This window comes from Coenobita brevimanus, chromosome 74 (assembly GCF_032717465.1).
Source record: "Coenobita brevimanus isolate Jiangsu-jjx chromosome 74, ASM3271746v2, whole genome shotgun sequence".
Taxonomy (NCBI): domain Eukaryota; kingdom Metazoa; phylum Arthropoda; class Malacostraca; order Decapoda; family Coenobitidae; genus Coenobita; species Coenobita brevimanus.
In genome coordinates, this window is record NC_137027.1 from 14,505,202 (window position 1) to 14,577,290 (window position 72,089).

Here is a 72,089-nt window from a genome sequence, read left to right on the forward strand (position 1 = left end):
GAATAATGAGCGTCCGGTTAGGCGCTGTTTATCGATGTTCCGTGGTTCGCTGATGGTCCTTCGGTAGTAGGCGGGATAGTTATTGTCCAGTATATTTTCAGTTTTATATGCCTATAGAATTCAGCCCATGAGTCAGAGGTTAGATACAGCCTTCATTGATCCCTTCCCCAATACGAGAAACCTTTGCAAAAATGAGTATAATTGTCTAGAGTTAGCAAGGATAGGCAAAAAAAATGTTACAAGATAAAATGTGTTAAAACACCTCACCGATGAAAATGGTAATTAGTTTAGACACTGATATTCAGTGCAGTCGTGCTATGTTTCACTAATCATCGTTACCAAAGTTATGAAAAGCATGATAAGCATTCGAAGTAAATAAAAATAATGAACATATGTCACTGATTTAACAGATGTCCTTTTGGCACAGGTGTTTCATGTATTTATTGCATTTACGTTTCTCTTAACTGATTATCAGTTCGTGAGAAGTAAAAGTAATTATCATCCACAGGTGTTAATTGATCAGACTTCTCACTAAGAAGAAAGGTAACTATGTAAGACTGTCAGATCTCCGCTCTGACACTACTGTTGTCTTAGCCATCATGTATTCCTGATTGGATTCACTGACCGTCCTTGCATAAGTGAAGAAATATGTGCACAAAGTATCAACATGAAATGAAACACTTTGCTGATGATGGAAATTCTCTTAAACCCATTCCGATCTCAATTCTAGCAATTCTCTGGTATTTAGTGCATTTGCATTATTGTAGATTGGACTAGTAACCAAGGAGACTCATTCCTATCTCATAACTAAGGCTCGCAGTTTCATGGAGCCACGACTTGATATTTGTGTTGGAGTGGCCCAGTTTCGTCAGATAAAAATTTGCCGACCACTGTATCAAGAATTGTGGAAAAATTAGCGCCTCATACAGGGTGATAGAAAATGCGGAATACAGAGACCATCCCTCGTTGCAGGAAGAAAATCGTTCACAGAAATAGCTTAACTTGGAGGAGAGGAGGGGGAGAGTGAATGAGGGTGATGAGGAGTATGAGGTGGACATTTCATCCTGTTATTCACCTGTGTCGTTTATCTTACCTTCTTTTACGGGCAAACCAGTCCACAGAATGCAAAATATCGATACTTTTTTTTTTTTTCGTTTTGTAGTCTAAGAAGAAAATCGTCCCCCAGAATGAGAAGGTAAAGAAGACAAAGAAGGTAGAAGTTGCAAGAATAGGGCAGGGAGTCAAAGACAGAGGAGGGTAACGAAGAAGAGTATGCAGAAATATGACCGAGCGAGAGGGAAGAGGAATGCAAGTTCTGTAGTTTGTATTCTTTTTATGTGCAGTTTCCCAGCCCTTACAAGTCCAAGGGTAAGTTACCCATGACATAGCACTCCACGAACAGAAAGAAAACCACTCGAGAACTTATTCTATCTTGGAGGCGTTCGTCTAGCAGTATGGATGAGAGGAAGCAAGAAGGAAAAGAAGTGCAAGATAAGATTTCTCATTTTCTTTTTCTAGCCTGTATATCTATTTGTGTCTCCCCTCCCCCCCTCCCCCCCAAAAAAAAAAAACAGCTTCGGAAATGTTAACCCCTAGTACCTTCCTCGATTGAAGTCAGAAACTCCTCTCAAAAATAGCCTGTCTTGGAAGTTAGACTGTTGTGCTAGTGAGAGGGAAAGAGAGCGAGAGAGAAGGAAAAGGAATGTAGGCTATGAATTTATTTTTCACTTAATGCAGTTCTTCTCAAAACAAACCCGTGAGTGAACCTGCTTAGAAAATATAGACTCTCGACACCCACTTCAGTTGCATTTTCAAAACTGGCCCGGCTTTGAAGACTGAACCATCTAATGAGGAAGAGAGATAGGGAAAAGGAGTAAGGAATGTGAGCTGTGAATTCGCCATCCTCCTGTTTATCAATTTTCCTCAACTCATAAAGTCTACGGATAAACCAACTTAGAAGCTGTAAATCATCAAAACCTTTCCCAGCTGTAGAAATAAGCCACGCAAAAAGTAGCCTGATGTGGAAAAGATATGCTCTTCTCATCATTACATCGCCCAAATTTTCATCTTTTTGCGGCAAATTTATCGTACTTCAGTGGCCAATAAAGAAAAAAAGAAAAACGACTGCAGCTCTATTCTCTTTGCACCTCTTCCTGACTGGCATCATACTCCAGTGCTAAACTTTTGACGCAACGCAGCGTTCAAGATAGAGAGATGGCAGGTTCAGGTCAGATTAGAGTAAAAAGAGTATAGTCAGGTGGTGAAGGAAAGTGAGAAAGAGGGAGAGCGAACTCCCGGGGAAAGGAATGCTAGCTACGAAGTTATTATCTATGTGTTTTATGCCTCTTTTCTCAACCCACACAGGTTCACGGCTAGACCGGCTTAGAAACTATGAAAAACGGACATTCTCCCTTGCTCCAGGAACAAACCAATCTCACAAACAGGTAGAAGTTGGTGAAAAAGATGCATGAATGTGCTTGGCTGGGTTGGTCGGAGCGAGGCTAGACCGAGCCACTCTCTCTCCCCCACACTGATGTTAACCAGAAGTAGGCCAGGCTGCATGACGTCACCCTGGCTGAGTCAGGGAGTGGCAGGGAAGAGAGGGAGGAGTGTCAGGGGAGTGTCATGGGGTTTGGGGATGTCTGGGAGTATCAGTGGATTTGAGGGTGTTAGTTGGTGTAAGGTTTGTCAAGGTACAGGTTTGGGAAAAGGGAATGGAAGTGGTATTAGGGAGTGTTAGAGGATGTTTAGGTGTGTCGGGGGTGTCAGGGATGTTAAGGAGTGTCAAGTCTGTTTGGGGAGAGGTGTAGGGGAATGGAAAGCTTGTGATGTTGAGGAGTGACAGGGATTGTTAGGGAGAATCAAGGTGTTCCAGAGAGTGTCTAAGGGGAGAGATGCCAGGGGAGATTGGGGTGTCAGAGGAGAGTCAGGTAGTGTCAAGGAGTGTCTGCGGTGTCATGGAGTGCAAGGGGTTGTCAGACGGGAGGGAGGAGAGTGGGAGGGGGAGGAAGTGGTGTGCTAGATTCTGGCTGTAACTGCGGCCGCGTTCGTGTTGGTCGGCTCTGTTGATGTGCACTCTGAATCTGAATACTCCAGAGGACGGCCGTGTTATGAATCTCTGCATAGTAACGAAAGATAAACTGTAAAGCATTTAAATTACTCCACAAGGATGGTCATTTCTTGTGGTTTAATTGGAAGAAATATACTCAGAGTTGGAGAATTGGGGGATCTGTTTCTTTGATTTCATGAAGCACCGTGATAGCAAGACACATAGTGGCTTAATTACTCTGGTATATAGATTACGTTAGAGACTCTGCAAGGTCACGAAAGAGACAACTTTCCGCAGTTCAAATCCGACTGTTGCAGATTTTTTATGAGTGACACCTGTTGTCTGGTATATGGATTTTTTTCTTTAGTTTTCCCTTCCTCTGTTTATCTTCTTTAAAAAAAAATTACGTACTCATTAAATTTTGTCTGGCAGAATTTACACGCAGCTGAATAAAACGTTTTTTTTTTTTTTTTTTTTTTTTTTTCCCGCAATAAATTAGCTAAGTGATCATTTCCTCCGTCAGGTGCTAAGCACAAGCACCCATTGGGCTTAAGATATTACCTTGCTTTAATCATAAAACTGTAGCAGCAACGTTATCTGTTTTACCCAAACTAACCGGTCTGGAGAAGGATGCCCTCACGTGGTGGCATAGATATAAATCGATGGATCCACTGCCTGGTTATACAAGACGTCCTTTAACTCTTTCCATGACCCCCAAAGGAGGATGGTGGGTCGCAGGAGAAGAGCAACTTCAGCCTGTAGTCCTCTGGTTCATGTTTCAGATGAACCTTGGGCCACAACATCAGCGTCGACGTAGTCATTACTGTACTGTGTAAAATCATTTGGAGGTGGCAAGCAAAAAATAAATAAGACTTCTACTACAGTAAGAAGATTAATGGAGGCTGATTTACCTCTTACTGCGCCGCCACACCAAGGCCGGAACCAGACTTATTATCGGATTGTGGACGCTGGGGGTAATGTAGGAATAAGAACACCTCGTTTCACTGGATCACATTCTGACCAATCTGTTTTTCACTGTTGGACATGATGCAGGTAACAGTGAGAAGCATTATGGTCAGAATGTAACCCAGTGAAACGAGGTGTTCTTATTCCAACATTACTCCTAACGTACATGTCGGACAATTCGCGTCTCCTGAGCGTTAGACAGTGCGCAGCAAAGAAAATCTCCAATTTAGGGACGTATTGGGGTTACTTCTCATCCCATCAGCTCGAGGATCTCCCATAAGATGAACTGTGCAAAGTCAGTGTGATGGTGTACATTAAAAAAAAAAAAAAAAAAAAAAAAAAAGCAAAGACGGGGGAAATTTAGTGTACAGATAAAGCAGGGGATCGAGGAAGGGTATGGGTAGGTAAACAAAATCCGAATGACTCAGTTGCACGAATGAAGTATCGACAAAGCAAGTAAATAACAAAATGCTCGAATATTAAGGCGGTAATATACAACATAAGAAAGTGTAAAATGTAAAATAAATCGCTGAAAAAAAGAGGTAATACGGAGTCTTCTGTGAAATTTGAATACGTCCCTCTGCACCGGCCAAGCCATCGTAGCACCGGATATGGCCTATCAGGTTGTGTGGGGGACCTTCAGATTCCACACACTGCTGCTAACCCGCCTTTCACTGCCACATATATCGTTGTTGTTGTGGCCTCAAGGTTCATGTAGACGTGAACCAAGTGGACTGCAGGCTGAAATTGCCCTCCTCATGCAGTCATCGTCCTCTGTTGTATAGGATAGGGAGCTGATGGGACGTGTACATATAGGGTAGCTGCCTAGTTATATTGGTGCCACCCCGTAAACATATCAGTCTACCTGGTTTGTAGAAGAAAGAAACAAAAGGGATGGATGTAAGGAACAGTAGTAGGTAGATAAACAGACATTCATAGAGAGGAGATTGAATAAATGCGAAGTGAAAAGATGAAAACGCAATATCAAGTGAGGATAGATAAATACGCAAACAGTGACAATAAATACACAAAAAATAGATTGAAAAAGCAACAGTAAATGGTAGATATTGATATTTATAAGAAGACTGAATAGTTACGAAGGGAATATATGGAAAAATCAGTAACAGATAGACGCAGAGATAAAGAGATGGAGGAATTCCCATGAGATGAATAGAATTGTCAGAAGGTAGCAGGAATTGAATTAAAAATAACGTTGGATGGATGATGGAAAGCATTCATAACTTCAGCATAAAAAAGAAATCCCAAAGCTGAGTATCATAGTTTGGTGGTAGCAATAAATAAATAATAGCTAGAATTATTGTAACGGATGTCTGTGTGTGTGAGAGAGAGAGAGAGAGAGAGAGAGAGAGAGAGAGAGAGGGGGGGGTGAATTGAAGGAAAGGAGGGCCAGGAGCGGGGGTGGGGGGGAGTGGGGGAGATAGGGTAAAAGAACGTATAAGAATGGAGAGGTTGAGGGAGAGAAAATGGGAGAACAATGTGGAAAGGTAATATAGGGGAGCGGAAGAGTGGGTGGAGTGGGTAGGAGGAGTGGGAGACCAAGAAGGTGAAGAGAACGAATAGTGAGCGTCAGGGGGTTGAGAGGATGAGGAGGAGTCTCAAGATCAAGATGGAGAGATGAAGTGGAGAGTGTATGAGTGAGATGATTATAAGGAGTAAGAGACCAGGATCAAGCTAGAGAGATTATGTAAGGCAGTGTATGATGGGTGGCTGGAAGAAGTGCGAGTGAGAAGCCAAGAACACGATGGAGAGATGAAGCAGGGTGTATGAAGTATGAGAGTTGGGTATTTGGAGGAGGAGGAGGAGAGGACGACCAAAAACAACTGAGGGATAAGTATATAGTGAGAATGAAGTGGTTGGAAGGAGAGGGAGATCAGTAACAGGGTGAGAAAGTACTGATATGGGAGTGTATTAGCGGGAAGGAGAAGGAGAGGAGAATCAAGACCAAGTGTGGGAGACTGTGAGGAGAAGGCCTCATCCTTCCATCCTGTTTTGTTCTTTTTTTACTTTCTTACTCTTTCCTTCAGTTGTTAAAAGTAAATGCAAGAGCGACAGCCTTTGTAGCACATAGTCTAGAGAGCACCATTAAGTCTGTTGCTGTTTGTTTTTTCTTTGTACTCCTTTTGTGCACCTGATCCATCAACTTTACATCTGTACATTTTGCTTTTCATTACCAAGTTTACCTTATTTCTCATACGTTTCTGTTGTGATCTTTTCTGGATAGTCGTCTTGTCCTTCCTCTCCTTACCCATCCACCTCCCATGGAAGAGTAGAGAAGAGAAGGGAGGCAAGGAGTGAGTTGGGCTAGCGGAGATGTCAGGGAAAAGGCCAACAGGACAGGTGTTAGTTGTAGCCACCCACACATATATGACGTCGAGACTAGGCTGGCGGTGGCGGTGGGAGGTGAGCGGAATATACCTGTGGGAAAATCAATGGCGCGTACCAGCTGTGCAAACTGGGCATAAAAGCAATGAGAGGTGGACGCAGTGTAATTTAGTCGCATGTTTGTGAAATTAATTGAAGTTTATTCTCCTGTAATTTAGTTGTGCATACCTTCAGTCATTTTCATTGTTAGTTATAGTCGTATTGTTTTCACATGACGGAACTGGGCCGCCTCCATATTTTGAATACCCAGTCGTCTTCCATGAAAGTCGATGAGGTTCAAGTGTGTAAAAGGAATGAGTCTACTTGGTTGCTAGTCAGATCGGCTCTCCAGTCTGACTATATTTTGCCATTAGCTGAGCCGGTAGGGGTTGCAGATGTTTGTCAGGTTCAAGCAAACACGCTTTATTTAATGTGCGTATCTCCAGTTGTTTGTTTTTATTATTCGCACTTAAATTTATTCGTGCATTAGAGATTCTCGTATCATTCCTGTCATTTGTATTGCTGGTTATCGATGCGCTTCCTTAGTCCCTGGTTTTATTGTATGTTCGTTTCCATATTCAACCGCCTTAATATTCGAGCATTTTGTTATTTGCTTGCTTTATAGATACTTCAGTTCGTGCAGTTGAGTCGTTTGGATTGTGTTTACTTATCCATACCCTTCCTGTGTCTCCTGTTTTATTTGTGCACTAAATTTCCCCAGTCTTTGCTTCTTCTTTTTTTTTTTTTTTTTTTTTCGTGTACTCCATCATCACACTGAATTTGCTCAGTTCATCTTATGGAAGATCCTCCGGCTAATGGGATGGGAATAACTCCAATAAGTCCATAAATTGGAGACTTTATCCGCTGTGCACCGTCTAACGCTCGGGAGACCCTCTTGGGCTGAGTGGGTTAGAATTGCTCGAAATTATACACATAAGCTTCGTGGAGTTTGGTTTGGTGGGTATTATTCTGAGTTACCCAGTAAAGTGTAAGTGAATTAGGAAGGTAAAGAGGCAAAATGATATTACAGTATATTGATTGCTTACTTTCAGGTCTTGCGTATAGAAGAGATAGGACTTTTGTTAATATAGACCACACACACACACACACACACACACACACACACACACACACACACACACACATTAACCTGTGCATATGCAGTGTTGTGTATGACCTACTGTAGGCGATAACCTTGGCCTGAATATACGCGTCATGTGAAGGCAGGTGTGTGGGGTGGGCGTCAAGGTAGTGAGTGAGTGAGTTGGGGTGTGTAGCAACGCGACTGACCTTGTATAGAAAACAGTAGTTACGGAGAGACGATGGTGTACTGTGGTAAAAGCTACTACAGAGGGACTTCTTCACCCTGTTTCCTGTTTTCCTTAACCCAAGACTCCCTACAGAAGTTATTGATAGATGGCCACCATCTACTCTTGGAGGTAATACCATGGGTTTGATGGGTGGAGGGGGAGCCTAACTCATTTTCTGTCATGTCTATAATTCATAGTACAGTGACGTTTGTTGTGACGTACCCTATAACAGACATTCTCCAAAGGACCAATAGGTCTGCTGCCGTTTGATTTCCTTTGTCCTCCCGTGTACCATGAGAATGGAGTGTGGCCACAAGCTTGGTAACTAACCACACAGTCACCACTCTTAGTCAGGAAACATTCAGCTACCAGTACACAGTCATAGTGAGACTCTCATATTGTTTCAGATATTATTACATATCTTAAATTTCATTTTTTTTTTTCCCCCAAAACTTACACCAACTGTTGGGAGGTAATCAGCGGGCTCTGGCACCTGGTTAAATTTCTATACAAAACATCAACTGTACCCTGGCCAACCCCAGTACGTGGATACCTTAAGAGCAGGCATGAAGTCATTATGTATGTATGTATGTGATGTATGTACCGTATGTCTGTAATGTTTGTATGTATGTATGTAAGACTTCTTGCAATCAGGACGTTTGTTTACACATTGAATCACTCCCTGATTAATAACATTATCTAACGTTATCTGGAATAAAATAGTAGGGTTGTTGCGATCAGGAGAGAGCTAATGCTGCCATTTATCGTTAATACTACCATTTATCTCGAGATCTGACTCACTGTCTCGAATACCATAGCCCTTGATTCCATGTTGTTCTTGATGTTATTCTTAGTGTTATTGCCCTGGATGATCTTGGATATTCTCACCTCCATTTGTGCTTTCGTCACCAGGACCATCATCATCATCATCATCATCATCATCATCATCATCATCATCATCATCATCATCCCTCCTCCTTTTTCCTGAGTCCAATAATGAACAGCTTCACTGACGGAAATTTCCATCACTCAGAATAAAGGTGTTGGACGGTAGCAAGGGGAAAAAAAAAATACGTAACTGTTGCGGTATCAAGCGCGCGCGCGCACACACACACGCACACACACACACACACACACACACACACACACACACACACACACACACACACACACACACACACACACACACACACACACACACACACAAATGAATGACCTAAATATTCCTTTTTTTTTTTTTTTAAATTATTTAACGCTTTGAATATGATTTTATCAGTCACCAGACAATAAAATTCAACTTCAGAGAAACTTTGCAAACTTGGGAAATTTCATATAATTTACATTTGTCATCTCAGTATACTTGGTCTCCCCAAAACTAAAGAAAATAGCCTCCACCCTCCCCAAGTCTTCCTTCTTTTCTCCTTAGCCCCTTTTCGCTTCCTCCCTCATCCATTTCTTTCCCTTCTCATATATATCAACATTTTTTTTTTCCTCTTCCACCTCTTCTTTCTAATTCACTCCATTCTCCACATTTCCCTCGTCTTTCACCTCTTTCTTCACCGCCTCTTCCTCTTTCCTCACTTCCTCTTTCCTCACTTGCTCCTCCTCTTTCCTCACTTCCTCCTCCGCTTGTAGTCTTGTTAAGTCCATCTCCTCTTCCATTCTCATTTCCTTTCCTCTTTCTTCTTCCTACACTTGCACTTTTCCATTTCTGTTCCTCTGCTTCATCTTCCTCCTCTTTCATCACTTCCTCCTCCATTCCTACTCTGCCTTACCCTTTCCCTCTTCCATTCTCATTCTTCTTCCCATCTTCTTCTCCCCCCTCTTAAATTCATCTACTCTGTTGTTTATTTGTTTCTTCTCGTTCCTCTTCCTCTTCTCTTGTTTCTTTCTCTCTGTCACTTCCATTTTCCTCCTCTTTCTTTTCTTCCTCCTCTGTTCTTCAAATACTTCTTCCATTTCAGCTGTCGATTTTTCCTCTTACATTTCAATTCTTCTTCCACTTTTTTGTCTTCTTCCTTATCTCATTTCTCAATCCTTTTCATCTACCTAATTTTTGTTCCACTTCTCTGCTTGTACTTTTTCATAATTCCTTGACTCTCTTGCTCCTCCTCTTCACCTTCTCCTTCGTCTTCCTCGTCCATTATTTTCCCTCCTCTTTTTCCTGCTCCTCCTCCTTCCTCTTTTATTTCTCCTTCCTCGTCTTACTCCTTCATATCCATTCCTCTTCCTTTTCCCGCACTTCTTCCCCCTTCTCTTCCTCCAATTCTGTTCTTCTGCCTCTTTCACTTCTTCCTCCTTTTCCCTCACTCCTATTCTTCCTGCACTTCCTTCACTTCTTTCTCTTCTTCCTTCTCCACCCCCATTCCATATCCACTATCAATTCTCACTCTTTCTCCTCCACCACTCCTGATCCTCTTCCACCTCCTTTTCTTTTTCGATTTCCTCCTTCACCTCCACTCCCATTTTTCCTCTACTTTGTTTTTTTCCTTTTTTCCACTCATTCCTCCTCCTCCTCCTCCTCCTCCTCTTTTTTATCCTACTAAGTTCGATATCCCTCATCCCATCCTACAATTGTACCAACGCGTTTTTATTCATCTTTGGAGAAGCTTTTCCATATGGAGATGTAAATTTAGCCCTCATTAATTCCTTCGCTACTAGATTGCTCTCGGAAAGGGGCCAGTATTACTTACAGTCAGCCTTTATTCCATATTTTGTAGTAACAGTAGAATTATCTCATTATTTTGTTTGTATTCGTTGTCTACACCAATCCTTTTGCGTACCACTACGGGATGCGGATTCACTATGCTCGTTTTTACTCTGAAGTGGCCTGAACTGCCATCTCTCCATCTTGAATGCTGAGTTGCAGTAATAGATAACACTAGAAGACGATGCTGGTCACGAATAAGTGCCATTGAGAGGATGTAGAGCTGTAGTATTGCCTTTTTTTCTTTTTTCTTTTTTACTGCAGGGGGACAAATCTGAACCAGGTTGAACTGAAAGAACTTTAGTAAATTTCATTCCTTGTCCTCAGTTCAGACTACATTGGAAGTTTTGTTTGTGAATCTTATACCTGGTGAGGGATTCTGGAACATAATTATTTGCCAACGATCCCCTCTTGTAATTTATTTGGGGGGTTGGAAAAAGAGCTAGGGACATGGGAAATTTTTTACTCTTATTTCTTTTCCCTTCCTGCTACAAATAAATCAGTCATACAACTAATCACTCAATAAATAAATAAATAAATAAATGGTTAAAATTTGCAGCGGATGGAGAGAGTGAGACTGACTAACGAAGTACATGAGAGAGTATTTCTGAAAGAGGGAGAAAAGTGCCAAAAATATTAGGTTACATGGACCGAATGTGGGGTGCAAAGCTTATGAGAGACTTTATGTGAATTAGAGTGTTGGAAGGAGAATAAAACCAAGAACAAGGTGGATGGGTAAAAGTGGAGAGTGTATGAGGGAGGATGTTGTGTCTTTTAGAGAATGGTCGTTTCTGAGTAAGGACATAAGTGCTTTGAGATCCTAGTATTCTTTCAAGACTGCAGCGTCGAACAACAGATAACCGAACTTCGCCCAACAAAAGAAAAGATGTAGCTCTTCATAGTGCTGCCTTGAGTGATCTGGGCCTCGCGAGTACGAAGACAGTATGAATATTAACTTGATTATTCGCTTACCCAGTGTTCTAGCGTCTCTGTGGACAATTCAATATTATCTCTGCAGCCAGTGTCGCTATGTGTTCGTATAAGGTGTGTGGTATAATACATATATGGGAAAACGTAAAAGCGATCGACTAAGAGCATAGTAAAAAAAGATAATTCATTCACTTACAATTCAAGCCATCGAAATCATCATCCTGAGCCGTGTACTTTCGTTTGGTCTTCAGTCCTCCTTCTCTCTGGCTTTAGTCTTTGGTGATCCTTTCTCCCTTCTGATGTTTCTATGTTGAGTCAGTAATATTTTTTTTTTACTTGTCCTGCCGTGGAGTACGTTATCTATACTTAAAAGCAGAAACAGTGAGCAGTTCAACAACATATTATTCCAAACGAGTGGGTGGGATTAAGAAATAGGAGAAGTACGAGAATTCAGAAATAGGAAAAGAAAGGAAAGAAAAAAGCAGTGGTATGGGGGATTTAAAACAGGAAAAGAGTAAAGGCCAGCGCACAAGTAAGGAATTTAGAAACAGGAAAATGAAAACACTGAAGTTCGAAGATTATAAAGCGGAAGAGGGAGGGGAGGAGGGGAGGTATGAGAAGTGTGCCATCCATTGATTGACTCACTGTTGAAGCCTTCGAAATGTGGGGTGCCATCCCGTAGGTTACATTACTGTTCACGCGTATGCTCTGTTCACTTTACCTATTGACTAAGCGTACAATTAGCATTCTCTCTCTCTCTCTCTCTCTCTCTCTCTCTCTCTCTCTCTCTCTCTCTCTCTCTCTCTCGAATACTGAGATATAACAAGAGATTAGCACTAGAATACGATGCTAGTCACGAAGAAGTGCTATGGAAAGGAAGCAGAACCATAATTTTGTCTTATTCCTCTGCCGAGCTACGGGAAATAGACTGCAAAATCTCCGCCAAATTAAGGTGAAAAAACTGTAGTACCCTTCTTCGTGCCAGTAACTGAGGCTTCGTAACACCTCCTCCATGGCGATTTATTTTGCACATTGCCTCTTAAGATCGTCTTATATGTTACTTACATGGTTTTAATTATCGATATAGTTTGCATCGGTGGAGAGAGAGAGAGAGAGAGAGAGAGAAGGGGGGAGGGACAAGAAAAAAAAAAAGATTGGCAAAGAAGTGAGTCGAGAGGCAATAAGAGAAAATGATTTCAGGAGGATAGCTGTGAGAAGAAAGAAGAGGAAGAGAAGAGAGAGGAAATGGAAGAATATGAGGAAAAGAAAGAAGAGAGGAAAAGGAAACTCAGGAGGAAGAGGAAATAATTGAAGAAGAAAGTGTAGGCGCAGGTGCACAAAAGAAAGGAAGGAAAGGAAGGGAGAAAACAGAGAGGAGAGGAATTAAGGAACATAGCTGTAATTATCAATAAGAGGAGACGGGAATGGAAAAAAGAAGGAAGGGAAGGCGGAAATGAGAGAAAAAATAAAAATGGAAGGAGGAGAAGGAGGAAAAGGTAAAGGAAGAATTACGAAGAACTAAAAAAATAGTACGAAGAAACTCAGGAGGCCAACGAAGGAATGAGGAGAATGGAAGGTTAAGAAAATATGATGAGGAAAGTATGTGGGGGTGATGGAATGAAGGAAGATGTGGAGGGTGAGAGAAAAAGGAAGAGTAAGAGGAAGGAGGGTAGGAGAATGAGGGAGGAGGAGGAGGATAGGAGAAAGAGGGGGACCAGTATGAGAGGACTATTTGAGAGTGAATTAAAGAAAGTAAGTAAAGAAAAAAATTAGAATGAAGTTCGGTAAGGAAGAACAGATGGGAAAGGGGGGGGGGAGGAATCTGAGGGAAAAAGAGGAAAGGAGGACCAAAAAAAATATGGAAAAATTGTGTCCAACATGAGGATCATCGTTATAATGGTCATCATCTGAACGCTTTCCCACTGAACCCCTTGAAACCGATAACTTTGTTTTACTTTTGCTTAGAAAAACCTCTATTAGCAAAAAGGGTCAGAGAAGGGCATATTTAACCCTTCCAGTACGAAAAGTCTATCCTGGGTTGAAGAAAAACGCCAGGAGATAGCAAGAATATAATAGAAATGGATCAACACAGTGAAGGGGAGAATACATGGGTAAGAAAGGTCCAGAAGGAGGAACGGGGCATAATGGAGGCTGAGGAACTATCAGAGTGCTCAGTAAAGTGGAACACACATCGAGTTACCCATTGTTCAAGCCCTCGAAGCTGTCTGCTCAACCTTCAAATTATAGTGGGATAAACGGCCGTATTCTAGGTGCTAGAGGAGACAGCACCTTTTCCTTAGCGATTTATTCATATAGTTCAACTCAGTATCCTTTTATGTTGTATACTGATGCCAGCTATGTCGGTATTCGAGCGACATACGAATAAAATGAAAGGTGGTGTTATTGTAATACGCCAAAAGAATTGCTAAGGGGGTACTACCAGGACTCCGGTGCCGCCTGCTTAATGCAATTAAACCCAAAGACCACTGGGTTGGCTGTAGAGCTTTGAGAGAGAGGATAACCTTTTTTATACATCTCCATACGTTTTTCATCCACTACATCGTGTCCTGTATCAGTAGCTTTTGCTGCCTAAGTTTTCATACCTTTCTTGTAAATAAGACGAGTTAAGGAACACTGAAGAGGAAATGTGTGAAGTAAGAGGTGAAGTAGGGGGAGGACTGTGAGGATACTGAAGGATGGACGAAGGAAGAAGGAAGTGGAAAACGAGGAAACTTGTGTGAAGGAAGACATGAAAGAGGGGAAGGAGTATGGGAACAAAAATGAAGAACGTAAAAAGGAAGAGAACAGTAAGGTCTGTATGCAGGCTGGGGAGGAATCTTAGTGCTAAACGAAGATGGAAGAACAAAATGAAGTGACCGTAAAGAGACGTTTTGAGGTGACACTGAGTCAAGTTCTCGTCGCCTTAGGAGTGTGTGTAGCAACAAAATAGATGGCTTAGGAAAGTAGATGAAAATTTCTGAAAGATTCTGAGTCATCACGAAAAATGGCATAAGTGTGTGTGTGTGTGTGTGTGTGTGTGTGTGTGTGTGTGTGTAAAGAGAAAAGTAAGGAGAGAACGAGATCTGAGGAGGTTGGAGGAACTACCTAGGGAAGGGGAAAAGGGGCTAGTTGTAAAGCAGCCTTGTGTGAAAGAAGGGTGGGGAGGAGATGGAATATGCCGAAGGAGGAAACTTACGGAGCCAAAAGGAAAGGAAGAGGAGCACGAAGAGGAACAGGAAAGTAAGGACGGAGTTGTAATGCTGCATTATTTAAAAGAAGAACGGTGGAGAGGAAAATGGAGTGTGCCAAAGCGGGAATATGAAGATAGATCAAAAGGAAGAAGGAAGAGGGAAAAAGAGGAGTTACAAAGATGCACTGTGTGAAAGAAGAAAGAGAGGAAAAAGAAATATGTCGAAAGCTATAAATGAAGAGGAAGCCGAAGGAAGATGGAAGACAAGAATGAAGAAGACGGAAAAAGAGGAGCAGGGAAATGGAAGAGGAAAAATTGAGAGGAAAGAGTATATGAGACGAAACTGTGTGGAGTGGCACGGAGGCAGCAGCAATCCCGAGGCACTGCGTTTGGTGCTGGTGTTAGCGGTGGTGGTGGTGTCAGGGTGGTGGAGGGTATCATGACCACACGGCGTTGTCACATGTCCTCTTGCCAACACCGCGCTCTCTCGCACTCAGTCTCTCATTCTGACAAACACAAACGCACCTCTTAAATCCCAAGCCCCCTTCAATATCGCTCACTTTTTTCCATTTAAGGAGCTTGGTTGACTAAATTGGTGATTGGTTGAGACGGATAAAGTATTTGACTTGAATGAGGTCACGCAACGTTGTCACATATCCTCGAACCACACCACTGCCTCCCTTTCTTAAACTTCCTTGGATCTGTCACTCTTTTGGTATCCAAGGGCCCTTGTTGCCTAGAATGGTGATTAATGGAAGCGGAGATGAAGTTTATGGATGAGGGTTGGAGGAGTCCATACAAAATTGTCACTTGTCCTTCGCGGTCTCCCCTTCCGTAAACCGCCTTGGATATCGACTACTTTTTTTATCACTTCAGAGTACTGAATGCCTAAAATGGTGAGCAGTTGATGTGGAGATGGCATTTAGGGGCGAGTGTTGAGGGAGACCACACAGCATGTCACCTGTCGTCCACGGTCCCCCATACCTACTCAATCAATATTTTTTTTTTTTTTTTTTTTTTCATTTTGGTAGCATGTAAGAGTTGGTTGCCCAAAATGGTGAGAAGCTGAAGCGGAGATGGCGTTTTAGGGGTGAGGGTTGAAGGAGACCACACAGCGTTGTCAAATGTACACTTGGCACCACCGCGCTCTCTCTTACACCCACCCACCTATTCCTCAGAACCCCTTGGATATTTTAGTTTCCCGATTAATTTGAAGGCTCCTGGCTACCCAGAATCATACAATTTCAAGCTCGGATTATACTTAGGGTGAGTGAGGGTGAGTGATGGAGGAGGAATGTGTTGGAGATAGAGCAACGTGTGTGTGATAATGCTCAGACTGCAAGAGGAGGTACACCCTAACTGTCATCCCCGTGTCCTTCAATGGCTGACGATTTCTTCCTCTCAAATGGCCCTTCTTGGTTTTAGTTTGCCGTCAGGGTATAGTCCACTCGGATTCGATTGCGAGACGTGGAGGATTATTGGGGAGGAGGAATGGTGGTGTAGTGGAGGCCGAGGAATGTTCTGACACGCACACCACCACCACCTAGCCAGCGAGCGAGCCAGCCAGCCATGCGACCCGCCAGCCAAGCCAACCAACCTACCGACTCTCTCTCTCTCTCTCTCTCTCTCTGCTAGTTTCTTCTTCTATCCCTCCAAGGTTTCGCTGTCCCTCGTTCATTTTCCTAGCTCTCCTGTTTCAAAGGCCCTGGTATTTCTAACCCTTCTTCTTTTTTCACTTCTCTTACACTCTTTCGCGTTGCTTTCTCTTTTCCATCTTTGGTCTAGCAGCCCCTCCTATCTCTCCTTAGTCATTCAGTATTCACCATTCGTTTCTTTCACCATCACAGTCCACAGGCCCTCATCTTCTCTAATTACTCATGTCCTGTGCCTCTTCTCACCCGCTCTGCATGCTGTCTCTTAAGTGCGGGTGCAGTCAGTTACACTCACTTGCAAGGTCCTTCATGCTATGTCATACGCCGTTTCAGCTACCTAAGGATTTACACTTGCAAGGTTCTTCACTAACAAAGCCCCATATAACTACCTTTCTGTCTACTGCTTCTGTAGCCTACTTACTCTTTCCGTCTTGTTTTCATTAACTTGCATATGATTCCTCCCCAGTCTAGCAATCCACCATTTGTTCTAGGCATCAGACTCCAAAGAGCGATAACGTTTACTGTTACTTCTCTCCTGCGATGCCTTCTCTGCGTCATTTAACAACTAGCCTCCAGCCCCATCCTTCCCCAGTCTGTCTGTCCACCATTCCTTCTCCTAACCATCACACTTCAAGGACCTAGACAATTGCAATCTGTCGTTCTATCCCTCCTTAGTGGCTGTTCTCTCACAACATCGCTCTGCTTTCCATTCCCATCTGAACATATTTACTAGTTTTTCGTTTTAGCCCTCTTTACAGCGTTTCACTATCCTCCATTCACTCTCCCGTCTACCACAAACCAGATTTCTTTAAATTAACTAAACCCTGCTCTGTATCCCTCATCATCTAGCCTACCAACCATAATGTAGAAAGACTAGGAGGCACCTCTTAGCAATTTATTTTGCATATTACACGTCAGCACACTCCTTTACATTAAACTCCCCCTCTCATCACATTTACCTCTTCTTTAAACTCCCCCTCTCATCACATTTACCGCTTCTTTAAACTCCCCCTCTCATCACATTTACCTCTTCTGAGAGATAGTTTGTCCATGCGGAGAGGATGAAGAATGAGACTGACAAGGAGGGTATGAGTGAGGTGGAGAGAGAGCAGCGGGAGACCGAGGATGAGATGGAAGGATGGAAGGGGAGGTATATGAGAGGGTGGTGTGAATTGAGATAGGGCAGCTAGATGGCAAAGGACAGGGAGACATGGAGGCGATACGTTTGTGGTCACCCCTTACATGATTAAGGTCCCTTTCATTGTATCCCCCCTCTGTCATTCTCCATCCACATGAAAAGAATGGACTAACATTTACATCAGGAGGTAATCCTAGATTCGTTCTGACTGTTCATTTGCATTCTTCCATCAAGGCTGAAGTCGGAAATTAGTATCTTTGGCGCTCTACAAAAAATTTCAAGGATAATGCATGTGTGGAAGTCTGCTGATGTCTTGCGGGAGTTAGGGAACTGAGGGGAGATATCCAGGGGAGATGAGGTAGAGGGAAAGGGAGGGAAAAAGGAGGGGAGAGGGAACGGAGGAGAGACAGATAGAGAGGAAGAGAAGGAGAAACTAACGAAAATAAGGGAGATGGTTTGGAAAGAGAAAGTGGGAGCAGGGAAAGAAGGCGAACTACAAGGAGGAGGAGGAAAGGGGGGAAAGAAGAGTTTGAGAGACAAAGAAAAAGCGGGAAGGAGAGAACGAAAAGTGGTAATGACGATGGGGACGGAAGGTGACAGATGGAGGGGAGAGAAAGAGAGGGAAAAAGAAAAAATGGAGGGAAGAAAAAAAAAAAAAGATAAAGGCGGAGAACTGTAGTAGGAAAGAAGAGAAGAAAAGGGGGGCAAAATGAGAGAGAGAGAGAGAGCGCGGGTTGCAGCGAGACAGGGTGGAGCAGTCGTGGCGCACACAACCCACACGTACACACACAGAGGCACGCACATACACATTTACACAACCCTGTACTAGTGGACTTAAGGATCTCACAACTAGTTTTGTAGTTGTATTCCACCCCGGGACACTTAACTGCGTTACCAATAATCCTTTTAGTAACGAAATAAATTGGGTAGAGAGTGTGGGAGAGGGTTTTAGCGCGTCATATGCAGAAATAAAATGGGTGGGGGAAGTGGCTGGGAGACTCGTAAGGCCGATGGAGTACGATCCGCAGCTCGCTAGTTAGTTCATGCTCTCTCTCTCTCTCTCTCTCTCTCTCTCTCTCTCTCTCTCTCTCTCTCTCTCTCGATCCTTTTTCTTTATTAGGTTCTTTGATTCCATCTGCGTTTTTTTTTTTTCTAATCCCTCTTGTCTTCTTATCGTTCTGAACTGTATCCATTTCAAACTCTTCTGTTGCTTCTTTGTTCCTACGTGTTCCTCATTTTTTCCAAGATTTTCTACAGCTTCTTTGGCTTTTCTAATGCTCGGTTGCTTCCAACCACTGTGCCTCTTCAAGTGCGTTTTCGGTCTTGCTGTTTCTTTTCTTTGCCTTCTGTCATTTGTCTCCTCCGTTTATCTCTTTGTAAATCCAAAATCTTCTTTTTCTCACCTAGTTCATTAGTGACTCAATTAATTCTTCTTTGACACCCATTTCTCTTGTACTGTAACTCACTCGATTCTTCTGTAACACCAAATTTGACTCAGTTTTTCTGTAACTCACCCAATTCTTCTGAAACGCTTAGCGCTTCTGTGACTTTTGTTTCTTTGCTCAGTTCTTCTGGCTCTGTGGCTCAGGAGGATGACGGCTATTCGATCGTATTCTAGTTGCCACTACACGATTTCATTCTGTCCTGGGGAGACTTCTTGTAAAGTCTGCAGTTCCGAAAAGTCTGTCCTGAGCGCCATAATATCGTCTGATGGTTGCAGAAGTAAAATAGTTGTGGGCTTCACGCTCTCAGGCTCCTTTTGCTAACTTTTAGCTGAATAAAATAATCCGGCATGAGCTGGATTAGAATACTACAGTTATTTCGATCATGATAATGATGAGAGTACTAACACTTTAAGAATCCTTAGACTTGCTGACACACAAGCTTCTATGAGTCACTCAGCTTGTTAAAATAATTTGTCCTTAGCAGGAATAAAGCACTGGAATTACCCTGATCATCAGAGAGCTTTGCTGGAATAAAGCACAGGAATCACCCTGATCATCAGAGAGTTAAGTCCTCAGCCTCCAGTCTTTGAGTGGTTCTTGTAATCCTACCGTGGATTTTTATAAGGCAAAGCTTTTGTGTGAAGAGGGTAGGATTATATTTAGATAGGATTTTGGCTTTGTTTGAAGACGATTCTCTTATCAGCAAATTATTTTTAAGTTATTTGGTTTTATTGTATTTCTGTTCATTAATAGATACTATTATTCACTGTAGTTTGGTTCTGAGGTGTGTGTGGAAGCTTTACTGAGTTGAGATAAAAGATGAAATCATACATCTTCCCTGGTGTGTGGAGAGTCCCTGAGCCATTTTGGCACCCTCTCTTACTAAGCAGGAAAGCAGGCTAAGCAGGTGACGTAGAGCGGGTCAAATTAGCCACTGACACTGCTCTGCAGGACGAGCCCTAAGTGGCACTGGAGATTTCGTAACAGCTCTCTCTTAACTATTCATTCTGTGCATTACACCTTATTATCCTCTTGCCACCATGTGAAGGCGTTGAGATTCATACTTTTTTGATCTTATACTGGGGAGTTAGGCAAAATCCCATGAAGTTCTTGCAGTTCCAGAGCGTGTAAAAAGACTAAGAATGGGTGTACAGAGACTATTGGCTGCGAGTGTACAATTTTGAGGTGGTGGTGGTGGGGGTATTGCGTTGACCTTGACCAGACCAGAGCCAGTCAGTATGAGCGAAACCCACTCCCACCGCCATTATCGGCAGCCACAGTAACCCCCTACCCCCTGATACTACTTTGGCATTGTAGTTTTGGCTCCCCGGTCACTCGTGTCTGGAGCCACTGTGGGCCTGAGTCAAGAGGGACCATTGCGCCATCGCCAGAGGGAGAGCAGGGGAAGAGGGAGTTGCGCCATTGAGGTTATTTTACTCCCGAGTTGATAGTCCGCCGTCACTTCCCCCTCCCACTACCACCACCACAACCCTCCAGCAACTCCCTCCCGCACACTCTCTTCCACTCTTCCACAGTTACCACGTCCGAATTCACAGATGTTCGCCAGACTTGCTTTCAGAAATTGCTAGAATGTCGCAAAAGCCATCCAGGAACTCGCTACAGTTGCTTAAATCTCGAGGACTGTGCTACAACTTGGCAAAAAATGTTGCTAAACACAAAATCACTCGGGGCGGTCGCTGTAGAAACAGTAATAAAAATTTCCCCAGGTATTAACCAGATTTTGCAAGATTTCTTGTGGGTAAATGATAGAACTTGACGCTGAAAAGGAGTGAACATCTACATCCAGCAGAATAAACGCTAAATTGGCAACTATACTAGCTCTCTTCCTCTCCCACCTTTCTCGTCCCCCTTCCCCCCGCACTCTCGCGCCACCTCGCATTTTCCTCTTCCATATTACCTTTTCCTTGGTATCTTCGGAGTAGGAGGAAGCTTTTGGCGTTATTTAGGATCTATTAAGGTTGTTTCTGATAGTTTTATGTCTCCAGGAACGTAATGTTGGAGGTAAACATGGGTGTGAAGCTCAGTTTCTAAGCCTGCAGAGAGGAACGAGTCTACTGCAGGGCTGACGGGCGGGGCTGTGTGTGTCAAGGAGAGACAGAACTGGCGCTCTCAACCTCTCTCTTATTTGGCTCTTGCTGCTCATTTTTGCGCGCCTACTTAGTCTCTTTTTTCTCCCTACTCTTATTGCCATTTTACCCACCCCCTCCCCCTTTTTTCTCATGCCTCTCTTTACTCTTGCTACTCTTTTTGCCCCCTTCCAAAACCCTCCCTTTTCTCTTTTGTTTCCCAGAACCCTCTTTTCTCTCGTTATTTTTGGATACCCTTCTTTCTTCTTGCTACTCTGTACCCTCATTATGGCCTCACTTCATCGCTTGCTGCTCTTTACCTTCTTTTGCCGCTTTGGATTAACATCTTTTTCGTTTCTGGCTCATTCCCTCTTACATCCTCTTTCACTGGCTGCTCTTACTTAACCTTCAGTTTGCTGATTAGTTTTGAAGTTAAGAATAGACAGCAGTATGTGCGTAATACACTTTTGTGCTGTGTGTGTGTGTGTGTGTGTGTGTGTGTGTGTGTGTGTGTGTGTGTGTGTGTGTGTGTGTGTGTGTGTGTATGTGCGCGCGCGGAGGCTTTTAGAGTTTTGTATATCTATGTTTTACCCTTGAATACTTAATTTTGTTGTCTATAGACTATCCATCCATGTGTAACTAACCGTCCTTTTCTGTCTATCAATCTACCTGCGTAGTAATTGATGACCCAGCCCCATCCTGGGACGCAGCATCTTCCCAACATTTCTGGCCATCCATCCGCTCATCCATTGATCGATCGATCCATCCATCCATCCATCCATCCATCCATCTATCAGTTGACCCATCCATCTATCCATCCACCCATCAAGCGAACCATCCAGCAGCCCACGTATTGGTCAATCCAACTATTAAGCTGTCCGTCTAGCCAGTCAGCCAACCATCTTTCCGCATTGTGACTGCAGAAGCATACACAGCACACCGTCCCAGCATTCCTGACCATGCATGCGTCCATCCATTCATCCAACCATCTGTATCCTTGTATATCCATTCATCCTTCCATCCATCTATCTACTTGTACATTCACCTATCCATTCATCCTTCTATGCACCCTCAGTCTGTTTGTCAACTCATCCTTTCATCCATACATGTGCCCAATAGTCCATCCATGCATCCACCCACTCACCTATCCATCCATTTATCCGATCCATCTATCCTGTCAACTTAGTGATGGACAAGGCAGATCCACCATATCCTGCCAACAGTCCTGGACCTCTATCCATCCATCCATCTATCCGCGTAGTGTGGGTCGAGGCATACCATCCCATCCTCGCCACCCTTCTGGCCCTGATCCACAAAGCAGAGTGAGCCAGCCAGCCAACGTTGACTCACCATAAGCTGGGCTATTAAAGGAGAGCAGGGGTCAGATTTAGGGCCGTGTTTTGAGAGGCTTCGTGGCACATTCTCCTTAGCGATTTATTTTACTGAATATAAGTAATAAGCAAAGAAAGACGAACATCTTGCTTGATAACTCGAAAGATAGGTACAGACAGAATAACAAACGGATAGACAGATATGGAAGTAAGGAGACAGGCAGATGACATATAAACAGATTACAGTGTGATAGATAAACAGGTAGATAAATAGAGACATATAGGTAGTTATCATAAAACAAATGATTGTGGTATGCAAGTTAGTCTTCCCTTTGCAGCCATAAAGAATTAATCCCTTCAGTACACTGATGTATTTTGTATGGTTTTGTTTCGTGTTATTTTCAGTCGCTTTTCTTCTCCCTAGGAGTGATTTTTCGAAATGGAGGCGTTAGATACAATCCACATTAACCTCTTCACAGCTATAGGTCCTCCCGAGAGCTGAGTAAAAATCATTCATAGTAAGAATAAATAAAATAATACATCAGATTGCACTTCGAAGCTAACTGATATTCTCTGGAGTTCATTTACCCTAACTTGGCCCAGATTTTCGCCTATTTGCAGCTTATTCCACGTACTTCAGTGGCAGGAAAAGACAATACTACGGCTCTATATCCTTTCCATAGCATTTCTTCGTGACCAGCATCATTTTCTAGCGTTAAAATCTATTGCTGCAACTCAGGATTCACATGAAGACATGGCAGTTTTAGTCCAGGTTAAAGCAGTATAGTAACACCAAGAATATAATAGAAAAAACGTCATCGGACTGAAGGGATTGAAAGCCAAGCTGCAAGAGAATTCATTGGAAACAAATCGTGCCGAGCTGTGACCATTGTTATCGGTGCTGGACGGCAAAAGTGGACAAAGCGAGTGTGAATAGGCGAACCAAGTCACGCAGAGTTGCAGAAAAAAAAAAAAAATGCCTTGAGATTTATAATGCATATTTTGGTATAGCAAAGCAGACTAAAAAGATATATGTGCTTTGAGAATCAGGGTGTTGATAATGATGATAGTCGCGTAGGTCCACAGAAAAAAAATACCTATCGATATTCATAAAGCATTTTTATATGGCAGTGGAGACTAAAGACGGATTAATACCTTGAATGAAGGTGGTCGTGATGATGATGATTGAAGAACTGGCCTCTTCACAGCGGTTACTTTTTATGATATTCTTGCTACCGCCTGATAATTTTATGCAGCTTAGCAGAGACTTGTGGAACTAAAGTCTTTTTACCTTAACTTGGCCTAAAATTAATATCTCCCCGATTTGAATGTTGAGCCGCAACAATAGACGCTTAATTATGATCCTAGTAACGATGGAGTGCAATGGAGATGATGTAGAGCCTTAGTATTGTCTTTTCTTGCCATAGAGCTACGTGAAATAAGCTACAAAAGGAGGACAGCTGAGGCCAAGTTAAGATGAAAAGATTGTATACAGTATGAACTAGATACAGCCCTCCTTAATTCCTTCACTTCCAAAGGGTCTCATATGAACTGGATAAAATCTTAGAGCAAATTGAGCAAAATAGAGTAAAAATTATGTCCTCAGACTGAAGGGGTTCTATACACACTAGTTCACACTTAACTTCCCACCCCCGTCACAAAACAGACGGACGGAATTTTTAATCTTCAAGACTTTTCTGGCGGCCGAGTTTGTTGGGTAAAAAAATAAATGTCTAGCAAGTGGGGGAAAATTATTGTCTGGTAAGTTTTGTGGGGAAGAGGATATTCACCAACGAGAACTCTTGTGGAATTCTTAGCCACTTTGAGGACGCGGATAAAATACCAGCTTGAAATACCAGCTTGATAAATGCCAGCTTGAATTACCGGCTTAAAAATACCAGCTCGAAAGATCTTGAGTGTAGGAAGGAAGGAGTGTCGCTGTGCGAATTTTCACGAATGCTAATCAAGAAATACTTTTTATTCACTTCTCGATTGGCGAGCTCCGTTTTGTATCTCATAACACTTCGCCTTCTTGACTGTATCCCATATCTCCTGGCTTCGTGACTGCGGCAAAATAGAAACGATTTTAAGAGTAACGCAATCGTGAGCGCAGTGGCCTTTTCTTATTTGCAGCGAGAACAAGTATAGCTTGCTAAATCAAACAATGTTGTCTTCTTTCGCGCATGCACATATAATTACATGAATGGTATACCCAGTGCTAGGGATACTTTCCTCTTTCATCATCCGCATACCCAGCTCTGTTATTTAAGTTTTATTCGCAAGACATTTTTTTGATATTCAGTGTGGCAAATCATTCTCTAAGCTGTATAAATATACTGTACACTGCATACAAACTTGTATGAGAAATAACTGGAGAGTACTTACTGGACATGACCGAGGGATGAGACGAGAGAAACAATAAAAAACGGCAAAGTTTATATGGAAAACAAGGAATGAGAAATATCAAAGACGAAAAGAGAAATTTAGGACTAGAATTAACGAAGGTGTGAGGTAATCTCAAAAAAAAAAAAAAAAAGGAGACACTGACGTGATACAAGAATGAAAAGAACACAAAGTAGGAACAGATGTGAGAAAGATTAGAAAAACAGGAACCGACAGGAGCTTGAGAAGAAATCATAGGTCGTACAAGAATGAGAAGAGGATGCAGACAGAGACAGATCTGAGTGTAGGAAGGAACACGGTAAAAGAGAAAAGACACAAAGAACGGAACCCACACGAGGAAGACGAGAAAATAAGAACCGAAAGATGCAAAGGAAATAAATGCAATACAAGGATGAGAAAAGAAGGCAGACTGACTCGGTGCAAACTGAAGACAGATCCAAAGGTGACAGGTGCAAAGGCGAAGGGGGACATGAAGCGGTGGAAGAGTGAATGTAAAACAGAAATCAATATAAGATCTGAAAACCAGAACTGATAATAAGGCAGAAAGGATAACAGAGCCTGATATAAAGATGAAATAAACAGGCAGACACAGAAGTAAGACGACAGAGGAACAGATATAACGAGAAGCACGTAGAATGAGGCCTACGAAACAAGAAAAAAAAAAAAGAGGAACCTGTAAAAAACTGAAAAGAAAACACAAGCCAATACAAGGATGAAACTAGTAGACAGAATGAGACTGGTAGGAATGCAGGAAAAAAATAATAAATAAGAGAAGAGAAGAGAGAAAACCAAGGACTGATATAAGAACGTCATGAAAACGAGGAACGATAGAAAATAAGGAAAAAAAAAAAGGTTGATACAAGAATGAGAAAAGCAAGTCGACAAGTACTGAATGTATATTGAAAGGAAGACGATATAAAGGAAACAAGGGCATTATATTAGGTTAAATGTAGGGACTCAAGAAAAAAGGGCAAAAGAAAACACAAGCCAATGCAAGGATGAGACTAGCAGACCTACAAAGGCAGATGGGAATGTAGGAAGGAACGAGATACAAGAGAAAATAGAAAGAATGAAGCAGAGGGTGAAGTGTGGAAGGTGGAGTGGCGAAGAGCAGAGTGTGGCTTCCTGCACTACCCTTCTTCCAGACCTTTGTTTGGCTTCGGAAATCCTCGTCTATGTAGAGGTTGTGTGTGTGTGTGTGTGTGTGTGTGTGTGTGTGTGTGTGTGTGTGTGTGTGTGTGTGTGTGTGTGTGTGTGTGTGTGTGTGTGTGTGTGTGTGTCGTAGTTAACTTTTCCAGGCTCCTGTCACTCACTCATCTGAATGAAATCGTAGACACTGAGTATGAATCATTCTGATCACAAGGATGTTGAAATATCATGCAGTAAGTCTGAATAGAAATAATACTATCCGAGGAGTGCTAAGGTGATTTACATGTATAAGGACGTACGCCTGAACTAAGCAATAATAGTAATAGTAATAATAATAATAATAATAATAATAATAGAAAATACAGTAAAGGGTATGATGAGGGGAATCCACAGACAAACCTAACTAACTGAACTTCATAATTAAGGTCCCAGTTGGGAGAAGGAATATTACGGATCGTTGGATGGGATTCTCAAAAGCACTTACGACCGAATCCCTGTCGTAACTTAGGATTTATTTTTGCAGGGAGAAGTAAGAGACATGGGAAGGTTTTTAATCCTCCTTTCTTTGTTCCTTCTGGAGAAAACATTTATAACCTATGGCATTTTCCCCTGTAACTACGATTCTCTCTCTCTCTCTCTCTCTCTCTCTCTCTCTCTCTCTCTCTCTCTCTCTCTCTCTCTCTCTCTCTCTCTCTCTCCCCCCTGCATGTAAGCGCAGACAGACAGACAGACAGACAGAAAGGGAAAGATTAGAGACAGTCAGGTGTAAAGACGAACAGAAACAGGCAAAGAGACAGACATAGACAAAAGCTAGACAGAGACCGAGAGACAGAAATTTTGCCAGGAATGCTGCCAGTCTCCATAATTTCTGTGTCTTGCCTCTCCGTACCACAAGTGCCGCATCTGAGACTTCTTTGGAATTGCCTCAGTCCCTCTTGTCTCTCTCCTGCATGTGAGCTGGGAGAGAGAGTGAGCTTTGGATTAGGTTTCTTCCAAGACCTTCTCAAGCTTCTTATGCAGCAAGAGAATCATGTTTCTTTCTGCACACACACACACACACACACACACACACACACACACACACACACACACACACACACACACACACACACACACACACACACACACACACACACACACACTCTCAAATATAGGTATACACAAACACACATATATCTAGATTTATGTATACATCTAGTTTATTTTTTCATTTCTTCTATTAAGCATTGAATTTTTGCAGTGTCTCCCTTGTGAAAAGAAAAATGCTTCTCAGTATGTTAAACCGTTTACACGCAATAAATTTTAGTAAACCCAGGAAGCCTTAAGAGACACTGTATATCAGGGAGGAACGTCCATCCATAGCGAAGCTCAAATTCATAATATACGTTTCGAATTTTCATGATTCCGAAGTAAGTGCGTGCAAGAATTGATATGAGAGTCTCACCTCGAGGGCCCCTTCCTGCCTGGGGCCCGTCAGTCGACAAGGGGCCCGAGGGAGCCAGGTAAAAATTGGATGCCCTGTGTTGCCTTACCTGCCGGGAATGTTGTTATGTGCTATGGTGTATGATGTGGTGATTTGAGATTTTGGTTTATTGGGTAGGTTAATTAGTTTTAGTAGTAGTAGTATTTTATTGCCATAATTTCCATTATTATTATTATTGTTGTTGTTGTTGTTGATCATGTTACTGCTCTTGTTTGTATTATAATTGTTCTTTTTTTTCATATTTCCTCCCTTCTCCTCCTCCTTAACCATTTCTTCCTAAATTCTCTATCCTTCAACCCTCCATCACTTTTCCTCCTGCTTCTTCTCTTGTTCACCATGCTGCTCCTACTCCCCCTTCTCCTCCTCCCCCTTCTCCTCCTCCTTCCCACATCTTCATCTTCTTCTTCTTTCCTCCTCCTCCCCCTCGAGTGGGCACTTGAGGCAATATAGGTGGCTCTCCACTCCAACCTCAGGTCTGACCCTCCTCATCCTCCTCTTTCCTCTTCCAACACCTCTTCTCCATCATTTTCATCACCTTTCTCCTCATCCTCTTTCCTTCCTTCCTTCCTTCGTCTACCTCTTCCTACACCTTTTCCTCCTCCTTCAGCTCTTCTCTATCATTTTCTTCACCTTTTTGCCTCTTCCTCCTCCTCTCCTCCTCCTCCTTCCCCTTCCTCTTTCTCTTCCTTCTTCCTCTTCCTACACCATTCCATCCATTTTTTTTTAACCTCTTTTCTCCTCCTCCATCACTACTCGTCACTCCTCTTCTGGCACCTCTTCTCCGTCTTTTTCTTTACCTATTCTTTTTCTTCCTCCTCCTCTTCCCCTCCATACACCTCCTCTTTATCCTCTTACCTCTCTTTCCTCCCTGCTCCACCCTCTCGCTTCACTCCTTTTACTTCCCCCCTCCTCTCCCTCATTCTTCCAGAACCTCTTTCCTCCTCCTCCTCCTCCTCTTCCTTCTCCTTCTCCTAAAACATCCGCTTAGGCTGTATCTTAGTCATATAGGTTTGACGTGGAACGAAATGGGCAGGGGTAATTGACTCCCCAGTATCTCTCTATCCATGTAGGTAGATAGACAGGCAGACAGATAGATAGATATAGACATATAGAGATTTTGACTTGGATTTATATATTTGGACAGACAAAAATAGATAAGTACAGCACAAATGCACATTCATAAAAATACAGAAACCTTTACGAAGAAATGCAAGTAAAGCGGATTTAGACACAAGGATGCGGAGAAGTGGTTTAGTATGTCTCAACGCAGATACGTTCCCGCCGTGAGATGATATTTCCACGCGCGGGAGAAGCTACTGGAGGTCTTGGGTTGAGCTGAGATGAGTGGAGATGAGGCGAGAAGACTGACAAGTATATACATAGACACAAGTAGCCCTCCAAAGTTTGACGACTATATAGCGGAAGAATCGAAACATATGAAACGCTCACTAGTAGAGATAGGGTTTTCACTGCGTTTCGCCTGTTGTAAATTTTCCCGTGACGGAACATGGAAGATTGTTTTGTGGCGGATTCTGAGGATATCATTCTCGTTGGAACTTAAAGCACTTCTTTCACTTCAACTTGGTCCAGATTTTCTTCCTTCTGCAATTTATTTCACAGTTCAGTGGCAGAAAATATATTACAGCTCTGCATCTTCTCCAGTGCACTTCTTTGTGACTGGCATAATGTTGTAGGGTTAATCTCGTGTTGCAGCTCAGCATTCAAGATGGAGCTATGGCAGTTTGTGAGCCTAAGTGAGGTGAAAATAGTATTGGACCTTTACTTTGGCGAGATAGTTTGCCTGTTTCACCTGAGTAGATTCACCTGTGCTTATATGTATCTATATTGTCGACGCAGAGAGCATAAGTAACGTCTAAGTTTGCATTAACGTTACTAAGTCAGGTACAGATTAACAGGAAGAGGTGTTTGAGAGTCACATTAACCAGACATTATGAGTCTGATCCTCCTCCTCCAGAAATGCGTAGGTATGAGAGAGAGAGAGAGAGAGAGAGAGAGAGAGAGAGAAGGGGGATATAAGCAGTCAGGATTAAGAGGCGTTCCTTGAATTGCTTTTTCGCTCGACGTGTGAAGTGCTTTCTAATCTTGCGGTGACATGAGAGGATGTGTAGCGCCATTTTATTAGTGTAAGAGGGTCAATGGGACGCAGGGAAAGGACTTGTGTAGCTTTATTCCCAGAGACGGAAAGATATAAAGGTGGACTTTGTGCACGCAAGCAAGCACACGCACGCAAACAGAACTCTCTCTCTCTCTCTCTCTCTCTGTATGGGCGAATTATGAGATTTTTTGCAGACCATCATTATCATCATCATCATCATCATCATCATCAAGCCTGTCACATTATGCCACGATGTATCAAAGAAATCATGGTACCCCACGGGCATCAGCCTCAAGGATATTCTGTTCTCTCCCTATTTCGTGGTTTTGCATGAACTTGTACAAAAAAGTATGTTCACTCTCTTCAAAGCACGCGTGTTCGTACAGTCACATACAAGAGTTCGTTTGACTCCTTTTTTTCTCACTGCTGTATTCATAGACTTGTAATCTCGTTGGGTAATTAAGCACCCTAGCACTTCTTCCTTAGCTACTTATTTTATGGTATTGGTGGTTAATATTCATTTGTACGTTATTTATGAAGAGTGTGGCGATACTGGAAGGATTTATAAAACTGAGAACAGGACAGTAAAGTGTAATAAATAATATATAAAAGGTGTGAGGGAGTTTCCTTACCCGGCAAGAATACAGGACATAGATGAACATGACGTTGTGGACTGATGTGCATTATATCATCCATTCGTGAGTGATTGTGCTTTTTTCCACTACCTCTCACTCAAGCGTCTGTGAATCCAGTTATTAGAGGATTTAGGAGAGACATACGACTTTTTTTCTTTTTCCAACTGTCCTGCAACTTACTAGGCCTATACATGACTGACACAAATGGACAGCTCTTGTAAATCTTGTAAAAGCAGCAGAATTTTTAAAGAACATTGTGTAGAATAAAAGTGCTGTGTAAGTTATTGTATGCCTTAGTAAACGACCGGGAACTTCCCATTACTAGTGTTTATATTGTAGTGTTACTGGTACTTTATAGGTCTGATAACGGACCGTATTTTCCACTTTATTCCTTCCTACTAGCCGATTTTGTGCAGCTTTTGAAGGATGTCGAGTAGTGAGGGCTTATGAGTATTATGTAATCCATCTAGTTCATAACGCTGCACCTAAGCAGCTCCTCTGATGGTAGCAAGAATAAAATAATAAATACATCATTTGATTGAAGTGGTTAAGCATCATTTCTGTGTACTGCACAAAGACTGATGGCTTTAACCACTGTACAAAGAACTTCTGAAATCATCTGTGCCTCTCAAATTCACCCCCGGCGCGCCAAATCCCGCCCAGGACAACCCAACCCCTCATTCATCACCCTTGATACTAGTACATAAATAGGACGAGGGTACCAGACGTGATAAGTTGTACCCAGAAGTGCTCAGTCAGGCTTAAATCTTTTGTGAGATCTTTGGTGAATTGATGATTGTTAGGTTTCTAGATGTTACTGTACTTGGATTAGGTTTTTATTGTTATTCCAGTTAATATAAGTAATAAATAAAAAGAATATAGGCAATAAAATTAAATTGGTCAATAGTCCCTCCCTTCCCCAGAAAGAAAAAAATTATCTATCGCTTGGGCCTCTTCCGAATGGTAATACTGATCTCCATCATTATACATATGCTTTATTTCGTTACTGTTTTATGTGCATTGATATACAGCACTTAGTTGTTGTTGTGTAGATTTTTTCTCCTTTAGTATATAACTGTTTCCCTGTCCAAGATCCTCCCAAAGAGCATTCTCTCTCTCTCTCTCTCTCTCTCTCTCTCTCTCTCTCTCTCTCTCTCTCTCTCTCTCTCTCTCTCAAACACACACACACACACACACACACACACACACACAATCTCAGTAGTACTCCTCTTCATCCTCCCCTCCAGTATATCATCACCTTGAAGTTGCCAACAGCCAGCCAGCCTTCATAACAGTTACCTCGCAGTCTCTCTCTCTCTCTCTCTCTCTCTCTCTCTCTCTCTCTCTCTCTCTCTCTCTCATACATGCAGTAACCTGTGACAGTTTCTCTTGTAACTAAGATTCCGTGTCCTTCCTGCTAAAATAAATACAAAAGTTGGCCCGTAAATAGCGCTGCATTCCAAATTAACCTGGGATATGGGCATTGTTAACGCTGACTGAGCTGTCTCCACCTCGCGCAAGAAATCGACTGGCTAAATGGAACAGGAGCGGTATATATGGGCTACCCTACGACTGGGAATCGATCGTAAATACCTTTGAGAAAACCATGCCTGGTTTTGCCCTGAAGCCTCGTCTGCTAGGCTCTCAACACGTCGCATCCCCCCACACACAAGTTTTCCTCGTCTTTATCTCTTACATCATCTTGAGCATTCAGCTGCATCCTGCTTTCACTGTCTTCTCTTTCCCTCACTCACTCTTTCAGATCTTCACAAGTGTCTACTTCTTTGCTGAAAGGGATGCCTTCACGTAGCGATAAATAAATAACCAGACAACTTCGTTGCCTGGTTATACAGACACCCCTCATCCCCCCCCCCCCGTTTCTCGAAAGGTGGACGGAAGATTATAAAAGTGTAGTGTGAGCCTGCTGTTCTCTGGGTTCACGTCCAGATGGGCGTGAAACCAAGACTACAGTGTTATTTTGTTATTTCTGAACAGATCTTGCTATTTGCCGCTCTGAGTTGACACCTTATCAAAATGAAATCGCATTTAACACTTTTAAATGACAGCTACAGTTAGACCTGACACGTACAGAGATGACGCAGAAGTCAAAGAAGTCTTTACTTCTTACATTTTTTTTTCTTTTCGTCTTTCTGCCTCCTCAAGCAGTCACCGTTTTCTCCATATTAGATTCCTTACAGCTTCCCTCGTTCCCACCACATTTTCCTCCTTTGACATCACAGTTTTTCCTCTTATACTCTTGCCCTGTGTCATTTCTTCATCCTCCGCGTTCTTCATATCATCTTTCTTTCCTCTTCATTCTCATTTTCCTAATATCCTCTCACGTTATACCTTTTCCTCATATGTCCTTACTTTTCTTTCACTTCCTCTCCTCCAGCATTTCCTCCTCTTCATTGACTTTATTTCACTTTCATTTTTAGTTACCTCCTTCACATCGGTTCGTATTCTTCGATATTTATCCCTGTTTCATTCCCATCCACGCTTCGCTCTCTCTACGTATTTTTTTTCTCTTCCACCACATTATCTGTTTATTGATCTTTGCCGCCTTCTTCCATGTTTATCACAGTTTCTCCCACTTCTAACTACGTAATTTTTCCTTCCAGTACATTTTCTTCATCTCCGCCTTTTTCTCACATAATCTCATGTTACCTTTCTCCCCTTCCACCCTCCATCATGTTTCCATACAATCTATTACATCATCCTGTCGTCCTACACTTCCCGCCATCCTACACCTTCCCTTACGTTGCTCAATACATCCTCACATCTCCGTTCCTTTAACGGCACTCCATCTTGTCACCTTTCCTCCAATGGTCTCTGGTTATGAGCTTCTCCATCGAAATTAAGAATATTTTCCCCTGACGCACCTTCACATTATCTTTTCTTCATTTTTTTTTTGTCTACACACCTGTCCTCATATCATCCTCCTTTCAAACCATCCTTCGACATCCTAGTATAGAGCCTTATTTATCATCCTGTCCAGTATAGAAATTAGTAATATTCGTGTCTTTCTCCGACTCACTCTCATTATGTTTCGTCCCCTTTTTCACTATACTTTTTTTTACTCACGTCATTATCCTTCCAATCATCCTTCATCATCATCCCAAGTATCCTACAGCATCCTCCCAAACATCCTCCAGCATCCTCTCAAGCATCCTACAGCATCCTACCAAGTATCCTTCAGCATCCTCCCAAACATCCTTCAGCATCCTTTCAAGCATCCTCCAGCATCCTCCCAGGCATCCTTCAGGATCCCCTCAAGCATCCTTCAGCATCCTCCCAAGCATCCTCCAGCATCCTCCCAAACATCCTTCAGCATCCTTTCAAGCATCCTCCAGCATCCTCCCAGGCATCCTTCAGGATCCCCTCAAGCATCCTTCAGCATCCTCCCAAGCATCCTCCAGCATCCTCCCAAGCATCCTTCAGCATCCTCCAAGCATCCTTCAGCATCCTCCCAAGCATCCTCCAGCATCCTCATCTTTCAGCATCCTCCCAAGCATCATTCAGCATCCTGCCAAGCATCCCTCAGCATCCTCCCAAGTATCCTTGAATATCATTTTTCTTCCTGTCTTTCCATATATTGGCCTTTCCACATTTTTTCAGTATGTCATCATATCATTCCGCATCTTCCTCGATATTTCTCCGATTCTGAATTCCCATGTTTTTCCATCTCTCCATCTTTTCCATATTTTTTGTCGTCTTAGGCATAATTCAGTATCCTCTCATCCTCGTCACAATACTACCGATACTTCATACATTTTCTCTTTATCCTCTCACCTCATATCGCCCTTCATTTTTCTCTGAATCTGAATTACCCTGTCTCTCCATTTTTCTGACTTCCGATAGTTTTTATTTTTCATCCCCTGTGGCATCCTTCAATATCCGTTCTCCCTACATAATACTAGCCACGCCCCTCACATTTTCTCAGCATTTCATCTCACTTCTGTTTCTCGTTTTATTTATTTTTTTAATTATCTTCTCTTCACCCTCACACATTACTAGCTACAATCTATATATTATTTTAACATTTCATCCTGCAGGTAGTTTGTTGGTAGCCGCCCCTCCGGGATTAAGGTGTCTCTCTACAGATAGACAAATAGATCGATAGATAGACAGACTTCCCCTCATCTCCCTTGATTTTTCTGAGCTGATATATTCCATCGAAGTTAGGGGTCGATATCTCAGCGCCATTTCGTCACGCCTCCTGCCTCGTTCCACACCCAGATCTGTGTTTTCTTTGCTATTTTCTCTTTCGTTCCTTACCATCAAAGCATCAGTCTTTCCTTAGAGCTTACGATTTGCACAACGTTCTGATTTTTACCTGTATTTTGCGTTTATCCTTGAGCATCCTTGAGCGACGTCGTTCCCTGTAGTGACAATGTTTATATCGTTTCGTGAATGTAAAAATATAAATAAAATACAGTATAATAAGACTATTGAGTAAACATTTTCCTTCATAATTTATCTCTTTATCCGCATTTTTAACCTGTCAGTTCGGTGACGTATGTTTCTCAATGAAAGCTACTTCCAGACAGTTTTATTAAATCTCAAGAAAGTCCTCACAAATAAGGGATTATTGGAGGCTGTATCAAACCCCTACAGCCCGAAAAGTGTCCCCTGAACTGAATAAAATCGTGTAGAGGGAACAAGAATATAATGAAAAATACATCTTAACTAAATCTTGAATTATTTTAACGAATATTCCTTCATTTGCCTGATTGCGAGGGGTGACAAGTAATATAAATCGAGATATTCGTGCTTCGGCCCTTACTCATTAACGACCCTCCTACACGGTCCACCAGCCTCCTTTTCGTACTAGCTTTCCTTCCGTACCCCTCCAGTTTGTACTTTGTCTTACCCGCCTTCTTCCTCCAACACACAGCTCTTAAATACAGTTACCCCTTCAACACCCAGCTTTTAAATACAGTTACCCCTTCAACACCCAGCTCTTAAATACAGTTACCCTTTCAACACCCAGCTCTTAAATACAGTTGCCCCTTCAACACCCAGCTCTTAAATACAGTTTCCCCCCCCCCAACTTGTTCTTGGTCTTCCTCCCTTCTTCCTCCAACACCTCTTATACAGTTTCATACTCACACAGCAACACTCGAAGCTCACAGACTCATTACAACACAGTTCAGAGATACGCAGTACGATGCTCACAGACAAACGAGAGTACACTTTACAGAAACATGACGAGATTTTCGGTGGCACAGGAGAGCCTCTAGGATGCTTAGTAATACAATAACGCACTTAACTCACAGACCCGCTATGAAATACTCTCAGACAAAACACACACACACACACACACACACACACACACACACACACACACACACACTCAAGGACCACATAACGGGACTTGTGAGAGCAGCCATGTGGAGCAAGCGGAGATTCGCACTGCCTTCTTACACCCCTCGTGTGTGTGTGAGAGAGAGAGAGAAAAAAAAACACACACACACACACATGCTCTTAGCAACTCTCCAATCCCTCTTTCACTCACTCACACACGCACACAAATTGACAAGCAAGGTGTGTGTGAGGAGCTTTGAAGATGCAGCGTTTGATGTGTGGCCGTAATGAAAGCAATCAACTGTGGTCACTTCAGCTTTCAGTATTTCAAGTGTGACGCCCCAACGTTCTCTTCTCCACATTTACGCTGTTTTGATCATTTTTAACAACGTACCAGAGTTTTTGGTTATAATCGAGCTTTTTACAGACTGTATAATTATCTGCCCATATCTGTTTATCTGTCTGTCTGTCTGTGTACCTGTCTGTCTGTCCCTCTGTCAGTCTTTGTATCCTTTATTCTGGAAGGGGTGGCCACAAACAAATCGCCTCCACGTAGCCCTTTCCTCTGCAATTTGGCTGCCTTCCTCCAGCTCACACACCCCTCTCACATATATCTCTCCACTCCATCCCTCCATATCATTCTTGGTCTCCCCTTCCTCCACTTCCCCTCCACCTTTCTCACATACACTTTTCTAGTCTCTCTCATTTTCCTTCCTCTCATATTTGTAGTGCTATGGTTAAATAATCTCTCCTTTGACAGTCTTCAGAAACTTACTTTTCTCTCCAAGCTTAAAAAAATCGTCAGGAATTAACATGCTACTTTTGCAACCTCAGGCTTTCTGGACGTAAACCCAGTGTACCGCAGGGTGAAGTTGTCCGTCTCCTGCAACCCACGGTTCTCCTCTTGGGGGATTGGCAGCAGAGTTAAGGGATGCTTGGATAACCGGGTAGCTCCACTGCCCGGTATATCAGAGCGACCACGCGATGGAACCAGAATAATATTAAATATGACGTACTCGTTGTTCAGGAGTTATTTAGTGCCTTTTGAACCTCCCGCCGTCGATATTCACGGATGAATGACAAACCAGGAAGCAGATTTGTCAGCGTGATTTCCTTGTTCGTGGTGTCTTTTGCATTATGAACTCGAGGTATTTAAATTTTCTACATGGCTAGCATGGGAATGATTTTAATTCTGGCTGTCACTCTCCATCAGATTACAAATACGAATTGATAAAGACATGGAATCTCTTGAGTATTGCGTGGAGTCCTTCGTAAACTCTTGCAATATAATCTCAAGAGTTCATCAGTGGTTGCTGCAAAGATAGCGCTTGTAACCTGACACATCCCAAACCTTTCGGCTTAGGTGAGGGCCAGGTGTAGTAGACTGGAGGATCAATCTGATTAGCAACCAAGGAGACGCATTCCTACCCTATAACTAAGGCTTAACAGATTTCGTGCAACCGCGATATGCATTCAAGCTCAGGGAGCGATCATTTTCTGTCAGGTGAAGATAAACCGACTATAGAATGTCTTTAAGATCTCCCATCACCACTTGGCTACATTTCCTTCCGCAGCCCAAGACGTCTTCCATCATGTACACCTTTATTCTTTCATTCCCTGTATTTCTAGACGTTCCGCGAATCGAAATTTATGACCGCAGTAAAGAGCTGTTTATATTGATAGCGTTTCTTGCAGTAGAAAGGAGAGATTGCGAAAGTTAGGTGTGTGTGTGTGTGTGTGTGTGTGTGTGTGTGTGTGTGTGTGTGTGTGTGTGTGTGTGTGTGTGTGTGTGTGTGTGTGTGTGTGTGTGTGTGTGTGTGTGTGTGTGTGTGTGTGTGTGTGTGTGTGTGTGTGTGTGTGTGTGTGTGTGTGTGTGTGTGTGTGTGTGTGTGTGTGTGTGTGTGTGTGTGTGTGTGTGTGTGTGTGTGTGTGTGTGTGTGTGTGTGTGTGTGTGTGTGTGTGTGTGTGTGTGTGTGTGTGTGTGTGTGTGTGTGTGTGTGTGTGTGTGTGTGTGTGTGTGTGTGTGTGTGTGTGTGTGTGTGTGTGTGTGTGTGTGTGTGTGTGTGTGTGTGTGTGTGTGTGTGTGTGTGTGTGTGTGTGTGTGTGTGTGTGCAGACCTGACGGATGGTAAGTGGATTATGTTAGCGAGAGGCAGACAGACGGGGCGAAAGAAGCTTCGTTCTGATATTGACCGGCGATGGATGATTGGGTGGAAAGGGAGACTACATTGCATTTACACTAACCTGATGATCCCTAACCCCTTTCATCTCAGTTAGTGGCCAGATGTAGTTCCTTCCGAGGATTCATTTGACCTGTGACTAAGGAGAACCAATACTCCCTCATAACCAAGGCTCATCCAGTTTCATACACAACTTAGTGGCCTAGTTGCGTAAGATGAAATACGAACAAAAAAAATAGTAGCGGAAGGGAAATCTACACGGGATTGAGAGGCTACGGAAATTGTTAGACTGTATGGAGAGTGTTTTATTAAGCAGGTTATTCTGTTTTATTAAGCAGGTTATTCTATGGGGTCAAGACTTACTTAGAAGATACTGAAAGCTTATATCCTGATAATAGGGTCTCTTTCCATGCAGTGCTTTGTAATCGTAATAATCTGCTTTTAATGCTATAGTCACTCAGAAGTACTTTTTCAAATTACCTCTTTAATCTGGTGACGTTTTTTTCTGCCTTTTTGCTATCCAAGCAATTTTTTTTTTTTTTGGGGGGGGGAAGGTTTTTTTTTTTTTTTTAGTTTACGGAGTTACATGTAGCATTCATTAAGTTTTCACAGTAGGGGATCTTATAAACTCTGTAAAACATTCTGGTAGCAGCAAAAATCCATTGGCCAAAAGGCGTTTTCATACGGATTTTTTTTTTTTTCATGTTTGACAGTTAGGTGTCGAAATATCATGATCAGTCAATACGAACGTGTTGTCAGATATGTGTCTATATCTGGAAGTAGTTCATAGTACCACAGGGTCAGATGAAGCAGCATACTAATATTGTCCGGACCATGAGAGGGTCAGTGGTCTAGTATTAACACAGTCAGCCTCCAGTGGCATAGAATACTGAAATTATCCCAGCCATAGGAGGGCTAAGCTTTGTTTGAGAATCCAAGTGTCGCAATCAGCCCGCTTGACTATCTTATCAAATCTGTCCCAGAATAACAAACATTTTTACAGCAAGTGCCACAGTCAGCCAGTACTTTTATGTTATCAGAGGAGATGCTTGCTTTTTGAAACCTGTCAGTACTTCCCACCACACTTTACATCATCCACTAGAGATTTTTACAGTCTCCACTCTGGTATGGACCACTACTTGCACTACAGTATTCCTTCCAGCTTCTATCACAGCTTCCACCACAAAGCCACCACAGTATTCCTCAATTTCTTCCAGTCTCCTCCACAATTCCTTCAGATTTTGCCACTGTCTCCACTACAGTTCCACCACATTTTCCGCCACATATCCACCACAGTATCCCTCAGTTTTTTACCAGTCTCCACCACAGTTCCTCCACGATTTTCGCCACAAACCCAGCACAGTATCCTCCAATTTTTATCACGGTCTCCATCACAGTTCTACCGCAGCTCCCAAGTTCCCTCATTAACCACACGAGAAAGTTTTTTGGCATCAGAGTCGTCACTAGTTCAGATACACGAATGCACCACACCACCAAGGGTTACACTTTTTTTTTTTTTTTTTTTTTTTTTACTCCACACTTCACAGTCACCCTTGTCCAGTCACACAGTCCTCAATCATCACATACATCTACCTCCTGGCTTCACTATTCATTCACCACATTTCATACTTACAACCACACGTCATACTTAGTCACACTTTATACTTACACCCACACCTCACTTCATACTTTATCACACACATACTTAGCCACACTTCTTGCCACCACACTTCATACTTATAGCCACACTTCATACTTACAACCACACTTCATACTTACAGCCGCACTTTACATTCATTACACTCACTACACCACAAAGCCATTCCTTTTTTGTAGTAAACCACATGTTACATTCACCACCACAATCACTTTCACCAAGGATTAATATCACCTCCTCTTCATCAGGCACCCACCACACTTCACATTCATCACACCACAATTCACCACATATCTCAGTCACAGTTACACATCCCATTCATGTTAGTATTCAACCGTATACATTTAGAACTGATGTTACTGTGGCCCCAGGCTCATATGAACGTGAACTGGACTGAAGGCTCAAGTTTGCCCTTCCCTTGCAATCCATTATTCTCGTCAAGAATAGAGAGTTGAGGGACGTTTGTATAACAGAGCAGTGGAGCCGCATTGTTATAGCTGTGCCACCACATGAAGGCGTCCCTCTCCAACATCACATCCACAGCTACACAACTCAGTCACGTACAGTAGTTCCTCATACACATGTAAAGCTAAACATGTCTTTTTTTTTTTCTTTTCATCTGACAGGGCGAGTCCAGTCCCAAAACTTGAAAGGAAAATCGTGGTTGCATGAAGTTTGTTTAGCCTTCGTCATGAGGCAGGAATGAGTCTCCTTGGTTACTTATCAAATAAACCCTCCAGTCTGACGAAATTTGGCCATCAATTAAGCTGAAAGGTGTTAATGAATCTTGGTCAGGTTAGAGTAAAGGAGTAATAATCACAAATTCTTTTCATACATTCACGTCTGCACACCACACTGACTTCACTTTCCTCACCAGACAGGTGTTCAAAGTTGCTAAGCAGGTTGAACTAGAAGTATGATGAGAGGGTAGGGAAAGAATGGAAGAAGGACATGTAAAAAGAAAATGTGTGTGTGTGTGTGTGTGTGTGTGTGTGTGTGTGTGTGTGTGTGTGTGTGTGTGTGTGTGTGTGAGAGAGAGAGAGAGAATAATTGAAAAGTGTGTGGTGTGCACTGAGAACGGGGAATGAACGAGGGAAGAATGGAAAGACGAGAAAATAAAAACAGAAAAGAAAAAGTAAAAGAAAGGAAGGAGTTAAGAAGGGAATGACAGTCCAAAAGGCAAGTATAGTAAAAGAAGGAAGAAAGGAAGGGAGTTAGGATGTAATGAAGGAAGAAGGACAAGGAAGAAAGACGGGAAGTAGAGAAAGAAGGAAGGAAGGAAAGAGGAGGGAAATGAAAGAAAGGAAAGAGAAAAAAAAATACAGGAGAGAAAGAAGGAAAAGAGGAGGGAGGGTGAGGAAGGAAAGCAAGAAAAATGGGAAGAAGGAGAGACAGAAATACGAAAGGAGAGAGGAAAAGGAGGTAAAAAAGGAAAAGACAAGGGGGAAATAGGTGGCGTAGATGATAGAAGGATTAACCAAGTAGAAAAAGAACTAAGAGCAGAGGAGATGATAATGACGGAAGAAAGAAGGGAAAGAAAGGAAGACGGAAAAGCAAGAGAGAGAGAAAGGAAACAGACAGAAAAGGAAGAAGATAAAAACGAAAAACAGAAATTATCAGAGCGAATAAGAACGAGAATTAATGTGAGAATCAGATAGAGCATTAGAATGAAAGAATTAGATTCAGTTAAATAGGATTTAGAAACGACAGAATTAGAAAGAGAAACTTGGACATATATTGGAAGAGGGAAGTCCAAATGGAGAATTAGATAGAGTTAAATAATATAATGTATTTAAAGGGGAAGATACAAGAGGGATTTGAAAAGAGAGAGAATTATAGAAAGAACTACAGAGAACTTAAAAAGAGATGTCAGGAAAATAGTAAAAGGAAAGGGAAGGATTAGGGGAAAAAAGATAAGAAAATAGATGAAAAGGAGAAAATGGAGAGGAAAAGAATAAAGGAATAGAAAAGGAATAGTAAAAGACAGAAACCTATACGAACTTAATGAAGAGAATAAAGTATGAGGAAGTAAAGAAGAAAGAGGAAAAAAGAAGGAAGCGGAGAAAGATTGAATATAAGTGAAAGAAAAAAGAGAAGAGAAGGTAAAGGAAAAAGAGGAGGAAAGAATTAGAAGAAGGAAAGGGAGTGAAGGAAAAAGCATGAAAAGATGAATGAGGAGGAAAGAGGAAAGGGATGTCAAGGGAAATAAAAAAAAAAGGAACGGGAAAAGAAGAACGGAAAAGAAGAGGCAAAGAGAAAACATTAAGAAGGAAAAAGATCACACCAGAGAAATATACAAAGGAATTAGCGATGCAGTGAGAGAGAGAGAGAGAGAGAGAGAGAGAGAGAGAGAGAGTGGGGAGGGGGGGCGATGACTGACGAAACCAAAAAGAAAGAGGGAGAAAGCGGCCGAAAAGCAAAGGCAGAGAGAGAGAGAGAGAGAGAGACCCCGTACCACCAGTCACCAACTTTCTCTTCGTCCTCGTGGCCCATTCTCTCTCTGAGGCGGTTTTCTCACCACGATGCGAGAAACTGAAAACAAGCTGGGATTTAATGATGATGATGATGATGATGATGTGGAAGATATGATGATGGAAACAGGTACTATGATGTGAAGGAGGGATTTTGTGATTTTTGATGAGGTAGGCATGTAGGAGTGAGAGGTTATATTAAGGCAAGTAAAGTAATGTACATTGTCTACTTTGACTTGTCCTAAAATTGCTATCTCTCCAACTTGAATATTGAGCCTATACCAATACATTAATATTAGAATATGTTGCTTAGTCACAGGAAATTGTTATGGTTTGGAGGATGAAGAGCCAACGTAGTGCCTTTTTATGCCTCTGTGTTACGGGAAATAATCTACAAAATGACTAAAATCTCCGCCAAGTTTAGGTGAACGAACTATTGCAGAAATAATGTATAAAAACCTCCCCGGATATGTGCCAGTCAAATGTCGTCCGGGAGAACCCTGTGACTCAGATTCTAGTGAACTTAGAGACTTCCTAGCACATCCTCCATAGCTATTCATTTTCCATAGTTTTCTTAACCTTTATGCTGTTTGAATAATTTTGATATCTGCTTTGTTTGCTTACCTAATATTAAAGAGATACTAATGTACAATCGATATCAAAAGTCCTCTCTTCTTCTGAAGGTTTTTCAAAAGCTTCAGCAGGCGGCACTGATAACTTTTTTTTTTTTTTTTTTTTTTTTAGGGGGTGGGTAACAAATCACTGTCATCAGTATTAAAGTACATTGGGATGAAAAGCAGGAGAAGCGACATGACTTTTGATCCCGATTTTACCAAAAAATAAATAAAAATCTGTTAAGGAAGAGGATCTAAGGAGTCTCTTTGGATGGGGAAAATAAGGACCTTGGTAACTCTTCTTGGAGCTCTATCGTACCGAGAATCACAGCTGAAAAAATTGCCGCCGCAAGACAGTGTTGAGTCAGACATATTTTTGTCTTTGCATCACATCACTGAGAGAGAGAGAGAGAGAGAGAGAGAGAGAATGACGTGATGAGATCCCTAGACATACTGATCAGAAAGACAAGCATATGAGTATCAGCTACATGGGTGTCACCACGTGAAGGCGTTCCTCTCCAGGAGGTTGAATCCAAGCACTGAAACCCCAGGAGGGACTAAAGCAAACCCGTCCATTAACGACTATACCCTTTTCCCTCTAGCTTGGTCCAGAATTGCGGCATATTTCACATACCTCAGTGGCAGAAAAAGACAATGCCATGGCTATACAACCTTTTCATAGCACTTCTTCATGACTGGCACCATATTCTAGTGTTAATCTCATGCTATAGCCCAGCATTCAAGATGAAGAGATGACAAGTTTAGGCCAAGTTAGAGTAAAAAGAGTACAGGCACATCACTTGACGGAAGAGGATACAGGTGACTTGCAACTGATGACCAGGGACGCTAAATATCGCCATCGTCCATGCTGTTACAACTGAGAGAGCAGAGATAAGGACAAGTCCCCGTTTTTTCTGATAACTTTTGTAGGATGTGATGATGATAGAACATGTCTTATCTTTCCGTATCTGGACTCAACACATGCCGTGGAACAGAAGGGAAATCAGGCTATAAATGATAATGATGGTGGTGGTGGTGATTCATGATGATGATGATGATGATGATGATGAGGAGGAGGAGGAGGAGGAGGAGGAGGAGGAGGATGCTGTTGCTACTGATGATGATGATGATGGTAATGATGATGATGATAAATATAAATCTGTATGCAGTTAATATTACTCGTGCTCATTTATTGTGCACAGTAGATCAGATAACGCTCGTGATGAAACTACATAATACACATGGGACAGTCATAGTACACAAACCATATTGAGTTTTTAATCAACTGATGTGGTGACAACTTGATAAGACAATGCGCCATGATTATTAAACCCCTTCAGCTCGAGAACATTATTGTATCTATTCTCGTCACCCTCAGATGATTTGATTTAGCGTGCGAAATACCTCTTGCAGGAATAAATGAAGGTCGTTTTAATCCTCACCTATTCTTAAAGTCTCACCTTGGCTGTGCAAAATTGCCTGATGGTAGCAGAATAAATAAATTAATGTTGTAATTACCATATCTAGTCAAAGAGATAACGCTGATTTTTAAGATGTAAATATCTACTGTACATGAGTGTGTGATCCTGTGTCTATCTCTCTGAATCAGGGTGACACTCGAGTTTAGTGTATTCGTAATACAACCAGACGACATTATACAGCTTAAGAAGGACCCTTCGTATTGAAGAGGCTAATAAAGGCTGTATCTAATCCCTCCAGGTCTACAAAATCGTCAGGATATTGCAAGACCAAAATGAAAGAGGTCTCAGGACTCACTTGGCAGCCGAACTCAAAGATGGTGTTCTTTCTCTTTGCAGGTACTGTATAGTGCTAATTGGTGGCTGTGTGACATCCTGTTCTGAGCTTCCTCCTGAGGGTGAGTACATGACCATAGTATCTTTGTACGTGGGTCGTATTTATAAACTCTCCTTATCTCAAGTATTGTGGAAGATTGTTTTTATACATGTGTTCTTCACTCTTAAGCTACCAGACACAGCACAGTCAAATAAGAGTGATATCAAGTTGAATTTATCTTTAAAAATGAACTGTGAAAACATTACCTGGTCTTGAGACTTGTTTGGCATGTAAATTGATTAGGATTCTTTATAAGTACGACCCCCTGGTTTCAGAATGTTAATTTTCCTCTGGGATTGTGTTATACGATATTGTATGATCTGAGTAATATTTTCACCTCTTATCGTTTCTGTGGGTGGCTTTCACAGTTAATTTGTTTGCGTCATAATGGAAAGTCTCGGTAGTAAGCTTCACTAGGGAGATAGCTAGTTCATTACGGATGCATTCTACGGTAACCTCCATAGGAGTACTGTACATAGGATATACAGAAAATAAGAGGCTCATTAGTTCATAACAGGTTTTTCTTGTGGGAAAAAATAATTCTGCTAAGATCTGTCTAACGTGTATTCTCATTTTAATGGTTTGTACGCTTGCCAGTATCATCGCCAAAAATCGACTCTGAAAATGGGAGAAGAGGAGAAAGGGTTTCATTAGGCCCTCTCAGCAGTAATTATAAGTAGCAGCTACAGAAACAGACACAAAATTGCACCTCGTAGTTATCGTTAATGTATTTTATTACCTTCGCCAACGAAATTGGAGGTTACGTATTCACCTATGTTTGTCTGTCTGTTTGTCCACCCGATATCTCCGAAAGTTTTTAATGAATTTCGATGAAATTATGTGGAAAGGTGGGCCATGGGCCAGGAAAGAATTAATTACATGTTGGGGTGGATCCGGAGTATCCCGCACAATATCTCCAAAAGTTCTCGATGAATTTCGGTTAAATTTTGTGGAAGGGTGGGCCATGGGCCAAGAATGAATTGATTAAATTTTGGGACGGATCCGGTTACTATGTATCACGCACAATATCTCCAAAAGTTCTCAATTAATTTTAATAAAATTTTGTGGAAGAGTGGGCCATGGGTCAAGGAACAATTGATTATATTTTGGGGCGGGTCCGGATCCTGTGTATTCCACACAGTATCTCCACGGATTCGGATCCCTTTGAATGGCATTGGCGGAGGTGTGCGCTGTCTGAGTGCTTTTTAGTTATTATTATTATAATTACTATTGTTATTATTGTTTTATTATTATTAGTTATTATGTTATTATTATTATTATTATTATTATTATTATTATTATTATTATTTATTATTATTATTACTTTTTCTGTTATTATTATTATTATTATTTTATTATTATTATTAGTCGTTCCGTGGGTTTCAGTGCATGACCTCAACTTCGTAGAGAGGGACGGCTTCACGTGGCGACATCGATATTACTGATTCTCTCTCTCTCTCTCTCTCTCTCTCTCTCATAACAAACCCTTTATTGTGATGGGTTCGAAAAATTTCTCCTAAACTGATAAAAGTTGTTAGGAGATGGCAATAATGAAACAGAAATAAAGCCTCCAAGTTGAAAGGGGTCAAGAGATTAGTTCATTTCAGTTTAGTTGTTATTCTGGAGTTTCGTACTTTCCTACGGCACTCCCTTTTTGAATCTTCAGCTCTGATTATTTCTTTTCACTGTCCTCTTCCCTTATATGCCAACATTTTAACTTCTTTCCTTAGCTTCTTCAATGTTTTCACTACTGTACAGGTGAAACGGGGGAAAAGATAAAGAACTGGGGATGTTATTGCAGAGTCCCTCTTACACCCTTGTTTTAGATGCTGCTGGGTGGAAGGGGAAGGGGAGAGTTAATCGCGTATGGGGCTGTATTTCCTTTCGTTTCGGCGTCCTTTTCTGTGATGGTTTTCTCCTGCTTTTAGTGGCATTTTCCACCCTCAGAATCGCGGACATACCCCCTAGCCTCGGTCTATACAGTGTTAGTAAGAGATCTTATTCTTTACTCTAATTTCTCGTAGATTAGAGCCCGTGCAGTCAATCAGAAGGATGAGAGTTCGAGTTCGCTTCAAAATTTTCAGGTAACAAAATTTTTCGCACACTAGCCATAATTAATAATGGAAAAGGTGGCTGGGAATGAAAAAATGAAAACGACGATGCTATTCTCTCTCTCTCTCTCTCTCTCTCTCTCTCTCTCTCTCTCTCTCTCTCTCTCTCTCTCTCTCTCTCTCTTTTCCAGCTTCTCGATTTTATGGATAGGGAAGTAGCTGGGGGACGTTTATGTACCTAAGCAGTCGAGCCGCCCAATTATATCGATGCCACCACGTGAAGGCGTCCCTCTCCACCACCTAGAGTATTAACAGTGAAGAACAGGATTAGGATTATTGATGATGATGATGATGATTTTATTCCCCGCCCATAGACTAAATCCACTCGATAAAAGCAACAGCAGAAAGACTGGGATTGGAACTGAAAGCAATGGGATGACAGCGACAGACATAACCAGGAAGAGAGAGAAGGGCGCGCATGGAAGAAGTGGAGCATGAATGAGAGAATGAAAGTGAGGGAGAGATAATGAAGCTGGGTGGAAGGGCAAGCTAGAACTAGGTAGGGGCGTATCTAGATGGGTAAGGGGGGGGGGAAGGATGCTAGGATATCCCCCCTCCCTACCCCTATAACGCCGTCTCCCTCTCCTCCTCTTCCCACTCAACGGTAGGCTGAGGCAGGGTCCAGAAAGCAATAGAACAGAAAAACGCGACACAGAGCGAAAAAAAAAAAAATCAACAGTATTGATTGATTTACAAATTTTATTGTGTAAGGTTTACATAATAAAAATAAAAATAATCAACAGTATGTCGAATGATATTGACCACACACTCATTTATTCACCATTCAAGCTCCTGGAATCCTAACTCCACCTCACAGGCCCGAAATAAACAAGCAATACATTTTTCATCACCCCAGAATTCTGCTCTTTCAATACACGATAAAATATACATCTGAACTAACTGCAAAGCCCGATGAGTTCGCTGACCCATTCATGATTTAAAGTTGTTTGTCACGTCAGTCCACAGGCACTAGTAGAGAGAGAGAGGGGGGGGGGGTGTACAAAGAAAAAGAAATAGTGGTTAACGAGTTCTGATATCGTACGCTATATTCATTTCATTTTAACGTGACATAAATTTACAATCTCCACCCTGAAATTACTCTGCCCTTAGATAATGCTCTTTGACTTGCATACTCAGAGTAAAGTGACGAATATTCCCTAGTTGTGAAGTAAACGCAGTGAAACAGTAGGAGCACTATTATCCATGACTACAACAAATAATGAAGGAGGAACAAAGGAGAGGCTGCCAATTGCAATACCAGACTCAGCATTTCCCTCAGCAGTTCGCCACGTGTAAGACCTAAGCTAGACCGATCCACTGGCTCTGCTGATGGTCAATACAGACAGCAGCGTTGGGTAGACTAGAACGCTTGGGGATGTGAGTTTACTAAGTCTTGTGTCTTTTGTTGTTATATTTTGGCTACTGCCCGACGATTTTATTTAAATGAGGGGAAAGCTTCTTGTTGTAAATGGGTTATGAACACCATCATCGTCGTCGTCGTCTGCGTCATCACCGTCATCATTATCAAAATATCATCTTAACCCTCTTTCCCACTGACATACTGGATGAGAGGGATCCAGAAAGGGGAAAGTAAGGAACAAATGGAAAACTATTAGACCGAGTGTCCAGGAGGCCACACATCAGTTCGCCCATCATTCAAGTCTTTGAAATTCTCATTTCCACCCTTCTCTTCCTTTCCCTTTCCTTTCACTGTATTCTTCCAGCTTCTACCTTCCTTCCTCCTCTCCCCCGCTCCGTCCTTGTCTCTTCCCCTTCTCTTCCCTCTTATTTCTCCCTCCTTCCCTCCCTTCTCTTCCATTTTGTCATCTCCGTGTCTTTCCCTCTCTTTCCCTACGCTGCCCTCCCACTCCCCTCATCCCTTCTGTAACACCACTCCTCATTTCTTCCCTCCCATCTCAACCTCCCTTCTTCATCATCCCCTTCTGTCATTACCATCTCCTTCCCTTCCCCTCTTTTCCTTTTCATTCCCTCTCTTTCCCTTTTCATTCCCTCTCTTTCCATGTTTTCTTACTCCGCTTCCCATTATCATCCCACCATCCTCCTCTTTTTCCTCCCCTCCCTGCCATGTCTCTTTCTTCCCATTCTCTCCCCTTCCTACCATGTCTTCCTCGCCCTTCTCCTCCCTGTCTGCCATGTTTCTCACCTTCCATTCGCTTCCCTTCCTTCCCTGCCATGAATCTCCCTTCCACTTCCTTCCCTTCCCTGCCATGTTTCTCCCTTCTCCTCTCTTCCCCTCACTGCCATATTTCTCCCTTTCCATTCCCATTCCTCCCTGCCATGTCTCTCCTTTTCCTTTCCTTTCCCTCCCTGCCATGTTCCTTCTCTCGCCTCCCCTTCCTTTCCCGCCCTGCCAACCCCCATTCACCTCCCTCCCTGCCATCCCCTCCCTTGCCGTCATCAATGGCACCCGTCTCCCTGGTCACGACACTCCACGTCGATATACACCCACCCTGCCTGCTGCTACACCCACACCCACACCACGCCATCCTCCCTCATACACCAGAATACACTCTTATTGCCTGCTAATCCGCCCACACACACACTTCTGCTATGTCTACACCCACACCCACACACACACACACTTCTGTATCGACACCCACACCCACACACCTCGCCACCCTTCCTCATACACCCAAATACACTCACCATTATATATCTGCAGCTTCAGCGACAGCAGCTTCCCTCATAAACACAAGTACACCCACCCTTCCTGCAACACCCACACCCACACACCTCGCCACCCTCCCTCATACATCCAGATACATCACCCTCCCTGCTATACCCACGCCCAGACCCACACCCACACACCACCCCTTCCTCATACACCCACTACCACATCCCTTTCCCTACCTGTATACACCCAGTTTAAACACCCTTACTAACAACACCCACAAAATATACCCTACTTTATTGCCTACACCCACTCAGCCACACACCCTAACTACACCCACAAATTCTCTCACGGGCTACACCCACTCAGCTACACCCAGTTAGTCTACTCACCGAATACACCTTAGGAGTATTTTACAGACGACACCCGCACAGCAACATCCACAACCTATACCCACTTACTGACTACTCTCTCATTTACTGACTTTCCTCACTCATCTACACCGGCCACACCTCTTTTACCGCCTACACCTAGTCAGCTACACCCACTCTCTCACCAACTGCACCGTATTCTGCTAGCCAAACCCACTCTGCCACACCCTGCTAACTATATCCACACTCCACACAACCTCTCTCTCATGGACCCCTCTCCCCCCACTACGTCTCTCCTGTTGACTGAACTATAACTGAAACGCCCACTAATTGCTCTTTAATACCTCGCTTTCCTCTTTATAAGTAGAACAGTCCTTGCGGAAGAGTATGAGATGATGATATTATTATTATTATTATTATTATTATTATTAATTATTATTATTACTATTATTGTTATTATTATTTATTTATTTATTTATTTCCCCTCTACACCCATACCTGTCTCTTCATACCCTACCCTACAGACTACACCTACAAGCTAGAGCCCCTTCATTTACACACCTTTCTTTCTCGTTACACCTTTTTCTCAATGGCTACACTAAGGAGATGAAAGAAGCTACATCCCTCCGTCATACACCTTTCCTTCCTCACTGCACAACCCTTTCCTACTACACAACCCTTTCTTCCTCACTACACTACTCTTCCTTCCTCACTACACTACCCTTCCTTCCTCACAACACTACCCTTCCTTCCTCACAACACTACCCTTCCTTCCTCACAACACCACCCTTCCTTCCTTACAACACTACCCTTCCTTCCTCACAACACCACCCTTCCTTCCTCACAACACTACTCTTCCTTCCTCACAACACCACCCTTCCTTCCTCACAACACTACCCTCTCCTACTACACTACCCTTCCTTCCTCACTACACTGTTCTTTCCCACTACACAACCCTTCCTTCCTCACTGCTCTACTCTTGTCACACTGAATAATACTCCCCTTTACAGAGTGCACGCATCTAGCACGTCCCTTCGCTCTTTCCTTATAGACAGTAGCCTTGTAATTGGTTAGGTGACTTTCTAAATAAAGATGGATGTCGAGCACAATCATTGGCTTCCTTTTGGCCAATGAATTTTTGTATGAAGCGAAATAATGTGCAGTTCACAAAGCAATTCTAAATGGGTGGAGGATTTTTATACAGTAAGCAAAATAAAGGAACATGAACAAATGACAGTAGGTGAGGGTAGGTTCGGGGTATGTGAGGGGAGATGAGGGTAGGTGAGAAGTAAGTGATGGGGAGGTGAGGGTAGGTGAAGGTAGACGTGGACAGATTAGACTAAGTGAAGGGTAGGTGAGGGGTATTTGAGGGTAGATAAGGGTAGGTAGGAGTAGATAAGGGTGATGAGGGGTGGGTGAGGGTGAATAAGAAGGTGAGGGTGGGTGAGGAGTGGTTGAGGGTGAGTGAGGGATAGGTGGTAAAGGCGAGGATAGGTATGGTGAGAGTTGCTGAAAGGTATATGAAAGGTAGGTGAGGGTAGCTGAGGATAGGTAACGGTAGATGAGGGGAAGTTGAGGATGGGTGAGGGTGGGTGAGGGGTAGTTGAGAGGTAGATAAGAGTAGGGGAGGGGTGGATGAGGGTAGATGAGGATAGGTAACGGTTGTTGAGGGGAGATCAGGGCATATGAGGGTTAGGTGAGGGGTAGATGAGAGATTCGTGAGGGTGGATATGGGTAGATAAGGGATAGGTGAGATTAAGTGAGGAGTAAATGAGCGTCAGGTGAAGACGGGTAAGGGCCATGTAAGAGCAGGTAAGCATCTTTGGAATAATGAGGTCGCCGGCACAGGTGTTCCCATCGATCCAACCAAACTTTACCTCTTCCACACCAGCATCACTTTCTCATTCTCTTCCACACCAGCATCACTTTCTCATTCTCTTCCACACCAGCATCACTTTCTCGTTCTTTTCCACTCCAGCAATACTCTTTCTCACATTCTCTTTTCTACCCCAGTATCACATTCTTTTAATCTTTCTTTTACTCTTTATTCTCATGTTCTCCTTCCTCTCCAGCATCACTTCCTCTTCTTCATCTTACTGCTAGTTCTCTTGTTCTCTCTTACACCCCAACATCACTTCTTTTACTCTTTCTTATTCCCCAGTCCCCCCCCCCCGCTCTCTCTCTCTCTCTCTCTCTCTCTCTCTCTCTCTCTCTCTCTCTCTCTCTCTCTCTCTCTCTCTCTCTCAATTCCCATCTTCTATCTCCTTTCTCTTTGATGTGTCAGTAATAGATATGTTAAAGTCAAGTTGCTGACGAGTTGGGTTGGGCAGCATCCAGAGTGTGTGACAGAATTAAGATGACGATACATTCCTTACTCACTTAAATTAATTACTATTTCTTATATCAAATCAGTGTTACAGGCAGGTGTATCAGAGTAGCATGGAAAACTGTGTGGCGATATTGGGACTCAGGACTGTATTCTAATGGCTTTGGAGATTTCGTAGCATCTCTTCCTTAGCGATTTACTCCGCACACTACACCTCAGAAGCCTCTTTTGTGTTATTGATGCAAGCTATGTGGATATTAAACCAATAGAAATAGCGTTGATATGATACGCAATATAAATTTCCTACGATAAAGTGTTTCGAAACTTCCGGAGTTACTTAAAATAAGACCATTATCCTTGTTGGCTCAGAAAGCTCCCAAACATCTCGTTCTTGGCGAATAGTTGCAGTAAGTATATTTAGCTTAGTATTTTCTTATGCACTGTTTTTATTTTTTAAACATAGGGATTCCATAAATATTTACCCTAAGAGAGAGGTGCTAGAGAGGAGCTAGAGTTGCTAGACTTCGTGGCACGTTTTCCTTAGCGATTACGAAACAAATTCCACCCTGATATTCTCCTCTAAATCAGTGGTATATTTCTAGTCGACATTGTTTCCCTCGGTGACCTAGAATGGGATTAAAAGGTGTAATCTGCAGGATAAATCTTTGAGGAAGAAGTGCTACAAAGCTTCCCACTCCACACAGATTGCTGCTCAGTGTGTGTCGGTATTCAGGACAAGGTCACGTAAATTGTACTCGAGTCTCTTGCTGGTAATGTTGATAGCTGTGGGGAGGTTGCCAGGTGTACGCGCCTCGCTCCTGTGTTTTCCTCTTCCTTTTTCTTGGAGCTGCGATGGGAGAAGTAGAGTTTCGAAAATTAGGGACAGAACCTGTTTTTCTCTTCTTAGTAATCTCTGTCGGTGACTGAATTGAAGAGAAAAAATTATTTATGGGTAGTTTCCTAGGTGTGTAAAGTTCCCTTTTACTGGAGCTGAATTGGGAGGAAGAAGAGTTGCGAAAATTATGGGAATACTCGTATCTGCTTCTCTCTTCTTTCGTAAATTCTGTTGATGTTTGAACTGAGGGTGTTAAAAAACATAAGTGATGCTGATTGTTGTTGGTAACTTGAAGCACGTATCCGCCCTACTACTGTGTTTTGCTGTTCTGTCTCTCCATGGAGCCGAACTGGGAGAGATTAGAAACTTAGGGGGATGCCCTTCATATCCTTTCTTTCCAAACGGTCTCGGGGTTTGAAATGAGGATGCTAAAGAAAAGTTGCTGTTGATGGCTGTGGGTAGGCTCCCAGGTATAGGCGTTTTCCCATGTGTTTCGCTCTTCTCTTTTCCCAGGATAAGAGCTGGGAGGAAGTAGGGTTTTGAGAATTGGGATTTTTTTTCTATCCATTTTAAGTAGTCGGGGTTTTTTAAATGAGGGTGTACCGGTAAAAAAAAAATGATGTTTGTGACTAAGGGGCTAAGTGTCTCCACTTTACTAGCTGTGTTTTGATGCCCGAAGTGTGAAGTAGACGCAGTGAAACAGATACACTTTAGTTCCTGACTGTACCCTTTTTTAAACGCCATTTCAGACATCCCCACCACTTAGAGACGTGCGGAAAGGTATACCCAGTTTGGTAGCACCACAGCCGTCCCTCCACCACACTTCAGTTAGGAGAAGTCTTCTAGAGTAATACTGAGCTGAAGCCTTACTGGAAGCCAAGTAGATGCTTAATAAGGCTCTGGGAATATGTGTGTCCTACAGGCTGCCATAGTGTTTCTCTAGCTAAGTCTGTGTGGGATTTTAGATGGAATTACCTATGGAAGTTCTTAATTTTGGCTAATTCTTCAATTCTCAGACCTTGCGTGAAGCCAGACAGACACTTAACAAGGCTCACAGAGAATTTTTGTATCATGTTAGTGAAATTCTCCCAAGGTTATGGTTGCTTCACGTGGGCTGAATACGATCGTTTGGCGTTAGCTCAAAAAAGGTTCAGAGTTCTTAATTCATGGTCAGCTTCAAGTGGAGAGAGTTATCAATCTCTTTTCTGCAAAGTGTTTATGCAAATTGATTGACCTGACGTCTGTGAGAGTATGAGCCACTGAGAAAAACAAGGGCGAACTCACCATTCAAGCAGAGAAAGATCTTTGTGACAGTTTTCTTCGACTTCTGTTTTTATGGCAAGGAATGGGTTCCATAGTTTGTCATTACCCCCCCCACACACACACACACACACACACACACACACACACACACACACACACACACACACACACACACACACACACACACACACACACACACACACACACACACACACACACACACACACACACACACACACACACACACACACACACACACACACACACACACACACACACACACACACACACACACACACACACACACACACACACACACACACACACACACACACACACACACACACACACACACACACACACACACACACACACACACACACACACACACACACACACACACACACACACACACACACACACACACACACACACACACACACACACACACACACACACACACACACACACACACACACACACACACACACACACACACACACACACACACACACACACACACACACACACACACACACACACACACACACACACACACACACACACACACACACACACACACACACACACACACACACACACACACACACACACACACACACACACACACACACACACACACACACACACACACACACACACACACACACACACACACACACACACACACACACACACACACACACACACACACACACACACACACACACTTCAACAGAGCCTCTCCTTTGCAAAGTACAGTTGCCTGGAGATGTTAGAATTAAGGAAAACGCCATGGGATTGGAAGGGTTAAGTGTTCCAACTGTGAGATGGTAATCAGTGTTATCAGTGTACAGTCTCCAGGCTGCACATAGCTTTGTCTTATCTCCAATACTGTCTTGTCGTGTAACTTATCAGAAGCTCTTTATCTCCTGTGAAGACTGTGTGCTGTGTCTTCTGTTTCACTGTCCTTGGGCCGTTGTAGGTGGATTTGGAAATGTCATAACACCTCGTCTTATGTAATTTATTCCGCATTTTGCACCTCAGTATCCTATTGCATGCTACTGTTGCACACTGTGTCGATGATTACACGATAAAAGTAGCATATAAGGGAATGTAAGATGTAATACGCATAAGAAATCCCTGAGGAGGATGTGCCAAAAAACCTCTATGCCAATTAGAAATCAATCTCAAGTCGTTTCTCAAATCATACCCTTTGTGAGAACGAAAACCCACTCCCAGGATAAATAAAATCACCTGGCTGTACCAAGACAAAGGCAGGTACTCGTATTCTTAACTCCTGAAAAAATTAACTGAGACAGTTTTTCACTCCTAGACGATGGGATTTTTTTTCTTTCCCGGACAGAACAAAGAGATCCGAGATGATTCTAGTCTCCTTGTCCTTCCTGAATAAATGACTCCAGAAACTGCTACAGGGAGTTGATCGTAAATATGGTTGAGCATCCCTCCCCATGACAATAACAGAATATTGAAGAAGGCATTCCCCATCCCCTTGGCCACCAGGCGTGAGGACCAACCCCCACCATGCGCAAGACCTTGCTCAATCACACCACCAGTCGTCCTTCACTGCCACAATTACTTCCACCTCGCCTAGCCTCGCTACCCTGCTCTCATCGCACTCACTCACCCAGGATCCTCCACCTGCTTACCCAGTTACTCATTCAGGGGTCTAGTTACGTCTTCCTGCTTACTGATGAATTCTACTTTCTTATACTCTCAGTCGTTCATCCACTCATGTCTCCTTTCGTTTACCTCCCCATTCTCTGAAGATACAAATAATGTTCTCAGATACTATTAATTCTTTCCACCCATTCATCAACCCATTCGGTCTTTATCCTAGTAATTTTCTTCACCCTGTGGTCATGTCTCTTATCAATTTCTTTAATCCCTTTTTCCTTCCTTCTTCCATTCTTTTCTTTTTCAGTCTTTTTTTTTTTTTTTAAATACTCGTTCTCTCCTATTCGTTTTTCTACTTCCATTCCTTCCTATTTTTTTTCCTGTTTCTTTCCCTTTCTCTTTTCATTCTTCTTTATCTTCCACATTTTGCTTATTCTTTCCCTTTTCTCTGGTTCTTTCCAGTTCCTCTTTATTTACTTGCATCATTCTCTTTCTTTCTTCCCCTTTTCATTTTCTTATCCTCACTGCATCCTCATTGTGTTTCTTCCTTACATTTTTTTTTTTATTCTGTCCTTTCCATTCCTTGTTTTTTTTCTTTTCCCTTTTTTCCTTTCCCTTTTTTGCTTCCTTCATTACTTTCTACATTTTTTCTCCATCTTTCCTTTGCTTTTTCTCTTCCCTTCTCAGTCCATTTTTCTTTACCTTCTTTTTTCCTGTGCCCTTTACTTTCATTTTCTTCTTTTCCATCCTTTATTTCTTTTATCATTTCCTTTCCTTTTTCTTCCTCTGACCATTTTCTTTCCTTTTTCTTCATTTTACTTGTGATATCCCCAATCTTCTTCAACTTTTTTTTCTTTTTTCTTTCTCTCCTTTCCATTCTTTTTCTCCTTTTCAGTTTGTCATTCCATTTTTTTCGTCCCTTCCCCATGTCCTTTCATTACCACTTGACTTCTTTTTTTTTTTTACTGATTTCCTGCGCTTTTTCTTCTTTTCACTCCTCTTTCCCTGTTTGCTCTCATTTTCTCCCCTCCTTTACACTTAACCTTTTCCTTTTTTTTCTCCCTTTCCTTTCCCCTTCCTTTCAGTCTTTCTTCTTCCCTCCTCCCATTTCCTACGCCTCCTTCCTTCTCATAGTAATGCTTTCTCCTCCTTTTTTCTTCCCGTTTCTCATTTATTGTCTGTTTCCTCCTCCACCTCCTCCACTATTCCTATCTATTTCATCCTTTTCCTTAAAATTTCTTGCATTCTCTTATTTCTAAGTCATTTCTTTCACTCCTTTCATACTCCCTTATTCTTGCTGCTATTCCTGCTTCTCTCTTGTTTTCCTTTTTGATTCTTTTCGTACAGTTCTTTTTTTTTCATTTCCCAAACTCTCCCCCTCCCCCATTGGGCCATCCCTTTGAAATTATGAGTTATTGAATATATGGGTATTATGTAGCAGTGGTGCCTCCTCAAAAAAAAAAAATAAGCTTTGTCCCCTCTTTCGCCCTCCCCATCTGCGAAGATCTGGATACACCACTGAGAGAGAGAGAGAGAGAGAGAGAGAGAGAGAAAACCTTACCGTCCCTGCTCCGCCATCCGAGTTTTCCCAGGCTCACAATGAAGAAGTTTTTTTGTGGATACCTTACAGTCGTGTTCTTAGCTGGCGTTCCCAAGAGATATACAGTGGATAGATAGATAGGTACATACATAGACAGACACAGACAGCCAGACAGATAGATAGGTTTCGCATTGATCAGTGGGACTGCACTCTAGTTTGTTCGCTTTAAGTTGGCGTTGATTTTCGTCCTTTTGCAGACAGAATACAATTTTGGCCTGTCACCTGGCGTGAATAAGAGAGAGAGAGAGAGAGAGAGAGAGGCGGGGCGGGAAGAAGGATAGAGAAATAAATATACCAAAGATAGATGTATAGATAGATAGTCCCAAGTTCCAAAGTCCCCATAACACTGACGCAAAGTTGGTGGCTCTGGCTCCTGTGCTGATGCTTTCAGTGTCCAAGTTGCTGGTATTAAGTTCACTGAATCGCTTGTTCTATATTTCGTTACAGGGCTTATTGAGTGTTGTGTTGTGACTTTGTTTTACATTTTGTGCGAGTCTGTTTTACTTTTGCTTTTTTCATCATCATCATAAGCAGCACCACCACCAGCATCAGCATCATCCATATTCTACTCATTCCTACTTGATCATCAGCAACATCATTTCCTGGAGTGCATTTGCTGTTGTTGTTGCTGCTGCTGCTGCTGTTGTAGTTATTGCTGTTGTTGTTGTTGCTGTTGTGACCTTGGGCTCATCTGGACGTGACACAGTGGACTCCATTAATTCGGCTATTTTCAACCGGGGACTCCCAGTGATCTTTTGTTAGGATTATGCTGAAGGATTATCTGTGTTGCTATAGTGTGGTGTATGAGATAATTGTGTTGTGGAGGGTAGCATTACAGTGAGGGCACAGTGCATTGTTTGTATGTTGAAATTTGCGTTAGTATTAAAACAGGGAAGAGTGATGGCCACAATATAGTTTGGCATGGTGCACATATGTCTCTCTGGGAAGGGTAGTTTTTAAGGGATGAAAGTCTGGTGGGAGTTCATGAAGGATGTTGTTTGGCTGGAGGTTTTCGATGGTTTTAGTGACCATGTGTTTGTGAAGTGTAGTGTTGGTTAGAGATTAGAATGTGTTGTTGAGAGATTGTGTAATGTTGGGATATGTTTCGCCCCCGCCCCCACCCTTTGTGTGTGTGTGTGTGTGTGTGTGTGTGTGTGTGGTGGTGGCGGTGGTGGTGGTGGTGAGAGAGGCGTTAACAAAATTACATGAGTGGGTAGGATCCTGTGCTGAAGTTATGTATTGTGTACCCGTGTGTTCACGTAGTTCTTGTTTGCGAGTACTGTTGTTTTGGTGAATATGATCTACCTCCGTGATCTTTGTCCTCTTATTACTATTACCCTATTATTTTAGGCTTGGTCTCGCGTAATTCATGTTTGTTTGAATTACCTGTTAAAAATCCTGCTGCCCAAAGTTGTGCTTGTGTTCTCAAGGTATCGAATTTACGAAATGTCTTTGCGGTGCTGCTGTGTGGAAAGCGAGGCCATGCTTATATCCAAATGTGAGTCCAAGAATTTCAGGGGGTTTCTCCAGTGGGAGTGATTGGTTAAAGAGGGAAAGTTGAGGGTGAGATTCGTGGACGGTGATAGTTTTGCGCTGAATGATAACAAAAAGATAACACCCAATCCCACACTATTCTATTCTAGGTTTAGGGTTCCGAATCTAGGCTACCATTGTCCAGCACATTGAAGGGTACTTGACCAGCCTGCTTCCCTTGATGGTATAATATCACAAAGCCTCCAGTCACTTCTTGGATATCGAACCTATGCAAGGCTTTCTGATCACTTTACAAATCTCTCGGTGTTTAATTTTCGCTGAGTCTTGGAGCCGGTTGATAGAGAGAGAGAGAGAGAGAGAGAGACGTCACCGGTTTCAAAGGCTTAAAGCAGAGCCCATCTTCCCTTACTAAATATATTATGGAAGAATTTACATTTTTCCACCGTACTTCCTGTCACGTACACACACCGACGATTACCACGACAGCAACCTTGTCAAGCCCATGATGTTAGTGAAGTTAGGAACGCTACCAAAGGACTGCGTTCCAATTCCCATAGGAGGATCGTAGCATCTCTTCCTCTGCTGCTTATTTTGCAAATTATACCTTGGCATTCTCTTGTTTATTATTTGTTTTAATGTCCATTTGCTTTGCATCAAGAACATGCAAAAGTATATTGATCTCAGCTACTTAATCTGTCTGTCATACCTTAGCATTGTCTTCCTTTCTGTAGTTGTTAGTATCTACAAATTTTTCATCAATAACATAGAGGAGACGTACTGTGCAACATAAAGTGCTGAAGAAGAGGTGCTTCGGGATCTCCAAAGCCACTTAGTATGTAACACTAAGTGAAAGGTCACCCTACTGAAGACACTGCTGAAAGAATATTGTAACTATCTTCACTCCTTTCCCTATCTCCCCAAACACCAGTCCCACTTCACATACGTACGAGTATACCCACCCCCTCCCCTCTCTCCCCACACCTCACTTCCACTCCTAACTATCATACCCACTCCCTCCCCTCTTTCCCGTTTCTATTTCCATTCCCTCTCCCCTCTCCCCCCCTCCCCCCCTCTCTCTCCACGCCTTCGCCTCTCTGCTCATGATGTACTCCTACTCCTTACACCCACACCCACTCCATCCCGTCCCACCTCCACACCCACTCCATCCCGTCCCACCTCCACACCCACTCATTCTGTCCCATCCTGTCTCCACTCCCTGCTCGTGTGTGCATCTCGAGGAAGAACGCTGATCATTCCCAAGTTTCTTGTCCTTCTGGCAAAACTACGCTGTGGAAGTAAATTTCTAACACAGCAGGGGAAGAATAAAAACCGTAAATAAAGGCATGCAATAGGCAAAATAAATCGCTGAGGTAAGAGGCGTTGCGAAATCTCCAGAGCGACAATAAATGCGGCAGTCAGTCCAACACAGCAGAGGAGAAATGAAACTGTTATCGACTGACTGAACTTACTGTAGCTAAGCAGACGACGTGACCTCATGAATGTGTTATGAGCATAGCTTGTGTTGGAACCCTCGTCAAATAGCAGTCTTCTTGTGGCAATATTTCCAGTGCATTTATAGACGTTTCTAGTATAACGATTTACGATCTTTGAAAGTAGGTAGTTTACTTTTCATTAACTCCAGATAATTCTATACACCGAAGAAAACCCTGTATAGTCAAAGGTTATACACCAAAGAAAACCCAGTAGAGTAAAACGTTAATAAAAACTACATAATTATTTTCTGGGATGGTATGACTTAGGACTGTTTTATAGCTTGCATAGGGGCTTTGCAACATCCATTCATCTGCGACTTATTTTGAACCTTACAGCTTTGTATCTGCTTGTATAGTATTAATGTAAACTGTGTTGATATTAACGCGTATACATATCAACATACAGGGCAATGTTCAGGTGTAATATGGAAAATAAATCGCAATGGAAGAGGTGCTAAGAGGCCTCCAGTGGAACAAAACACTGCCCTCACTCTAGTAAACTCCCGATGAATATTTTTCAAGACAGCAGTCCTACCAAGTCAGAAGTTTATATAACGGCCTAGAAAACGAGTTCAAATATCATTATGAAAGCACGTCATTCACGACCGTGGTGATTATGATGCTCTTCGTAGGACGGTGCCGTGAGCGCCGGAAAAGATATCGTACCGCACAGAATGTCACTACAACTCTCACCAAATCAATTTCTTTTTGGCTCGCACGCCCCTAAAACCTCGGAGTGTATTAGAATGAAGCTCAGAAGGAAGAAGTGTGTGCGTGAGGGAGGGGAAGTAAGGTAGAAAGGCCATATTTTAGCCTGAAATTCCGCTCCCCAGTCTGCCTCCCAGATGGTACCAGAGGAGGGAGAGAGCGCGGTCAAAGAGGCGTCGCTATCACAAGTCAGTGAACGCTCGCAGCAGGCCTTTGGCTGGCTGGCTCGGCTTTCTAAATATGCCGACCCAATTGTTGCCTCACTCACAAGGTTGCCGATTTATTCTTTTGCCAACGGCTGCAGAGATATTCGAGTCTGTCTGAGAGCCGATTCTAAGTGGAATCGAATGCTTTGTAATACCTCGTCCTTAGCGATTTATTTTGCATATTATATCATACCTTGGAGCTTTGTGTTGCCTCAACCCCAGCTGTTTATTTTGCGTACTATACTTAGGCCTTCCTGCTATTTATTTCCTTTTAATATCGATATGGTTTATATCACTTGCATACAAGAGGTTACTGAGGTGTTACGTGAAGAATTAATCTCCATACAAGAGGTGTTAGGTAATCTACATGGCCACTTACCATGACCCTTAGCACCTGAACTGGATGGCTGCCGGTATTCAGTCTAGCCGGATTCTGGAGATTTTGAAAGCTCACAGTCTGCATGTTCGACCAGTGGGATGTAAGCTGTCGCACACAAGCGTAGCCAGCACATCTGTTCGGCTTTCACATATACCATTCTTCGTAGACACACACCTTCCCCTTTCAAACTTCGCCAGCATTTACTCATCCCATCTCCCCCTCAGTCTCCATCACCCTCTTCCTCCAACTTCCTACCCACTAGTCAGAACACGGTCGTGACAGAACTTCCTCCAGGTTACTTTGCCTTTCGCACGCTGCTCCAAGTTCTTACTCGTACTCTTCAGGCTACTCTTTCTTCCTTCTCTCTCACCTTATTATACTCTGCTTCTAATTCCTTCAGACCGAGGACATCTTTTCTGTATCATTAATGATTCAAGTGGATAGTTTTATTCAGACTAGGAAGCCCCATTTTGTAGGATGACTCGACTAGGTCCAGTAGCCCTTTCAGAATTATTAATTCCTCTCTCTCTCTCTCTCTCTCTCTCTCTCTCTCTCTCTCTCTCTCTCTCTCTCTCTCTCTCTCTCTCTCTCTCTCTCATGTGTGGCTTAATTTTACGGTTCTGTGATTTGTTCAAATGGGCAAAATTATTCTCATTTATTGCATTCATTTGAACTCTGTATACACAGTTTGCAGCTACTGAATCTGTGTAAACTAATATATACATACATACATACATACATACATACATATATCTATCCATAAATTAAATCACTTAACACGTGATTCATAGATATGTTGATATCCTCAAGGAAAAAGGAAACACGATATATCCCGAGCGCTTTCGTGTATTCACATCTTCAGGGTAGAGCAGAGTGAAGATGTGAATACACGAAAGCGCTCGGGATATATCGTGTTTAGATAGATAGATAGATTATATATTAAAAACATCAATAGAAAGTGTTTTTATTCCAGTCTTGATGTAAGGATGGAGTTTAATACTGATAGGGTAGGACATGCCGTCACATATTAATTATTTAAATGAAAAAATATACTAGTCCATTATTATGGTAGAATTTTACATCCCCCCTGCCCCCGGACGTGGCGTGTTTGGAATATACACTCGTGGACATAAGTTAGTTAATTTACTTCTGGTTGTCATTTCCGTCTGCTGGATAATATTCGAGTATGTCTGTCAGAGCCCCAAGTTGAGAGAGGCTCGGTATGTTTCAGTGCTCATAGACAAACCATCATCTAATATTTTACCTATTTTACTAATCGCTTTCCTCTGCTGGCTAATATTCATAAACCAAGGAAGGCTCCGTTTGTTACTCTGTCCATAAACAAAACCCCACCTAATATTTCACCTCTTCCATTGGTCACTTTCTTCTGCTGGTTAATATTCCCAAGCTGAAAGAGGCTTCCTATGTTACTCCACCCACACACAAAGGTTCGCTTAATATTTCACCTCGTGCTTGTCACCTTCCTCTGCCGGGTAATATTCCTTAGCTGAGAGAGGCTCGGTATGTTTCTCTGGCAATACATACAAAAGTTTGTCTAAAATTTTACTTCTTCAGTTTGGCACACTTTTACTGGCTATTAATCCTAAGCTAAGGGAGGCTCGGTACGGTTTGTACGCCCAGAGATGATGATGCTGTTTTGTGTGTGTGTGTGTGTGTGTCCAACTCTGGGCAAAGGCTTCAGGGCCTATATCTCAGGGGCAGTAGCCTATCCCAAGGCCCAGTAGTCCTCCTACACCTCCACATGTCACCACTTGATATGATGCGTCAGGCAGAAAATGATGGACGAACCCAAGTGTGAATTTGACACAATGGAATAGTAGGCCAACACTCGTCCCCATCTGTGCTGCATCATAAAGAGGAACAACTGCACAGGCTCAGGGACATCTCACCACACCACACCACACCGCGCACGGAGTAACCCATCATCTTGTGTCACTGGGGATTTTCATGTCTACGACACTGTTTCAGTTCACCGTTCCTTCATTCTACCTTCTCATTCAGCTGCTGTTTCCTTTCACCGTTCCTTTAGTTAACGTGTTTGTCAATCAAATGCTGTTTTGCTTCTCCTTTCCTTCATTTTACCTTCTCATCACTTAGTCGCTGTTTCAGTTCACCGTTTTTCTATTAATATTAGAATAGTAGGTTAAAGATTAAGGTCACAGGGCAAGGTCCTGATTTTGCTTTTCCTTCTTCCATGTAAGATCTCGTACATAATTAATTCCTTTGTTAGTGAACTGAAGTTTCATCTCTTTCACAGCTTTTTTTTTTTTTTCGGTTTTAACGGGGTTGGGTCTTATAATTTCATATTTTCCTCTTACTGTGCATATCACTTCTCCCATATTAGTCATTTCCTCCAGTCTTCCCGCTTTGCTTCGTGTCTCTTCATCGTGTGGGGTTAAGTTCTGTCCATCAGTCTGCGCCATCATCTTAACACATCTTTAATATGGATTTTTTCCCTCTTTCCTACAGATATCTTCCCCTTCATCTTCCTTTCCCTCCGTCAAAGGAGATCAATGCCTCAACATTATGAAGATTTTTGTCTGCCTTCCCGCTCTTATCCTCCATCTTTCATCTTCTTTTCATTCTTTTCTCCGGGCTGTCCATATTTCTGACCAGACTCACCATATTTCTCCCCAGACTCTCCTTATTTCTCCCCTGATTCTATAATTCTCCCCAAGACACTCCATATTTCTTTGAAGACTCTCCACGTTTATCTCCAGACTGTACACATTTTCCTCCAAACTCTCCATATATCTCTCAAAGACTCTACACTTTTCCCTCCAGACTCTACACATTTCCTTCCAAACTCACCATAGTTTCCTCCAGACTCTCCATATTTCTCTCCAGACTCACCACGCTTTTCTCCAGACTCTCTACATTTCTCCAGTTCCATCCATCTCCCTTCCCTCATTTCCCTCTTCCACCTGCCAGCTTCAGTATCTCAGCAGTTCACATCTTCTACCTCATTTCTGAAAGGAATTATGGAACCTCTCTCTCTCTCTCTCTCTCTCTCTCTCTCTCTCTCTCTCTCTCTCTCTCTCTCTCTCTCTCTCTCTCTCTCTCCACTGCTTCTTCATGTTCCATTCCCTCTCTCATCTTCCTTCCTCCGTATCACTTATTGTTTCTCTCTTTTTTTGAGGGACTTCTTTACCTCCTGTTTCAGTTTCCAGTCAACCGTTCTTTTCCGTTCAGTTCCCTCTTTGGTCATCTCGCCTACAGTTCTGTCTTTGATCATCCTTCCTCCAAGTCTCGTATTGTTCCTTTTCATTTTTTCTCATTCCTTTTTTTTTTATGCCTCAACCACCGATCTATCATTTTCCATTCTGTCCTAATTCCTCCTTTTCCCAGCCTCTCATGCTCTTTCAGCTCTATCCTCCTCGTATCGTTGCTCACTGTTTTCCTATTCCCCAACTCCAGCATCCAATCATCTACTAGCTAAGTATATTGCATGAGTCTGGAATCTCCTTTTTCACCTTCTTGGCCAAACCATTGTACCTTTCATACAGTCTGCTCCTTCCATCAACTACCTTAAATCTCACAACATTTTATTGAGTTGGCTGCCGAGCGAAATTTCTATGAAGCTATAATTTCACATTCTCCGGCTTCTGATCAGTTTTTCATTTTCCATTACGTCCATCAGTCAGCTTTAACCTCCCCACCCTCTCCATGTCATTCATCCATCCATTTATCTCCAAAAACTATTTTCCATCCATCCATCAGCCTGCAACACTCTCTCCACACTCAATCAGTTTCACTCAGTCATCCATCCAACCTCATCGCACACTCCACATCCAGCCAGCCGTCAGCCATTTCCTCACATTTTTCCACTTCCATCCACTCAACCTCCGCGCACTTCATATCAGCTCATTCGTCCATCCTTCCATCCATCCATCTTTTATCTCCACTCCACTTCCATCCACCTACCCACCAGTTAGTTTAATGTCCCTACACCATCAATCCATCCATTCATCGGGGAGGGTTACATGATGGGGTCCCTTCAGCAGCAAGAGCGTGAGGAGGTGGGGAGGCAGGAGAATCGATGCGGCCTGGTGGACTTGAAGCTGCAGCATCGGGGAGCCACCGGAGGGTCCTAAAGGGAAGTGATCATGTTCCTCACGCTTTGGGCCACGTATTCTGAGTGGCACGGGAGTCTTCGTAGCACCTCTCCCTTTGCGATGTAGTTTGGGCATTACACTTTAGTATCATCTTCTTGCACACTCAGTAATTGCAATATTGATGCTGTATTCTGATTGGCAGTGGAAGCTTCGTAGCACGCATTCCTAAACGACACATGTTCATATAGCATTTTTGGCTTAGAAGTCTTTCATCTGTCAATTTGCAAAGTTATGCCCTTTCCTCCCGGGACACCCTGCATAATATTTCCATGTACTGCCGGAAGATTTTACTAAGAGTAGATGAAATTCGTCTCACTGAAGGGGTTAAATACTACCACTGTTCAAAACGTGCAGTTCTTCGCGAATGTTGTTCAGGTTCTGCTTGTCTGTGTGCTTATCTGGTGGGAAAGTTTGAGGGAGTCTGGTAGATAGATAAGTGAGGTGGATGGATGGTGGGAGTAGCAGATAAGATGATGAATACCGGGCATATTAATTGGTGAACATGATGGACGTGATAACAGCACCAGTGTAGGTTTGTTTTCACGTGTGGGAACTGGGACACCCCCAAAACAAAGTCGTTGCATGAAATTCGGTGAGCTTAAGTTATGAGATTGGACTGAGTGTCACAGGTTGCTAGTCAAATCTACCGTCCAGTCCTGCTTACTCATACGATTTTGCTTAGCTGATAGTGAGTATATGGGCCTGAGAATCTTGATCCCTTCACTACCACAATTGAATGAAGACACTAAGTCGTCTGGTGATAGCTTGAATAACATGAAATTGACGTCGTTCAAGTAAAGGCCTTAACTTCTTTAAGCCCACGACACATTTTTCCTTTTTCTTTTTTATTTCATTATTGCTATTATAATCTCTTTGCGTTAATTAGGCCTAAGATTGTCTTCTAACCATCTTCAGTACATAATTGTAATAACAGATTAGGACTAGAATATGCTTCATATCACGACGAATGCTGTACCATGGATGTAGAGTATTGTCTTTTTCTGCTTCTGCTGCTTAGCTTCCTAGTTCCTCTTTAACAAGATTCTGTTTGGTTTCATCTTACAGATTCTTCACCCTTTTCAGCTTAGTTGACGGCTAAGTGTAGTCAGACTGTAGGATTGATTTTAGCTCTTAATTAACCAAGGAAAATCATTCCTACCTCATAACTAAGGCTCCTTTCAAACAGCTACGAGTTAGGATCCACGTCCTGGGAGTGGCACGGTTCCGTCTAATGAAAATGTTAGTGCTATTATAGTATCATTCTCCAAGGCCATCCTGGTTCTATGTTGACTTCAAGTTCATCGACCTTGAGAGTATATTTAATTTCTTATTTTCGTGCATTTACTCTAACTTGGCAAATATCTCTAACCCTTTTTAGCTCAACTGATGGCCAGGTGTAGTTAGACAAAAGGGTTGAGTTGACCAGTAACCAAGGATACTCGTTTCTACTTCATAACTACGATTCATCGAACTTCATGCAACCAGGACTTAGTATTAAACTTGTGTGAGTGGCCCAGTTTCTGCAGATGAAAACCAACCGACTTCACACACTCCTACGTCAAGCACAGAACAGCCACTGCAGTGGTAGGCTCACTTGCATATAGCTTCCCCAGTGTACAGACATGGGCAATAATTTGGCAACACTTGTCTACTGGCTGAGGCAATGAAAGGTGTTATACGAACTTTTTTATGTGACAGCAATAGGAAACATATTGTAAACGAGTATGGTATGGAAAAATACCCTTTGTTGTTTGAGGATGAATGAGAAATATGAAACACAGGACACAATACAGGAATCATACAGCATAAAAGTATGAGAGGGATTGATACTCCTCGTCGTTTGGGAAGGAATGAGAAATATGAAAGTCAGAACGCAGAATAGGAAGCACACAGCAAAAAGAGAAATATGAGAAGGAAGGATAGTCCATCGTTTAGGGAGGAATGAGAAGTATGAAAGACAGAACACAGAGCTGGTAGAGAATTATCGGCAAATTTATATTCATGGTTGTATCCCCTATGCCTGGCCTTAGATACAGGCATTTTTTATTCATGGTTGTATCCCCTATGCCTGGCCTTAGATACAGGCATTTTTTAAGTAGACAAGATTCTTAACTAAGCATTTCCTTAGCATTTATGAAGCAGACTCGGAATTTCCTGAGTTTATTTTATGAATCACCTCTGCCAGACCTCTCCGGTACAAACGTATATTCAGCATTTCCCAAGCGATTGTGATTCAGACACGGCATTTCCTGAACTTAGTTTGTAGTATTTCTTCCTGTTTTCATCATTTACGGGTATCGTTTTGTATTTCCCTGAGAATTTTTTTTTATTAGGCTAGATTTAATACTTTTATCAATAGGACTTCCCACACTTGAACAGCATCATGTAGTATATACTATAGCATGAATAAAATACCGGTATCTTATTGTGTCCAGACTAGGAAAAAGGTTAGAAGAGAATTTGTACCCTCAGCCAAAATATATCGTCTACCGGTAACCAGTACGATATACGAATTACAGTTCTGATGATAGACTGCTTTTCAGGATGGTTTTTATATTTATTTTTAGGGCGTTATGAGTTTCCCCCATCTAAAGAAAATCATTAGGTCGCAGGCAGATGAAAATGCCACATGTCATCGTAGCAGTTAAATATTATCAGGATTAACCCTCAGGTGACTTAAAGGTTAATGGAAGAACTCTTTAATTTATAGGATATCTCGTAGGTGAAGAGGTCGTTTGGATTTTAGTATAAAGAAAATAGGGCATTATGTTCACAGCAGAGACCCTGACCACGCTGGCTGAAACGGATTTGTGACTGTATAGCAGCAAGAGTCGTGGCTTATCAGGTCCGCCTCTACCTTACTACTCCCCCCTTCCATCCCTGTCCGCTACAACAGGCCACTCAATAATCGATCTACACGCTCTTTTTGTATTGGAGGAACGGACAGCCTTTGTGAGTATGCAGCCACGTAGCTTACCAGTGAAGCACGGTTTAGATACTCACTCCCGTCCCAAGATATCTCTTGTTTGTCAGAGTTTTTTGCCTTGCTGAAACAAGTGGCTTTTTTTTTTTTTCACCTTTGGACGACTGGAGGATTCCCTGATGCAGATAAAATTGTTTGGCGTAAGATTGTGTAATTGGCTGTCACATGCAAATAAACAGCAAAATAGTCGCCGACAACTCTATGCTGGCATTGTGTTCTATCTTCCATATTTCTCATTCACCTCCAGGCATCAGAAAGTGTTCATGCCAACACTGTAGGAACTGTCGACGGAGTATGTTATCAGACCAACCTGTGTGTGTGTGTGTGTGTGTGTGAGAGAGAGAGAGAGAGAGAGAGAGAGAGAGAGAGAGAGAGAGAGGGAGAGAGAGAGAGAGTGTTGTGGGACTAGAGATCGTTATAGTGAACGCAAAGTACATAGGCCTTACAAACAACAGGAAGCATTTTGCCATATAACAGGGCTCCGATGTAGTGTAACTGTGTGAGTAAAGGGACAGAAAAGAGGAAGGTTCTAATAAAGCAGTGGCTGATATCGAGAAATCCATTTTCGAGACCACTTCTCACGGGATGCTGCGTTGGGCAATAGAGACAGACAGACACAATCACAGTAGGGGTGTGGAGGTCACAGGAGTAAGACTACGTAGTGTCAGAAAGGAGAAAAAAAGAAAAAAAAAGAAAAAAGGTGTCAAGGGGGTAGGAGAGGTGACGGTAGAAGGATAAGGAGATGGTGGCAGGAGGAAGAGGTGGTGGTGTCAGGAGAAAGAGGAGTTAGTGTCAGGAGGAAGAGGAGATGGCGACAGGAGGAAGAGGAGGGGTCAGGAGAATGAAGAGATAGCTTCGGCGGAGAAGAGGAGGTGGTGTCAGGGAGGCAGGAGAGTGGTGTCAGGAGGAAGAGAAGGTAGTGTTTATGAAGAGGAGGAGATGGTGTCAGAAAGGAAAAAGAGGTGGTGTCAGGATCAGGTAGTCTTTTCAGGACTAGGAGATGGTGTCAGCAGAAAGAGGAAGTGGTGTCAGTAGAAAGAAGAAGTGGTGTCAGTAGAAAGAGAATATGGTGTCAGGAGAATGAGAAAGTGGTGTCAGGAGAATGAGAAAATGGTGTCAGGAGAATGAGCAAATGGTGTCAGGAGAAAGAGGTGGTGGTGTCAGGGAGGCAGTAGAGGAGGCGTCAGAGCTAGAAAAGATGGTGTCAGGGAGGCAGGAGAGGATATGGAGGTGGTGGCAGTGGAGGTGATCTTTAAGTTTTTGAGGGAGATCAAAGGGGACACACTGAAGTCTCCCGGACAAGCCAGTTCCCCTACCTCGCCTCCCCCTCACTCCCATATTCTCCTGAGATGGGAGGCCTTCTTACACAACTTCCATAGTAAAATAAACATATACATATTTTCCTTTTGTGGGAATAATATAATTAGGTGGGTGACTGTAAGAGTAACTTTAAATTACGTAGTGGAAACAAGTAACGATAGCTTTTACACTATGTAGCGTATATCACATTGCTTTATCCTCTTTCCTGTTTGATTTTCAGCGACAACGTTGCCCAGAGTGCCGGCGCTTGTGCTGCATGTTAAATACTCTTTAATTCGTTCGTTTTAACTAGCCTGAGATTTTCGTCATTTTGCAGTTTAGTTTCCCGTGTCTCGGTGTCAGAATAAGACAGTACCGTATGAAGGTATCCGTTCCATAGAACTTCTTCGTGACCGGCATAATTTAGCGTTAATCTCTTGTTACGGCTCAACATTAAAGATGGAAAAATAGCCGATTTACGGCTAGTTATAGTGAACAAATTATAGATAAACACTAAAATTTCACCATTTCCAGACGTCATAACTGAGAGACAAATCCCGGTGTCATGATGATGGTGAAAATGAAGAACAATAGCGCCAAGTTCCTTTGTTTTCCGTTTTTGACGTCCATAAAACACACGTATACTTTTTTTTCTCTCTCTCTAGCTTGACCTAAAGCTGACATCTCCCCATCTTGAATGTTGAGCTGTAACAGTAGATTAATACTAGAATATGATGCTAGTCACGAAGAAGTACTATGGTTATGATGTAGAGCCGTAGCATTGTCTTATTCTTCCACTGAGCTACCAGAAATAAGCTGGGGAAAAACGAAATTTTGTTCCAAGCTAAGGTGAAAGAATTATAGCCCCAACTCCCTTTGTTTCACCGTTTTTAGCTTCCACAAAACAACGCGCTATTGTCGACACCTAAGCCTCGTCTGCGTCCCTCAGCCCTTTGTCCTGACCTCATTTCCTGTTGAGTACAAGAGATATAAAACCTAACTTGTGTAGCACTTATATCATGAGCAGTACGGCACATAGTATTTTGTAGTACTTCGTTCCTCTGACCTCATTTCTTGCTGAGTTCAAGATATATAAAAGCCTAACGTGAGTTGCGTTGATATCCTGTATAATGTGGTCGGGGACAAAATTTCTCCTAATATTTCACCTCTTCTTTTCACTTTCCTCTGCTGGCTCATATTCATAAGTTGAGAGAGGTATGGTATGCATCTTTGCCCATAAATAAAAATTTTAATATTTCGCCTTTTCTTCTCAGTTTTCTCTGCTGGGTAATATTCCTAAGGTGTGAGAGGCATGATATGTTTCTTTGCTCATAAACAAAAGTTCTGATACTTCACATATACTTCTCACTTTTCTCTGCTGGCTAATATTCCAAAATTGAGAGACGTTTGCCATGATACACTGGCCATACACAAAAGTTCGAAAACTTCATCTCTTCTGCTGCTCACTTTCCTCTGTTAGCTAATATTCCAAAGTTGAAGGAGGCTTAGTACGATTCACTGCCCATAAGCAGTTCTCTTAATATTTCACCTCTTCAACTTTTCAGTTTCCTTTGCTTCCTTCGTATGAATCAAAATGACTGCAGGTCTTTTGGAAGAATATTTTAAAAGGTGTATGAGGCACGAATAACTGAAAGGAGAGAGAGAGAGAGAGAGTGCTAGTGGTGAGTGCGAGGGAGCGCTGACCCCTACAGACCTCATACACAACATCTGCTACTGTCTCTTGCGGTCTCCTGGAGCAGACAGACAGACAGACGGAAAGAGGGAGATAGACAGCCAGGCAGACAGGCAGGCAAATCGCCATTCGCTGCTCAATCTTGTCTCCCTACAGCGGATTGGACTTGGGTCGTTTGAGTGTGTGTTGACGTTAGGTAGGTACGGTAGGAAGGGGGGGAGGGGGGTGCCATACTTCTGACCCACTCAAAATAACTTGCTACCGTCACCACCTCATTCTCTCTCTCTCTCTCTCTCTCTCTCTCTCTCTCTCTCTCTCTCTCTCTCTCTCTCTCTCTCTCTCTCTCTCTCTCTCTCTCTCTCTCACATTTTGCCCGTTTTATATTTCGTGTAATGTCTTTTAGAGCTTTATTTTGCAGTATCATTCAACAAAGTATGCATATAATGGTCTTACAAATATAACACACATTTACAGAGTTACCAAAAAATTTCTTTGTCCTTGTCGAATTATTCTTACGAGACAAAAGAGCACGTAGCTACTCATTCATTACACGTTTGAGACTTTATTTCAGCAATATTACTTTATGCTACACTTGTTATGCGAACCATTTCTCTAACCGCAAAGAAATATTATTGGCCAAACTATATAAATCTGAAAAAGTGAAGTTTCAAAAGCTTTAGCAAAAATCATTCAGTACCGTAACAGCGGGTATATCATCATCGTCATCATCATCATCATCATCATCATCATCATCATCATCATCATCATCATCGCCGTCGTCGTCGTCGTCATCATCCAGCCTCTTTTCCCACCTGCAGATGGGGCAAGGTAGGGTCTAGATGGCAAAGTGGAGGAAAGGAACAGCGA